Raw genomic sequence first — 65,448 nt, forward strand, 5'->3', positions numbered from 1 at the left:
CTGTATTCCCCTTGTCAGTAATAAACAGCAAACTCTCTCACCCCTCACTGGAGACTATTTGAGCACTAACTAGTAAATCATCAAAACAGTAACTCAGGAGACCTCCTGGGAGTCCTTTCTTTCTTCCTTTCTCATATCAGAAGTCAGAGGCATGCTGAAAGCTACTATAAATATCTCTATTGCTACTGACCTAGCTTGGCTGAAAAAGATCCAGAAAGTCTTAAAATCATTTCTGTGACCAGTTTTTGACCTGAACATAGTTATCATGTCACCTCTACTCTGACTCCCGAAGCCATTTTCACCCCAACACATATAAAACCAACCTTCACAGAAGCATTTGGCTTAAATTCAGCAGTGCTGGATATAATTTAGCAAATTAAATATAAATGTTTCGCTATGGCTTACATTTATTTGCATTGACTGGTCACTGAAAATGGTGAATTTTACACTCCACAGGACAAAAAAATGACAAAAAAAGCAACTGAGAGCAAGGGAGTTTCCATACACAGAGACAGGAGCTAGTTATCTTTTTTAATGGAATAAGCCAAGGGTAATTGCTTCAATGGTGACAAACTACCATACATATGATGCATACATTTTTTCTAAAAGTCTCCCATCAGGTTTTCTTATGCATGCTCTTCAAACATGTAATTTATTTGGTATTTTTCTTTTTTTTTTTCTCAAACGAATATGGCTATATCAATACAATGTGTTACAGTTTACAGTTGAAACCTCTCTATACGTGTCAAATCTGAATATTTAAACTTCCCACTGTGTAAACAAGAAAATCTACATTCTAACTGATGTACTTAATCTTCAAGATCCATCAGAGTTTGCTTCATTTTAACATATCTTGTATATCCCTGAAGGTTACAAAATTTCTCAGTTCTCTATACCTGCTTCCTTCTTATGGATTTACACCCAGGTATACATTTATCAGAAGGAAAATTGAGAAAAGGGATTGCAACTCGTCTGCTAACACTGCCTGGTTCACTTGTTGAAATCTCAGCTGTGCAGCTGCCTTTCCCATCCACCCTTGCTGCCAGGCCAGGGGAGGGCTGTAGGCACTGGTTTTGTACCTCACTCCTAATGTAAATACGTACTTAGAGCCCGTCTGACCTTTTTGTATCCCAGTATGCTGTCTGTCCGTGAAATGGTAGTAACAAAAATTTCCCAGATATGTCTTAGAGATATGAGGGTAAAATAAAAGACTCTTTTCCCAGCTCTTCTGAAATCATTAAGATTTTCAATACTGATCTTGAAAAGAAAATAATATATTTGACTTATCCATCTGTTAAAACTCCCAACAAAATTACAAGAGAAATTAATAGGATACCTTATCCTTTATGTCTTTGAAAATGTAAAGTGCTATTTTTATGATAATCTTTATATGGCACTTTAAGATGAAATTAAAAATATTTTTGTAAAGGGAAAGGAGAGAAAAAACAGGAAAAGGGCACCCTGAGAGCTGAATTCATCCTGACAAGCAAAACAGAATGGATGAGGGCCAACCAGCCATTGTCTGTGGTCTTGTTGCAAAGGCAGAGGAGCTTTCTCAAATTCAAAGTAGATAATGGAAATGTATGTATGAAAATGGAGATACATGTCTTCAGTAGCTGACAGCACCTTCAAGAAGAAGGTTAGCACCATAAAGAACTACACCTGGTCCAAATTGTGGAAACCCACACACATACAGACACATTTTTAGAATCAGTTTTTACAATAACAGATTTCAAAAAGCAGATGGACATGAACAAGAAAGTGCTATTTGCATTCTATAAAGGAAAGTGGTTCTGCAAGTCCACTCTTCAGTGGCAGATGGTGATTTGGGAGAGCTTGCAAGAAGAATCACACTCTAGCTTTTAGCAAAGCTGGAACTGAGCAATAGAGCTATAGGCTCACCACTCCAGCTGGCTTGTGTAGAGTGAGATGCAGCGGGAATGGTTGGAAAATGGGCAGAGCTGTTCAAAAGCAGCATCGTGGTTGTGCACTCATAGACCAATCCACACCCCTAATGAGGGAAGAGGTAGGAAGTAGTTGATATAAATGTGTATGGTCTAACTTCTGTAATCAAGGGGTTAGTTGGGATCCTCTGTTGGTTGCTCTTACTTTGCTTTCAGTAGCACTAAATCCAAACTTCTCTCCCTGACCCAAGCAGCCACCAGAAGCCTGATGAATGCCTTTGAGCTGCACTCAGACCCCTTATCTATAGGTCAAAAAGATAATAGTTGCTGGCCAGAAGCACACTGAAGGGTGGGCCTGAACCCCAACCCTGTCAATTGGCTTTTTTATTTCTCTCACTCATGGACTAAAGAGGAATTAGCGGTGTAAAAATGCAGCTCATAAGCATGTGAGTCATCACACTGTTATATTCTTTGTCTCTGAACCTATTGTAAACTTGTATTTTCAGGCTTTTAGCCTTAATAAGCCACTGCTACATTGCCGGATCTAAACCATTTACGTGCCACCAGTATCACTAAATTCATCAGCATGGGAGGAAAAAAGCCTCAACACGACTAACACATAGATGCAAAGCTTTTCTGCAGAAGTTATCCGGTCAAGAACAATGCAATATGGTCTGGAGCATTGTAATAGGCAATTTCCTACTAAACTTCGAGTAGTTATTTTTATATCACTTTCCTGTGCACTTTTCAAATCTTAAAGCTATCCTTTATTGAATGCAGTGGTGAAAATTAACGAAAGTTACCCCTAGCAAAACCTGGATCATTTATTAGTAGTACCATTTCTCTCTGAGAGTGATGGGTGATTGTGGTTACTGTATGCAGCAAGAATGAACTCCTGGCAGCTCATAAGCTCAAACCGTGTATCAATATTGTCAGACAGTTTTAGCAGATGTTATAATTTACTCCTTTTATTTAAACTACTTTTGGGCTTAAAACACGTTCTCAAATAATTTGTATAGACTGAAGCTAAAACCCAAAGACGAAATGAAAATAGGTTGTAATGGCAGATGCAGTATTTCACTGCATCAAAAATGAGGCAGTTTAGTGAGCACTTCTAAAGTAAATCACGCTGGAGTTGACGGGCCAGTGGGACCGGACACGGGAACCTCAGTGGGCAGTGACAACACATCTCTCTTCTCCCTCCTTTTTCCCCGTTTTCCCCGCAGCTGCAATGGGTCCGCAGACATGGCCCAAGGCATAATCCCCTGGGCTTTTTGTTCCCGCTTCCTGTTGTTGCGATGCCACAAACGCTGACCAGGGCCAGGCGGGCCGTGGGGACAGACGGGCACCGCAGCTCAGCGGGGACCCGCACGGGGCTCTGAGCCCCGCAGAGCCACTGCCTGCCGGGCCGGGGGCTGCCAGCCGGGCCGGGGGTAGCCGGCAGCACCCACACCCAACCCGGCCCGGCGCTCGCAGCCGCTGCCGGCGCGGCCCGCGGGGCGTGTCCCGGGCAGCCCCCGCTCCGCCCCGGCACGGCCCGACCCGGCGAGGCCGCGGCGGCGGACGGGGCAGGGCTGGGCCGGAGCCCGAAGCGGCCGCAGCGCCATGGGGCTGGAGACAGAGAAAGTGGACACTCGCATCTTCATGGACGACAACTTCCCGCGGAGCGGCGGCCCCGCGCTGTCGGAGGCGGAGAAGTGCGCGGAGGACGGGCTGGACCGCGACCCCCACGGGCTGAACGCCCACCTGCAGGTGCGGCCCGGCCCGGCCCGGGCTGGGGGCGGGCGGGGCCGGGGTCGGGTCCCCGGCTGGAGGGTCCCCGACTGGGGGTGTCCCCTGCTGGAGGGTCCCTGGCTGGTGGGATGTCCCCTCCTGGAGGGTCCCCGGCGGGCCCCCACGCTCCAGCCTCGCGTGACGGCAGAGCCGCCTCTCGTTCCAGCTGGGGTTCGAGGATGTGATCGCGGAGCCCGAGCTCACCCACTCCTTCGACAAAGTCTGGATCTGCAGCCACGCTCTTTTTGAGCTCAGCAAGTATGTGATCTACAAGCTGCTGACGCTCGTCCTTGCCATACCCCTGGCCCTTGTCGTGGGGATCATCTTCGCGGCGCTCAGCTGCCTGCACATCTGGTAAGCTGAGCTGTGCCCGTCGGAGCGTGGGCTCTGCCAGCAGCTCCGCAGAACTCTCCCCAAGGAGCATTCATTAATGCCTAGCCCGCCAACGCCGTCCTTAAAGCCGGTAGTCAAATCAGCTTATATTAACTGCTTTATTTTTAAAGGGACGTAAAAGAAAACTGTTTTCTCTGTGATTCAGTTCCCTGCCTTACTTTTACCACAGCCTGTCATGCATGTGTAAGCTCCGTAGGGCTGAGAGCCTGTGTTATCGTTTGAATGGCACCTACATCAATGCATTCCAGCCTTGGCTGGCCTCTGGAGTAATAGTAATGACTGCATTTTTTAACTAAAGTCCAGAATTTATTCAAACATGTATTTTAACTGAAATACCTAGGCAGAAGTAATACTAACACCAGACATCTTCTTAATATGGTTATCTCTTTCATTTTTTTCCTCACAGACTGAAGAAAGGTTTTGAGGTTCCAACTTGCTCTTTGTTACAGCCTCAAAATATGCTCTCACTGCTTTGCATCTGGTACATGGCTATGTCTAGATGCAGTGCCCCAAAGCCCTTCCACCTAAGCAAAAAACCCTGCTGAGCTCAGGAAAGCTGCTTCTGGCCATGGCACAAGTTCACAGGCAAATACAGTAGCCCTCCAAGTCACAGCAAACCTGACGTAGTTTAAACATACTATACTGGCAAAATATCAGGAAAGAGTACCTGGAGATAGAAAGGGAGATGATTCTGGAGAAGGTAGAAAGGCAGGGAAAAGAATGGGGTTGAGGAAACAACTGAGAATCCAGCAGACTGCAGAGGAAAGGATGAATGCAGATATTAACATCATTTCTGTAAACCAGAATTTTCTTGTATACATGAGTTTTGGGCAGTCTTATTTGACTTGGGTAACACTGGAATCATGAAGAAGTTGTTACGGAAAACAAAATGCAGTGACTAGAAACAAACTCAAAGCACTAGGAATACATTGATTATCAGAAATTGTAGTGACAATCTTGTGGGTGCAGATTTCAGTTTTTGAAAGTGGAATAGAAGTTTGGCTTTATGACATCATCATTATCCCCTTGGAAAACCAATTAACTTGAATTTTGGAGCATTGTGTTTGCATAATACCAAAAGGAGTTGCAAGACAGTTTAGAGCTGCCCACCTGCTAAATCACTGGTTCCCAAATTGTTACAAACAAACAATGCATAATGTGCCAGATTTTTAGGTCTGTCAGCTGTCACTGTGCCATAGTGTACAGTGTGACTGCATAAGGGTATAGTGAGTATATACAGGTTTCCAGTAGTGGAACATCTATAGAAAAAATCATAAATGCCAAATTTATCAAAACTAGTACGTTTTTGTGCTTCAGAATGACCTTGTATCTGGATTCCAAAGGCTGGACACATAAACGTGAGTTTCACTGATCTGGGACTCAGAGGTCAGTTTCTATTTATGCAAGTAGTCCCTAGTGACTGTCTCAGGAACTGTGGGTTCTCAGTACATCTGAAATAGGGCTGTCTGAATGTGGCACTTCATTTGAAAAGTTTCCCTTGACTGTCTGTGAACACCCTTGCTTCCCCAACAACTTATTTTCTTTCCCTATGTTTGTTGTCACTAGAGAAGTGATCTTTCCTTTTGATCTTTTTTTGCACCTGGGATGGGTGTGAAAGAATCATGTAACTCAGTAGTGCTATATCTACACCCCCTTGGACCACATCCAGTGCCACCATCCAAAGCCAATACTGTCTCATCTTCCCACAAACTCAGGCTGGATTTGTTTCAACACAAAGGTGGAACACACCGAGACTGCGTTAGCTTCTCTGCACCTCTTGGTATTCCAGGTTTCGTGGGAGCAAGACGTTCAACATTTCTGCATTTGAGAGCATAGTGCAGGAGCAGTGCAGGTATACAGACCCTAAACACATGGTACTTGATCCCTTGTAGGCCCACTGGGCCTGAAAAAAACCCCAAACTTCTTGTTTTGTGGGTAAAGGAAGGGAATTCCATTATAACTGTCTTCAGCTGTGTAAATGTCTGGGGAAAACCCTGGGAACACCTTCTCATAAAGCTGCCACTGAGAGTCTCTGTCCCTCACTTTCATCATCCAAACCAGTGAGATGATGATGTTGGTATGTCATAACGGAGCCCTTCCTGAGGCAAAATTCAGAAGTGTCTCAAGAACTTCTGGAAAGGCTCAAACACAAAGCTCTGTGGATTCTCACACATGTTGCATTTTCGTCAGCATGATAAAAATCCGCAACAGTCTGACTCAGCATTTGTTATGCTCAAGAACACCTTGTGAGTTGCCCTGCTCATACCTGGTGGTAAATGTTGTCTTTCACCAGCAAAATGATTGCTAACAAAGGAAGAAAGTATGTGAGACTTCATGAAGAACAAAACTAAAGCTGAGTAAGAAACACATGAAAATACACTTTAATTTCTAACCATAAAGAAGGAGCGTATTCAGTTTCTGTTCTCAGTCTGGCTGCTTGAACCAGAATCTGGTTTTACCACAGATCTGATGGGCTGAAACTGACCCAGCTAGCAGGTTGGTGACCTGCACACAAGCCAGTTTAAGAAAATCTACTTCGCTTTTCTTTTGTAGATGACTGTCATTCTCACCACAGATGAGCAACTGATTTTTGTTCCAAGCCACATGTTTGCCACCTCTTGGGAATTAACCCTTCATATGTGCTTTTCTGTAGCTTTACCTGAATAGCTTTTTGGTATGTTGCATATTGGTGCTAAGAATCAGTGGTTAATTTGAGGATCCATAGCTTGAGTGTTTTGATATAAGCTATAAACCACAATGACTCACACAGTTTGATGCTCTTGTCATCTGGTAGAGTAGTAGGTATTCATAGCGTCTCTTAAGGCTTGAGTTTCCATTCACAGTGTTAAGATGTTGGCAGGGGCTTACATGCAGAGAAGCAGATATGGATATGCATAATTTTTTACCTTTTTTTTTTTTATTCCACAGTGTCATTTACTTAACTTACTGCTATCATACTCAACCCTAAAACCATCTGACTAGCTGAAATGGAAATTATAGTACAGCAGTGCCATGAAGACCCAGCTTATGACCTGGTGTGCTTGTGTTGATGCCTCTTCTTTAATATTCAGTACATATCCCTTGGTTTATGAAGAGGAAGTAGGTGGAGATTGTCTTGCTTCCTTTGTAGTAGTTTTATCTTTTCCTGTGTACCCAAGTCCTGGAGTAGGTGTTTGGTTTTAATGCTGTCCATATACTGTGTATAAGTCATGAAAGGCTTTGGGGGTTGTCTGTTGCCTCACTTATCCCAGGGGTTAGTGGGATACAACAAGAAGCTGTACAACTGCCAGGTGATAGTTAGTCATCTTTTCACAATGCTTGCTTGGATTGTGGAGCCATTCAAGACTTTTAATTTAAAAGCATGATGTAGTATGTTAGCATACTTGGAGTTAGGTAGTTTAAGCACAGAAACATATAGGATCTGAAAAACAGCATTAAGACGCATCTGAGATTCCATTAGGAAAAACATTACAGGAGAAGATGTGATGCTTCACTTTGAAGCAGGAATCTGAACTAATGGTGCATGACTACTCCAACCTCATTCCCTAAGTCTTTGATGAGTTGATTCTCCTTATCAGTGGGAGTTAAACTCTGCTCTGCCATTTCCAAGAGGTGTTTGGTTCTTGAAAATGTTCCCTCGGGGATTAGGAGAAAAAAAAGTAATGTAAGCAAAAGTGAGAAAGTTTGAGGGGTAAATCATAGCCATGTAGATATCATACCTTGAACAGAATGAAGAGAAAATAGGATAGGACAGGAAAAAATGTGGTAATTTTCTCTTTTCAGTTCAACAGTTCGCAACAGACATGATTCATTCTACTTAGTGAAAGGATGGGTATTTTATAATAAATATGTACATAGCAAGATCCAGTAAGAGGTCTTATTGGTAGCTGTCTTCAGCTTAGATGACGAATTCAACAGGTCTATCTGTTGATATCCTTGGGATATGCTGCCTTTAATTTCACTGTTAGACATTATTCAGGCAAGCAGTTACCATGTCTGTGAATAGAAGTGTAGACTGGGGTAAACCCACAGCATTGTGAGTAAAGGATGTGTGTATGTTGTATTTGTCAGGTCACAAAAACAAATTCATGGCTTCTAATGGCATTTGTTTATTTATTTTTTAAGTGATCACTCCATGGAAGGCACATTGTACCCTCTGATGATTTGGAAATACTGCACTGCAGGATAACATATCCTATGCAGAACAGGATGAGGACTTGCATGCATGTAAATACATATATAAACACACTCACATACTTCAGAAGTAGAAAATACGGCTCTCTTGGGTGTAAAGGATTTTCTTCTCTGAAGAAAGGTGTTTGAGTAATTGTTGGCTAAGTAGACTGACTTTTATTTTAAAATTGAAAGTTATTTACATTAATTAGCTTTGGTTGCCATCATGTCTCATGTATCCACCTGTGGGGTTAGCCTACACTGGTTTCTGCATGCTTCTACCATAAAATTGGATAGCAAGTGCTAAAAGATTTCAAACATTACCAGAACATTATAATGTTTATTTTATTTAATATTATCAGAGTACGTTGAGTTCTGGTACTGTGTGAATGACCCCGACAGCAGTTGCAAGTAGTATGATCACTGCTTTTCCAGATTTCTACATCTTTCTGTGAGACTTCTGCATACTGTGGTATTTGTTTAGTTTGCAGATTTTTGTGATCCTGTTAACAGAGGGTCCAGTAGAAATGTCAGCTTTTCTGCTTCTCTCCAATTCAGTTAGATTAAAAAAAATCAGGCCAAATTAATTTTAGATGACAGCAAAGGAGCAGTGACATAGCATTATAAACTAACTGAAATGGAAAAGAGTTGAAGTAGCCATTTCTGGAATTTTCCCTGTGTTGCTTGGAGAAATAGCAATTTTTTTTCCTTTGCATTACTGATGTGTACCAGCTGTATTCTAACAGGTGAAGGCCTGATTTTATTCTCTAGAAATCATCTATTCTGTATGCAGTGATATTATGCATGGTTATAGAAGACATAATTTACAGGGTTCAGTTTTAAAATAGAGACACATTATTCCAGTGACACTCACAGTTCTATATGGGGGTGTATATTACTGGCTGTTTCAGCAGAGACAAAAGAGAAGGTTTTAGAAAAACTATTCTTGTTTAAATCCATGTGGACTAGCTTAGAGTGCAGCATGGACATACTAGTATGTGGCTTGTACTGTGTGACAAAAGCTGAGATTCCATTTAGATAAACAGTGAAAGTAATTTTGACTCTGTACATTTCTAACCTACTTTTTAAAATGTGTCAGGTTTTTTCCTACTCTATTATTCTGAGCAGTATGCACTGTAGATGCATAGTACTTTTTTTCAGACCTGTCATGAAATAGTAAATGAAATATTTTCTGTCATTTCCACCAAAAGCAGTGAGAGTTTTGCAGTAGAATTACATGAATGCAAGATTGAGAACTTAAATTTTGAATGCAGCAGCAAACTAGAATAGAGTTTAATATCTTTATCAAAAGAATCTGTAGCTTCTTTTTCCTAGTTTGGGAAATAAATGTGTTCTGAGATTCTTTTAAAACTTTGCTATAGTACCACTTCAGTATTACATAAGGTATTTATACATTGTATTTGTCTGCACCTATGTAAGAACATCCAACTTAATGAAATGACCCGGGGTTTAAGCTGGCAAATGATTAAGACAAGAGAATAATTTAAAATATTTAAAAGTGTGGTCAGTTACCCTGTATCCATTGGCCCTCGTGAGCTGCCCATGTGTGCACTTCTGGCCCACCTGCATTGTTAGTATGCTTGGTTTAAGGCACCACTGCTGACATTGCTTTGGAATTGGTACTTATGAGAGTTGCTTACCAGTGCTCAGGAGATGAAAGCACAATACTTTCAAGTATGCACATTGAGTGAATAAAAAGATATTTTCCCCTAACAAGAGGTTTTGACCTCATTCTATGTTAATGTCTCCCACACAAATGAAAAAATTTACAGGATCAGTCCATTTTTCTGAGATGCGATGTCTCTCCATTGTAGTAACCCGATGTAACTGCATATTGTTTTACAGTTCCTGTTTTATTGTAGCAACTTTTAACAGGGATGTGAGATTTGTAGGAATGAGACACCCATGGTGATATGCATGTGTGCCTGGGCATTTGTATGTGTGTGGGAGAGAGAAGAAACACCAGTAGAGATAGCAGAACAAGAACAGATTGTAAAGAGCACTGTTTCCAGTCAGTCAAACTGGAGATCATGGTATTTCTGTCTAGCTCCAAAGACCTACATTCAGATAGGACCATAGTGCAGTTAAGTCCATAGGAGATGACTCTCGTCTTTGGCCAGAGCGAGTGGCAGCAGGGCTACAGCATATCATGTATGCCAGGCCTGCTAGCAGCAAAAGTTCATCATTTTAAATTCATGTAAAAAAATTGCTGACTAGGAAGCAGAGACACGATGAAAAGAAAGCTGGCGTCTTCTGTCTCGTGTGTTGCACACAAATGATTCTGGCCTGAGGATCACATGCATCATGGTGTTTCTGCATGTGCAGGTATGAGGCTGTGAGCAAATAAAATTAACAGAGAATGACTGCAAGAGAGTAAAATCAACTTCTTTAAATATTTTGAGTTATATTCTTCTTCTCCCATAAGATGTCAATCTTGTGTTTCATAATCTTTCTTTCCCCCTGCTGTAGCAGTACCAATCTTGAAATCTTTAATTTTCTCTTTTACAGGATTGTGGTGCCTTTTGTGAAAACCTGTCTCATGGTCTTGCCTTCAGTGCAAACTGTATGGAAGAGTCTGACAGATGTTTTTGTCGTACCATTCTTTCAGAGCCTGGGCCGATGCTTTGCCATGGTTAATATACGCCTGGACCAAGAGTAGACATCAGGGGTGTAACACTGCTGTAGTCATAGCTGGTGTTACATTTCTTTGCTAACCTAACATACAAGCACTTACCATTCATTCCAAACTGTTAAATTACAATGGCTGGTTTAAATGGGAACATGCTATTTTTACTAAAACTCATTTTATCAGGGAGATCCATTTAAGAATAAATAGGCAGTTTTCATAGCTCACTGTTTTAACAACAGAGTGATGATCGCAGATACTGGCAACACTTTATTTTAATGGTACATTGATTGCTTGATTACAGGAGAATTCTCATGGAGGTTTAACAGCCACCCCAGTGATAAGGATTTGCATTATTACTATAAATATTTCAATGAGTAGGCTGTCTTATCTTAGACAAAACTGATCTCTAGGGTTTCACATTGACTTTACTGCAGTTCTACCAGGGATCATTTTTGGCTTCACTGTGCTGAATGATAAACAGTCTTCTGTTAACAGCAGTTAAAATGAATGTGACTCATTGCATAAACATACAGGGAAAGGAACTGTTGTGTTATTCTCCTGTATTGAAGGTGTGGGGAAAGCTCCCTATTATTTTATCCCTTAAAATAAGGTGTTAGCTAATGATTTGTAACATCAGCTAATCTGTATATTTTATTTAATGAGAGGTTAACTTTGCTGTATATTTTGTACCTTTGTAAATGACACTTGATTGGTTTTCTTTGATGCAGTATTTCTCTAATATTTGAATTCTAGCCAACTTAATAATCAGCAAGAGTAAGACGCTGCAAAAAATAACTTTAGATAAATAAAATATACATTTCTAAATTAAGTCGGTTTGGAGTGTTACCATGCAATTCTAGTATATTATTTATATATGATTATATGTAAAAGCAAAGATTATAAGTGTTTTCCTACAGAACTATGCAAAAGAGTTGGAAATATCTGTTTATGAGAAATGATTTTTATTAAAATGGGGTGTAGTAAATGCAACCCTACTTATTTCTGTATATTATTGGTGTGAACATTGTGATATTTAAAGCTATAGATACTAAGCTAGTACTTTAACTAGATAGCAAGTTCTTACAGAAGGCAAGTGAGTGTAACTGGTATCCTTGTCTAATTCTCTTAACCTATTGACTTGACTTTCTGTGTTGCTTGTTTACTACTTCAAAGCCTAATCCCCCCCAAAAGCCTTTCTTTCTTCTGCACCTAATATGACTTTAAATCAGAATAACAGAACATATGCAGAGGTACATTAAAATTACATTGGCCTTCTAATGGGCTTATGCTGCTTTTTCCTTTAAATACAGATGGTAAGTTGCAATTGTAAAATGTTTGTATGGTTTAGAATGTTATTTTCTAAAATGATGTCTCAAATTTCTTATCAAACAACAGAAATAAAATAATAAAGTGTCAGCTGTTTCCCATTTTCAAGTTAATATTTTTTTTCGGATTTCCCAGCTCTAAAATAATCTCTTAAAATGCCAAACAAGCATAGAGTACCTATGCAGTCCTTTCAAAATATGTGGGAGGTAAAAAACCCTGCATTTAACATGTTTATATTATGAAATGACATATCTCTGTGTGTAATTAAGCCCATACAGAAGGATTGCTTTCTCTGAAGCAGGTCTCTGGGCAGAATTTTGGCAACATTCCAAAAAATGCTTAATTCTTTTTACAAGCACATGCTTTCCTTACAGATGAGCTGCAGAATTTTCCTTTTCTTGCTTACTGACTTGTTGAAGTTAGCTGACACTGTATATTCTTTGTACATTAAGAACATCCTTGTATATTAAAAGCATTTTTACCATTTGTGCCATTTAGAGAGGTATTCACATGGCTTTCAAAAACTGGATCCTAATGATTAGTGCCCATGGAAATTTCTTTTATTTTTTCTTATTCTGCAAGAAGTTAGCTTGTTTTTCAGATGTGTTCTTCAAAATACTAATGGAAATAACTCTTCTGAAAATAAAAATTGGCCAGGCTAGACTTGAACTCTTTTGAGAGTTATTTTCTTTTACAACATCCAAGGATTTTTACAAAGATATTTTCCACTGAAAAATATCCCCTTGATGAATTCATTTAAAAGAAAATAAATCTATCAGTACTAGTTCTTACATCCAAAAGGAGCCCTATAAAAGCCTAAAGTTTGAAGGAACCCAAGTCTGGATTTGAAGTTTTGAGAATGAGACCATTCCCCAGAGAAAAATGTAGCATTTTATGTTATCCACTCCTGGATATATGCATTCTTAAATAGCTTACTGAAGTTGTCTGGCTCTAGCTACCTCAGACAAATAAGTAGAATGGTTTTGGTTTGTACTTATTTTGATTTAGGCTTGTTGTTAATTAGTTCTTTTCACACTTTCTCTAGCTACTACAAGACTCAAGCAAGCTTGTAATTAGGTAATTAAAGCTGTTTGTTCTTACATACTTTATAGCAGTATCTTTCTCTGGAACAGATATGCTTTTGCTGTAGGAAAATACAAAATGCACTGTTGGACTTTGGGTAAAACACTAGATGCTTGGCAAATACATTTAATTCATCCATAAAAGGAGTGGAAGGAAGCATGAATATATACAGACTCTCCAATACTTAGGTGTGACTCTGCCCCAGGCAACTCTGGCTGGCAAGTATTCTCAGGATTTTATGGATTTGACAGTTCTGACAAATATCCTGAAGCTCTGGCACAGCTGATACTGTGAATAGCTTACAGCACTGTTGGACAACAGGGACTGAACTGTGCACTTTGATGTAGGGGTAGGTTCCTTATGTTTGTCTCCAATTTTTTTGAAATGTGGACAAACTATCCCAGCTGATCTCTTACTGGAAACTTACAAATGATAATTTAGACCAGAAGGGGGTCTAGAAACTTAGTCTCGTTATCTGCAACAAATGAGGAAAATTTACACCTGATTCAGGTCATTTACTCTGATGCTTCTTCTCCTCTATGGAATGGGGAAAATATTACAGCTTTCAACAAGAGTAGATTTTCCATCATCATGATAGAGCTATTATAAATAATAAGTGTAAGATGTTCCAATTCCAGCCTGTCTCTTGTTACTGCAGACCTTAGATCTACAATCATGAGCTGGAAACTCAGTTCTGAGATGCAAAAGATTTTAGCATCTTGTTTTTCATGAAAACCATAACTAACATACAGACCTAGCCCTGGATTTGTGTTTATGGACTTTTTTCTCTTAATTCATAAAGTTTAACCCACCTCCTTACAAGAGCTGTTTCCTGAAATCCTCCTAATCTGACTCTGCAGCATTTATATTTGTATTTTATGTTTCCCCACCCTACTTGTTCACCATATAACTTGAAATAAATTCTTAACAGAAATGATATATTAGTAAATGAGGAGCCTGTCCCCACCTATCCAAAAAGTTAACTTAGGCATTCACTGAATAAAAAGTTCAGAACATCCCTGCTGCTCTGGGACCTCAGACCACACACTTATATTTAGTGGAAGCCAAAGAATGGTAAGTCCCTTATTTTTACAGAGTATGATCATTCCCCCACCTACAGAGATAAAACTATTGTTGTTATTAACTCTCTTTTAAAAACACATGGAAAAATACATGTGTTTGGGGTTTATTGTAATAAAAATGCAAATGGAACAAGGTCAAACACTGGACACTTTACTATACCAATCTTGTTTGTTGTCTGTCTGTGCTTATAAAAATGAGAGTTGAAGGCCTCCACTGGGTATACTGAACCAGCAGTTATGCATGAAAAATGGAGGTGCTGTCTTCATGCAGGGATTTACAAATTAGGGAAGAATTAATAAAGGCTAATTTTAATTTGGTGACACTAATCTTCGTAAGCTTACTACAACAAAAAGAATATTTCTTCTGAGAGGAAATTCAGAAGAGCCAAGATAGGTTTCTGCTCTGAATCATCATCCAGAGAAGACACTGCATTGATTAATACAAAATGTTGGTCTTGGCTTGGCTTCTTTCCTTGGCTACAAAAAGAGTTGTATTTGAGGCAGGTTCTTCTCCGCATACTATGCTTGTCTCACAACTTGAGGCCAGGGGTGAGTGTCACCTGTGTTTAATGTTTTGTCTGTTTTCTGGCTTCCCCTTCCAGCTGCAAGTGGGAGAAAAAAGGACCCCTTCACATAGCACTGAACCCAATCCTACGTTAGACATCTCAATGCAATAAAATTTAGAGATTCACACATTTATTTCAAACCTCAAGGAAAGCTTGTGTACTTTTCCAACTGCCTTAGGTCAACTGCTTTTTCACCCCATGTACCTATGTCATCTTGCTTTTCTTTACACAATGCTGCAACTATCAGCTAGGGTTGACCATGAAATGCTTAGGTAAGGAAGCTTGGTGACAATATATAAGCCTTACCAAGTGGGTATTTAAATCCCCTTATTGAGACTAGTTCTCATAGTCAGATATTTCTATAAAGCACATGAACACTTACTAATAAGGTAGAACTGGCAAAATGGTACAGAACAGGGCTGACAGAGACCAGTGTTCATGACAACTCAGAAGTTGTCAAGGAATTTGATGCTGAAAAATGCTGAGAAAAGAGTGATTTCATTTGCACAAGGTCTGGCAGAATTAAAGCTTCCAGTCTATCTGCCTCTCCAGCCAAGGCAGTTACAAGCCATCTTGATCAAGACCTTCAAGGACTAGCCCTAATAAAACATGTACACTCCTACTACAGGATTGAAGTGAGAGAAAGGCATTTCAATCCAAAATTGTAATCCCTGCCCAGGTGCCACCCAACCAGAAACATGTCTGAACTCAGAAGGCGCCTCCCTTTCGCATAACCCCTCTCAGTACCTACAGTTTTGCTTTTGTCATGCCCAGAACTGTCCTTATTTGAGCAACTTGGCATCTTACATCTAAGCTCAGTCAGAATCCCAAAAGAAGAGAAAAGACTGCCTTAAAGTCCTTAAAATACACTTACTGGTGTATACTGGTACTTCCCAAAACACACTTTCCCAGGAGTGAGTCCATATGCATTGGCACACTTCAGGCAAAATTTGATTTCAGGTTTCTCCAGTGTTGGTTTACTTCTTCTAGCCCCTAGGCTATTGTGAAATGTTTTATGGCTGCAGCACTCCCACATAAAATGAAATCACTCCTAGCTAGAGGTTGTGAGAAGGAAAGAACATGAGAGGAGCTACCCATCTTTCTTGGTATGACTATTCCTTTGATGCAAGGAACAAACAGGACAAATAACAAATGCATACATGTCCTGCATAGTGGGGGCAAGGGGCACCTATCTCCAAGGCAAAGTTCTGATCCAGTGACTCAATTTAAAATACGGAAATTCTCCAGAGAGTGGGGACCTCCAGGACTATAAGTCTGTAAACAATGGGGAATGAGGAAAACATTGCCCTGCACATTAAGCCCATCCTAATGCTTGTTATCGTGCAGCAGGGTGAGGACAGTAGGATGGCTCATAAAAGTTCAATACCAACAGTTCTAGCAGCTAAGCCTTTTATCCAGCAAAACATAGAAAAATGTGCATAAAATGATGTGGTTAAGAAGTTGAACCGAAGACACACAAAAAAGCAGTGATCTTCCACTCCTAAGCCTCAGGTCTGTAAGTGCTCTGCATAAAGCAGGCTGCTCATGGACAGCCCCTTTGAGCTGACAGCCTTGTTGCTGTTGAAACTATACATTAAAAAAAACCCAAACCAGTTTTCCAGGGCTGATTTTGATCTTGCTGACACTGAAATATATCAGGAGTATTGCTAATACCACAACTGGAATAATTACACAAGCTTTAAAAAAAAAAAAAAGGCAGGGGTGGGGGATGAGGAGTGGGGAAAGAGGGAGTGTTTGATACCAGACAAAGACACTCAGGGAGCAGTCATTCACATTGGATTTTGTTTATGACTCATTTTCTGACACCAGGAATTTTGTCCAAACTTTTTCCATTTTTTTTGCACTGCCTTTTTTGGAAGACATGTTTCCTACCCATACTAAAACCTTTCCTCTTCTCAAAGCAGAAAAAAACCCCAAATCATAACTTGCACACACTTTGCTCCAGGTTTAGAGCAAGTGCTCAGTTAGGGTAATCCTGAGGTTTGAAGTTCAGATAAAGCAACACTTTGGAGCCATAAAAACTTTTTAAAATTAGGTATGAAATGTCTAAGGCTTGTGTGATGGAGAAAGAAGAAAGGCAGGGAGGTGGCCAACCAAGGTGGCATGTAGTCCTGTTCAGCAACTGACCTGGGCTGCTGAAGACACAGCAAAGCTCCATGAGAAGACTGTTTGGGTGACATTTCCAAGGCCAGATTGCGTGTCTACAACCTCTGGCTATTTTAGGCCACCCCTGGATAATCCAATCCATTCGTAGTAACTGAGAAGAGGACCAGAGCCTTTGCACTTTTAGAAGTTCCCTGCAAGCCTTGACCAGCCCCTTTCCCACTGAGCTATACTCTTCCTCTGAATGTAACAGGAGCTCCTTGCAAAACTCCTGTGTGCATGCCAAGTTTCTGCCTGTTAAGTTTGTATGCATTTCTCACAAAGCAGTGCGAGAGACAATGGACCATGACTCCATCCAATCTCCATCTCTGCAGATGTAACTTGTTCACTCTTACCGCTTGGTAGTACCCATGCCATTTTCTCTGTAGGCTGTCTTCTTGGTACTTCTTCAGCTCAAGAAAACACCACAAAGTTTCATCAGATGTGATGGTTCATTTCACTTTGTATGCAGCCTATTCTGGAATTCATCTCATGAAACAAATTCCACTAGCTTCTGATTTCTTTTAGTTGCAGTAGGGTTGTGTGATTCAGAAACGTCTTTTAAAGGGGGCTGTGGTTCTGCAGAAGTGATTCCAAGACCAATTCAACATTTCAAATTAGCAAGTATCTCTCTTTTTTCAGTCACCTTTAAGATGATTCACAGTAACACTGAATGATGGATCAAAATGTGCAGGACAGCAACTAATTGAAAAACATTTCTAGGTAGGAGAACAAAGAATTGTCTTGTGGGGTTTTCAGATGGGTAGAGAAATTGCAAAGACTATGTCCTTCAATGCTCTCATTTGACTCCACAGACAGACAAAGATATTTTAATGATGGCTTAAGTGAATTATTGCATCAGTAGAAAAGTTACTTTTAAAAGTTACAACTAAGTTGGAATGCTGGAAAACTTCCATCCACAGCATTTGTTCTAAAGTTTATGAGCAATATAAACTCCTAAAGAAAGCTGACTACTAACTGAAGATTCTATCAGCAATACATGTCCATATGGGCTGCATTTTCAGCAGGTGCAGTTATTTACATCTGTGGAGCCCACATCCATCTTAGCCAGCAGCTTTTTTGAGGTAATTTCTCTGTTAAATTGCCAAAGCCAAATATACTGAAGTTGAGAACTTTCTACTTCTGTTGCTGCAATTCTGTGCTAAACGGCATAACACTAAGGTCACTATTTTTCTGTTGAGTTTATAAATCTTTCATCACAGTGTGATTTCCTAACACAAAACTAATGGCTGCAAGCACCAAAAAAAAAAAAAAGGCAAAATACAATTCATAGCTTATAGACATATAGTGATGTTGCAACCCTAAGCCATCTTGAATATAATACAGTGATGAATCTCTATAGCATTATGCCCCTGAGCTTACAAAGGAACCTTGTGAACACAGAGCATACAAAGACGTCCATTTCCCTTTAGAAGTAAATCCCAGTGGTTAATATGCATGGCAGATATGCCCATATGGATCAATCTCCTCCCAGGGAAAAATAAAGCACTATTAAAGTGCAGAACTGTTAAATATTTGCATCGTTTTGAAACGAACCAGTCGAGAAAATCTCTTTTTCTTCATCCCAAGGATGTCCAAGTTCCCACAATTGTTCCTGGAGCAGCGATGCTCCTATGTAAACTATTGTCAGTGACAGGAGGGGGGAGTCCGACAAACGCCTCACTCGCTGTGGACGTGTGAAACACTACTAAGACTTCCATCTCTTCATTGCTTCCTTGCCCTTCTTCCTCGCCCCCTCACCCCCTGCCCTCGTGGCTGTGCCGCACGCAGCCCCTGTCGCCCCCCGCTGCCGGCGGCGGGACCCGCTGTCGGGGATCGCGGGCGGCCGGGGCAGTCCGGGCGGCGTGAAGGGGACCCTGTAGAGTCCCTCCGCAGGCGTGTCCCAAGCACTCGGGACCGGGGCCGCCACCTCCCAGGTTGCCGGGGCAGGGCTACTTTCTCCTCCCGCCCCCGGCGGTTCCCGGCCGCCCTGCCACGTGCGGGGCTGTACCGCGGCTGTCATCCACCCCAGCCGGAGGCAGGGAGCCGTCCTGGCCAGCGGCCAGCCCTCCGCTCGCAGCTACCTCCCCCGGCCGACCGCTTCGCACAGCGGCATCTTCCTGCCTCCGGTCCTACAAGTCACAGGACAGAGTCACTCGCGGCAGAGCCGTCAGCAGCCCGCAGCAGCATGTCCGGCACCAAATACGTAGACTCGGAGGTAGGACCGCCGCGGGATGAGGCCAGGATGCTGCTCCGTTGCCCTCCCGCCCGCCGCCGCCGAGTACCTGCAGCGGCTCGGCCCCGCCAAGCTCTCCGACCCGTCGGAGAAGCGGGCCTGGGGTCGGCTAGGCTGCAGGAACACGAATAGCCAGGCACCTGCGGGCAGGGAGAGCGGGGCGGGGGCAGCCGCGGGGCTCGTGCCCTGCCGGGACGGGGCTGCCGGAGTCCGTGCGGGAAGGGCGGTATACGGCGGGCGCTACGGCGAGGGCACCGGGATGGAGGGGGCACGGTGATGGCTCTGCGTGGAGGGCAGTGCAGTGGGGTCAGTATAATGAGGGCAGTACGGTGAGGGCAGCGTGCGGACGGCGCTGCGGGGGGAGCGGCGGCCGCTCCCAGCTGTGCCCGGGGGGGCCGCGGCAGCGCCCTCCCCGCAGCGGGGGGGGGGCTCGCTCCGCCGTGGGGCAACGCCGCGGGGCCGAGCGGGAGGTGCGGGGCCGCCTGGCGGCCGGAGCCTGAGCCGTGCCTGGCACCGCGGGGGTGTGGTGTGTGCCCCGCGGCCGCGCTTAAATAGCCGGGCGGGGGCCGCCCCGCAGCAGCATCCCGCCGCCCCGCGGACCCGGGGCCACCTCCCCCAGCCCGCCCCCCGGCCCTCCCCGGCCCTCCCCGGCTCAGCTGTGCGCTCCCCTCCCGCCTGCGCTCCCTCTGCTCCCCGCAGGGCTTTCTGTACACGGCGCCCGTCCGGGAGCAGGGCAACATCTACAAGCCCAACAACAAGATGATGGAAGATGAGCTGAGCGAAAAGGCGGTGCGCGACGTGCACACCAAAGAGATCGACCTGGTCAATCGAGACCCCAAGCACCTCAACGACGACGTGGTCAAGGTGAGGGGCTGAGGGGGGACGGGGCGGGGAGCGATGCCAAAGCCTGCCGAGGCAGGGTACGTTGACACTGTCAGGGCGGCAGCAGCCCACGAACTGCATCTTTCCACCTGCTGCGAGAAGGGACGGGCTAGGGCCTGACTATACGATTTTGTTAGGTTTTTTTAAAGAAACGGCGGACATAGCGGGAGACAGGCGGGCAGCGGCCAGGGCAGCTGCCGGAGCAGCTTGTTCCGGTGCGGGGCTCCCCTGCCGCGGGCTGCCCGCGCTCTCCCGCCGGGACACCGCGCTGGGATCGCCGCTCCCGCGGGGAACGGGGCGGCTCCCGCCGCGCTGTGTACCGGCACTCGGGTCTGCTGCCGGGATGTCCTGCCCGGGGCTGGAGTAGCAGGGGGAGTTTCGTGACCTTGTGTAACACCGTCAGGAGGATTTTCCTTCTCTGAAGCACGCACAGAGGCAGGGAGGGCAAGGAGACGGCACAAACCAAATGGCCCTGCCTAAGCCTGGCAGGTGAAAAATCAGAGGTGTGCTGATGGTCGTTTGGATTTGCGTTCTTGTTCTCTTTTATTCTTCTTGGTGTTTTAACTTCGTTCAAAAGCTGATAAAGGGAAGAAATCTAAGCAATATACAACTATGCCCTTGTCTAGATTTTTTGTTTGGGTTTATAAATCAGTTCGACTATTTTGACAAGTCAAGGTCGATAGAGACTTGCTTGAAGTCACTTTGGTCAGAAAAATCAGAACTGAATTTTCTCTTAACAGACAACTTTGTATTATGCATGTGAAAATTGAGGATGCTGTCATCTGGGCTTGTCAGATCCTAGGAAAAATGGGAGCTGCCCAGTCGTACTGGATGACTGAGCCACTAACTGGACTGTTTAGTGTCCAGCAGTGTCAGAGTCTGTGTAGTTCGCTATATTTGTTGGTCACGAAGACCTGTTACTTAAAAAGAGAAATAGTGCATTGTTTCCAGAGACTCAAGAGGCTGGACTCTGGTTTCTGAATGTGTATCTGTAAAATGATTCATGCTATGTGCAGACAATTTAGCAAGGTCCCAAGTGACCGCAAATTCCAGACTTCAAGACAATTTGAAGGTGCTGAATATGACTAACCATCATGCTGGATCAATGCTAAGAATTACCCCTCAGAGCAGTCTATAAGGACGTAAAGAAGCCTTTGTCAGCTTTGCTGTATAGCAAGAAGGTGCATAAAGTTGTTACTTGTTTAGAAAAATTCGTCCATTTACGTACTGGGGAAAAACTTGCAATAAAATGGTGGATTTTTAAAAAGAGAGTAATTATTTTTTCTTCTACACAAGGAGTAGCAGCTGAGTAGACAGGGAATGCAAGAGCTGATGAAGGTACTACATCATGGCTTATTGCATACATCAACAGAAGTCCCCAAAGCAACCAAACCTTCTGAGGATGAGTCATAGCCCCCAGGCAAGTCAGAATCCTAATGTCCACAAATTTGTGAAAGAATGATCCTGCTAGGAAAAGAGGGAGATCAATGACAATAAAAAACCCTAAAGGACATATAAAATGAAGCACACAAAGCCCACCTTGTCCTCTCTGCCTCCCACAGGAGCAAGGATTAAGGTAGTGTGTTACTACAAACTGAGAAAATAAGAATAACAGGAATGGAAAAAAACTTTTCAGTTAGTCCTTTTTGAAGTAATTGTAGACCAACACATTCACTGAAAAACACCAAACAGCCAGAATACCAGCACTGCCTTTGTGTCAACAAGTCAGCTCCTGGTAGTGAAGGTAGTCACATTAAGACACAGGAACATACCAAAATGAGTTTGATGTTAACCAGACAGGATCCGTTTTGCATGATAAAAACAGCAGTTTTGTAAATCAACATTTGCTGTTTTATTATAAGAATAAATAACTTGGATTTTTATACGTATATCATAGATAGGTCCAACCTGAAGAGCAGAGAGAGGAATTTTGCCACAATTTGCATTTACTTGGATGCTGCATCCAGATTCAATCTGTTAGATGTAGCAATAAAATTCAGACACAGTACCTAGGGGACAGGCTTGGGTTGGGGTGAAGATACACACATTCAGTTCCTGCCTCAGCCATCGGTCTGCAGTCCCCTTCTGTCACGCATCTGCCTTCCTTACTTAAGCTTTAAGTCATCCACGCAGAGTATAAATGATATACAAGTATAACAGAATGAGTCCCCAGTCTTAGTCAGGTACTGAAAGTCAGAGACAAAAAATGTTCAGGAGTGCTGTAAAGCCAGAAGTATAGTTCAGACTGAGCTTAGTTTTGTTTAGAACTGTTACATTTTTCTATATTCAGAACATTCTGCTTTTTACGCAGAATTTTATGCCTTCCTTGCCACTTGAGTATGAGGTGCAATAGCATGGAAACTGGGGACAAATCAGTCAGCTGTGAAATAGGAATGATTAGACAGAGAACGAGGAATCTGCTCTGTAAGCAGCTCTCTAAAAGGCCTCAGTGTTGTCTGCATTCAAATACTTCCCATAGCACATTTTAAAAATAACCTTCTCTTGTGAGAAGCAGAAGACACGTTCCCTTGGTTTGCAACACCAAGCATCTGCACAGCTTTCCCTGCAACAGATTGTGGTGCAGGCAGCAACAGGGTTGGGATCTAGGCAAGGGGAAGAAACACAATTGAGATCCTTTTATAAAAACTAGACACATGGAGCAGCTTACCCCAAAGCTGTTGATGACTTTGCTTACAGTTTGTCTTTACATTGGCTACAAAATAGAAGAGCTTGGAGGATTCGAGAAAACTGGGGCAAATTACTGGAAATCTGTTCAGAGAAGGAGGCCTTACAGAACTTGAGGTATGCAGACAATCAAGCTGAGGCATGCAGACAATGAAGTTGACAACTTTGTGCTGGAGCAAGCCCGATCTACTGAAAATTACCAGGATTTGCTTCCTGTTCCAATTCCTTCAGTGGGGACCAGAAAGAGAGTTTCTTCCTCATACAACTGCCCTCATGCATCACCTTGACCTCAGCAGAACATGTCCTAGTGGTCCCATTCCTTCAGGCACTGGCTCGTGAAGGTGGCTAGTCAGGGAGGAGGCAAGGAGTATGTCAGGAAGATAGGAAAGAGTCCTGGTGCACCTGGGAGCTCTCTGGGAGTCGTTCTGGTGATTATACAGCTGGTTTGCCACACAGTTGTGTCTGTTTCATATGTGCTTCACTGAGCAGTTCCACCCTTGGACTTGTGTCCTGCATTTTATTTGTGTGTGATGAGATGCAACAATCAGGGTAGAAAGCTGATTGCAGTTTTTTTTCTCTCCGTTATGACCCAGGACTCACGTAAAGATGCCTGAAGTTCAGCCTTTGCTCTTCTTGTTTCCCAATGCAGTATTTGTGTGTTCCATATGGCTATATTGCAGCCTTCCAACTCTGGAGTTCAAAGTTTCTCTAAGTATCTGTGGTCAAGTCTTCATGGAGTTTACTGAATTTGGAAGCTGCAGAGGATAGAGCCAGATCTCCCACAGATTGCTCCTCTCAGTAACTTCCTTGCTCAGGATGGGGATGGACCTTGCAGCCAACCCTGATAAGTCTACTCCTTAGGGATTAGTGAGGACCAAATGTGCAGTCACATCTGCAGCCAGATGATAGTTCTTTCCTACGGTGATGTGCCAGGAAGAAAGGCCTGTGCCTGGTCTACCATCTAGAACATAAGTATTTTCTTTTAAACAAGTGGTGTCTATCCACTGTCTGTTGTGTAGGAGTTCTTTTTGCTCTGGAAAAAAAATTCCAGTACTTGGCTACAGATGTGAGGATGCAGAGCCTTTGTATGAAGTTTTAAACAGTTATGTATTCATCCCTTCCACTTAAAACTAATGGAGTTAAGGACAGTGCAGCTCATTGCAAGGAAAAATCTGGAATTTTTAGTCAGATGTTGACAAATACCATAATACCCTTATGTAGTTGTTAGGGAGGAAAGTATTACTCAGCCATTTAAAAGCCATTTACTATTTCTGCCACTTTTTAATGAAAAGAGAGGGTTTTTCAAAAGCAGTTTGCCATTTTATGCAATCTTTCACAATTAAGGTCCCTCCCTGTTGCACTGAGATGATGCACAGGGAGATGACTGGGCAAAGCACTTCCCATCTCCACACCTGAGCACCTCCTGGAAGAAAAGCAGGTGTCATCCCCTGCTCTTTTTGGATAGGAGGGCTAAGATGTTGAGCGCTGTTGTTTGGATGTGACATCAGCCTGAGAGAAACACAGTTCCGCTCTTCAGTGTAATAAAATGAGAGAAAAGCTGAGCTCAGTCAGGTGCTATTTCTGAAAAAAGGAAATAAGTGAAATATAATGCAGGCCCTTTTTCTTTGTGTTTAGATATTGTTAAAAGTCCTGAAAAAATAAGATAAATATATAAGTTTAAATATATCCACATAGATATATAAATGTATAAATGTTTATGTATATATATATCTATATAGCTATCTATCTATCTGCGTGTGTTCTAATCCAAGCTTGTCATCTGTGTCTTGCTATTGGCAGTGATCAAAGTGAGATGCCTCTGGAGGTAGAGTCACATCACAGAGTTTAGCTCTGACCATAGGATGGGATGAGCAGTGCTCTCAAAGGGCATGTTCCTCTCAGTTGCCTATATATGCAGCTTAGACACAACACCTTACTCATACATAGCTGCATTTAAATGAAGTTATTCTCTAACATGTGTCCTACTAACAAACTGTGGGGTTTAGGTTTAAAGGGCAAGAAAATTCAAATGTTTGACTTTGGTTATCCGCATGATCCAGTTCTGTTTCAAATATTTCTTCCAAGGCCAGTCTAGGAGTGAGAGATTAAAAACTCAGTGTCATTATGAATGCCAGACTATACAAGGACTGAACGACATTTTGAGATTTCTGAAAAACACTTTTCTTTCACATTAGGAGTTCCCAGACATGGAATTTCCAAATGTTCATAAGATTACAGCTAAATAATGGCATCTGTCCTAATGAAAGCTTCTTTCATGTGTTTGCACTTAAACTCATGGTATTATTAAAGCCTTATGCACAGTGTTGTTGCTTAGCATGATGAACATGACTCATAACTCCATAGGAAAATGTTCATTTGATGTCCATGAGGACAGAGCCAACAATTCAGCATGGCTGTTCCTCTTGTTAGAATTTATTGGACACTATCTCAGATTCAGAGGAAATAAATACTTTTTGATTCTGATAGCTTCAGCAGAATTCAGATTATATTAGAAAATTTTAAGAACAATTTTAATTAATTGTAGAATTTTTAGCCCACAATGTGGCTAGAAACACCATCTTGTGTAGCATAAGTCACAGTATCTAAACCAAACAAAATACTGAAATCCAAAACTCTCCAGGGAGAAGAGGCATTAATTTTGTACAGTAGAGGGGTCTGCCCATGAGGTCCCCAATGAGGAAGTTTGATCTTTGTTGTATTTTAGGCGACTGAAAGAAGAAATGAACTTGGTTGATTCTATAACACTTGTGATCTCAGGAGAACTGAAGACCGATTTAGTTCTAAACTAAGGGGTTTTTCCCACAACTCTCAAATACTCTTGTAATAAACAGACAGCGGGATGACGTCTACATCAGTAACTGATTTTCTGAGCTTTTTGATCCAGAACTACCATCTCTTTTCTTTTCTTTTTCAGACAAATGACATTAGTAAAAACCATCTTGGACTTAAAAACATTTGTTCTTTTAAACATGAAAGAGAAGTTATACAATTTAATTTTGTTTGATTTATTGAGAAGGCAGGTTTAACCTGTTGGTCTCTTTATATTTTCCTGGCAGATTTCTTAAGAAAATATCTTCTGATAGCGTCAACACAAACTTTGAATTTCATGCAAAATCATTATTAGAAATTATGTCATCAGATTAGCATTCAAAAGCACAAATATTTCCAGTACCACTGTCCCCACTCTAATGACCATATGAATTGATAAAACATTATTTTTTTCAATATAAAGGAACTGTTCTATAGATATTAGTAGGGCTGTACAAGGGTGGAGTTTGTCTCTAGTCTTTTATTTATCTGGCCCACATACTTTATTTTCAGATAAATAGAAACTGATAAACTCAGCTTCATAGATAAGAAGTGAGAAGGCACTCTCACAGCTGAAGGTGAAAGCATCACATTCTCTGTCCAAACTCCTGCTGTGCTGAATTTATATTCGGAATTCCAAAAAAGTTTAAGGGAGTTTCATAGACAGATTGCAACCCTTCCTCTGTCAACTTTGAAATCTGTTCTTGGAATTAAAACAATTGCTGTAAAAAATAATCAGTTTTACCTCAAGATCAGGTTAATACCTCCTGTAGACCTCAGCTGTAAAGTCATCTATTGTTTTATGAAGTTCATGTATCATGAAATGGTTTGGGTTGGAAGAGACCTTAAAGATTATCTAGCTCCAATTCCCCTGCTGTGGGCTGGGATGCTACCCACTAGATCGAGTTGCACAGAGCCTAATCCAGCCTGGCCTTGAACATTTCTAGTGATGGGGCATTCACAGCTTCTCTGGGAAACCTGTTCCAGTGCCTCACTTACAACTTTCTTCCTAATATATAAACTGAACCTACACTCTTTCATTTGAAGCCATTCCCTCTTGTCCAGTCACTACGTGCCCTAGTAAAAAGTTCCTTTCCAGCTCTCTTGTAAGCCCCAATTATGTACTGTAAAGTGGTCAATGGTCTCCCTGGAGCCTTCTGTTCTCCAGGCAGAACCCCAAGTCTCTCGACCTGTCTTCATAGGAGAGATGCTCCAGCCTTCTGATCATCTTTCTGGCCCTTCTCTCTGGACTCACTCCAAGAGTTCCACAATCTTCTCTTGGAGGTCCCAGAGCTGGATGCAGTACTCCAGGAGGGGTCTCACGAGAGTAGAGTGGGAGAATCTCCCTTAACCTGCTGGTCACAATTCTGATGCAGCCCAGGGTGCAGGTGGCTTTCTGGGCTGGGAGTGCACATTGCTGGGTCATACTGAGGTTCTCATCAACCAGTACTCCCAAGTCCTTCTCTGCAGGGTGCTGCTCTCAACCTGTCCTCCACCCACAGCCTGTGTTTGTGCTTGGGGTTGTCTTGACTCAGGTGCAGGAACTTGCGCTTGGCCTTGTGGAACTTCATGAGGTTCACATAGGACCACCTCTGAAGCCCATCCAGGTCCCACTGGACAACATCCTTTCCCTTCAGTGTGTCAACTGCACCACAGAGCTTGGTGTCATCAACAAACTTCCTGAAAGTGCACTCAATCATCTCTTTGTTCTCATACAGTTTATGACAAGAGCAGAACTGTAGAATAATGATATCTTAATTTTTATGAAACACTAAAGAAATAATTATTTCATATTTGAAGATCAGTAACTTAAGAACTTCCATAAGGAAGACAACCTTCTAACAGGACAAATGCAGAGGCAATTTTTTTTAAAGGAACAGAGAGGCAGCTGGACATCACTGCCACACTCACTGTCAGCAATATGCATGTTCTGGTAGAAATGAGATAAAAGGTGAAAACAAGTTATACAGATTTGCAAAAAAATATTGCAGCAGTTAACAAGAATGTGTTTATGGGTAGTATCCATAGTAGAGTCTCCTTTCCTTAGAATCACTTTACAGATAATAAAGAGGACAAAATGGTTTCCAGATCTAAAACAACCCCCAAGAGTCTCTGTTTCTCTCTATGCACTACTCAAGAGTCTGAGGTCTCTATATTGGCATTTCCCATTCGTGCCTAAACTTAGGAGGGATGAAGCTAGACCAAGTTCCAAAAAGTTATACTTCATAGTGGTTTATTGCCTTAATAGCATATAAACATAACAATAATAAAATATAAATGTATAATATTTATATTAAATACATTGTAAAATATAAAATCTGTTTACAGGATGTATTTACTTTTATTAAAGTTTTTGGATTCTGCTTGATTCCAGATCCCACTAAAATTAATCAGAAAATTCCCATTATATTTAGTGTAGTGTATACTTCACACTGGTGTTCATGTTCATGTGTATATTCCTTTAAACACACCTGTGTGGATATACATGTATGTATTGGGGTTCTTTGCTAAAATAAAAGTATCAAACAGGGAACTGTAGAACATGAAACAAATAATAAAAACAGCTTCTTAGGAGTTTCTCTTTGGGAAAACTGCAATAACCTCCCAGCAGCCCAGTTTCCAGGGAGGAAAATAGTAATTTTATTTTCTGAGTACTTACTCCAGCAATAGCAAGATATTTTTCAAGGAATTAGCTGACATAATATCCCCACCTGCACAGGAAGTTCTGCTGTGTTGTAAAGGAATGCAGATCTCTCTTTGAAGATGCTTGTCTTTCCTTGTGCCAGACTGTATTGAGACAAAACAGGCAAGTGCTTCAGGAATAGATCTCTGGAGAACAGCTGGTTGCTACAGTGCTGCCCTGTTGGCATCAGTTCCATTTTTCTCACAAGTACTTCCGCAGATTTTGATGAGCCTGCCCATCTGATAAAACAAAGACCATCTCCAGGGCTCTTCTGGTATGTAATCAGTAATTCATCATGGGCAGGGAGCAGGAGGTTATTCTCTCAGTAATTAGTAGCAAATTATTTTTTGGCTATTTTTATTGATTTTCAGTTTTGTGAAATGGTGATCTGAAGTAATCACCTGCTGAGTGTTCATGTTTTGTAGTCACCCATGTTATAGCCTGAGATTTATATAAAAACGGTGGAATAGAATGAGTTTTGGCTTAAGGAAACACCTGACAGCACCTGATGTTTGATTGTTGAAACCTGATTAGCAAGGAAGTATCTCATATAGGAATCACAAAGGTCTGTATTTTCAGGAACAAAATGCCAGCTTCTCTACATAACTACAGGTAAACTGGTACCATGAAAGACCCCAACAAAGCAGGACTCTGAGCCAAGTTTAGTTTGGGATAAGATAAAAAGTCCCTTAATATCAGGCCTACGGCCCACAGGAATACATGATTACATGCATGTGCACCTCCCGAACACTGGTTTCTATGGTTTTTATAATATGGTCCACCCAGTCATTACTTTACACATCTCTCGGTCCAGCCCTGGTCCCACCCCTGTTCCAGCCCCCAGGAATTGGGTCTGGGGTCGGTGAGACCTCCTCTTCCTCAGCTTCTCTTCCTCAGCACGCAAAGGGCTCTTGGAGGTTTTGCAATGTTCTGATTTCTGGGTCACTGCCCTGTGTTTATGTCTCATTCTGCAGGCCTTATGATATCCTTCAGCTCTTTACCTTGTAGAGAGTCTAAACAAGACTAAATAACTAAAAGAATTTGAGCTACTGATATTGCTAGGGGTTAGGATGTATAAACATTGAACTTAAGCTGCTAGAAATACTAGCACACTACATTTGCTTTTTTTACTATAGTTATAAGTACTTCTAAAAGCTATAAAAATGATAGAATCAAAACCCCTTCGGTATCAAAACAGTTGCCAGATGGAGATTACACAGTGCTCTTTTAGGGGTGAATAAGTCTCCTGGTGTTTGGGAGGGAAGGGAGAAGAGCAGCTTTACTCCTCTAAGTCTCAATACCTCCCCATCCTCTTTCCTGAGGATTCAGTGGAAGCAGTACAGCTTTTTCATCATTTTCTGATAAACTGTGGCAGCGGTCAGGAAGACCTTATGTGGAATGGTATTCCAAAGGATCAAGGAAACATGTAGATGCTTTGCTTGTACCACTGTTTTAACAGAAAGGTGTTAAGTTTATTGCCTAACTATTTTTTCCAGGTGCTGTGATGCCCTTCTTCCATAGGCTCAGTAACTGGGAATTTTTAAGTTCCAAATAGTATGTGGAAGTACAAAAGCTAATGATGATGATGTCATATGCCCATTCTTTACAGAGAGAGTAATCAGGCATTGGAATGGCCTGCCCAGATACGTGGTGGATTCACCATCCCTGGAGGTTTTTAAACTGAGATTGGATGTGGCGCTGAGTGCCATGATCTGGTAAATGGACTGGAGCTGGACCAAGGGTTGGACTTGATGATCTCGGAGGTCTTTTCCAACCCAGTTGATTCTATGATTCTCCTATTTTTCACAATACACACTGTCTTCCATGTTAGTAGTGTTGCACCTCTTCTGAGCATCCCCACCCAAATGTGACTCATGCCATAGAAAGGCTTGTCATTTTGTGATATTTTGTACATTTTCTTGATTGAATGTTTCTTTAAAGGACATCGAATACATTGGGGAATTCTCCAAATTGCATTTATCACAACAGAAAAAAAAAAGTATCTGCTTCAAGTCTTACAAGGCCACAGTGTAATATGGTGAAACAATATTATGTGTACAGTTTTGGAATTAGGGAAAACCTGTTTAAAAACAGTCCAGGGTGAGCAATAAAGACAGTTTCCGCATTCTGTGCAAAAAATTTAAAGAAAATTAGCTTGTGGCTCTTCCTTGTATCCATTCAGACTCTACTTTAGCCCTGATCTGGCAGAGCATATTAACATCAGCAGGACGGTTCACATTTCTTAGGTTGTGTGCATATTTAATTGGCTTGCCTGACTGGAGGGACTAGTGATCAATCAAGAGAAATCTGGTAAGGATCTAAGCAACCTTTTACTGACTCCAAAAGATACTGATGGCACTCAGAAATGTAGGTATCCTCACTGCTTGTTTGGGTTCCTCTTCAGTGGAGTAGAGGTGGTACCTGGCTATGCAAACTGCCTGCTGTGAGCACAGTGACTGTGAGCACTCAGCTACCACACACAAAGATTTGAATGATTATAGTTACAAACACAGAAATGGAGGCCATAGCCTAATGTTGATACTCTTAATAATTAGGACCACTGGTAAGTAGGAGATTTGAGGTTGGTATTTCACACACCTTTCCAGCTTACTAGGTTTTGATACATAGGGACTTAAAATGGTAAGGTCAGAATGTCAAGTAATTTCATACATAAAGCATATATTCTTGAGTCAGATGATAACTTAATATTTAAACTTTTTTAATTAGTAGTTCTTTTCTTTAAATAGATTTTTTCTCTTTCTTGTAAAAAGTCTTGTAAATAAATCCCATACCATTTCCCTTTCTTGTAAATAACTATTTTAGAATCAAAGCAGGTTCCTTAATTTCCTGATAGAAGTTTAATAAACATATGCAGAGCAAAAGAAGCTGTGTTAATTCTCATAGCAGAATCAGACAAAAGCTTCAAGCAATGTAAAAACTGGCTTTGCCAAACTGAATAGTAGGAAACACAGAATAGCTGAAGTCAGGAAGTGTATTGTAGGCATATTGTAGGAGTTGATAGTGTTTAATAGTTCAGGCTGAAACAGAAGGCTATAGTGAGTTATTAGCATCCTTTAGAGGGTCAAAACAAATTTCCTGTACTTCTCTCCTTGTCTCAAGTAACCATGCCTGTATTTTCATTAGCTTGGCAGCAACCTCGGTGTGATTTCACAGCACACCCTGACAGCTCTGGAGGAACAAACTACACACTGAACATGCAGTCTACAGAACAAGACCTGTGCCTAACCTAAGCATGCCTTTATGTAAATGAAACTGAGTTCTTCACAGGTCTACTTATAGAATCATAGAATCATAGAATAGATTGGGTTGGAAAAGACCTCCATGATCATCGAGTCCAACCCTTGGTCCAACTCTAGTCCATTTACTAGATCATGGCGCCCAGCGCCACATCCAATCTGCGTTTAAAAATCTCTAGGGATGGTGAATCCACCACCTCCCTGGGCAGCCCATTCCAATGCCCGATTACTCTCTCTGTAAAGAATTTTTTTTTGATATCCAATGTAAATTTCCCCTGGCAGAGCTTGAGCCCGTGCCCCCTTGTCCTATTGCTGAGTGTCTGGGAGAAGACACCAGCCCCCACCTGGCTATAACTTCCCTTCAGGTAGTTATAGACAGTGATGAGGTCACCTCTGAGCCTCCTCTTCTCCAGGCTAAACAACCCCAGCTCCCTCAGCCTCTCCCCACAGGGCTTGTGCTCCAGTCCCTTCACTAGCCTAGTTGCTCTTCTCTGGACTCGCTCCAGCACCTCAATATTCTTTCTGAACTGAGGGGCCCAGAACTGAACACAGTACTCAAGGTGTGGCCTCACCAACGCAGAGTACAGGGGAAGGATCACTTCCCTGGTCCTGCTGGCCACGCTATTTTTGATACAGGACAGGATCCCATTGGCCTTCTTGGCCACCTGGGCACACTGTTGACTCATGTTGAGCTTCCTGTCAATTAGTACCCCAAGGTCCCTTTCTGCCTGGCTGCTCTCCAGCCACTCTGTGCCCAGCCTGTAGCGCTGCAGGGGGTTATTGTGGCCAAAGTGCAGGACCCGGCACTTGGCCTTATTCAACTTCATCCCATTGGAATCAGCCCATCTCTCAAGTCTATCCAGATCCCTCTGCAGAGGGATCCATGATGCTTTGGCAAATGTGGCCTTGAGAACAATACCCTAAAAAAGGTGTCTTATCCTTGCAAGCCAGTTAGATTCATTTCCAGAATTCTATTTCTGGCCACTTCTTTCATCTGTCAGTCCTATTCTTAGTTTGTTCAGTTCAGTTGAACTCCCATTATCAGTCTGATGGCACTCACCATCAGTGAGTGCTACTGAACTAAAAACCAGAGGAGAGTATTAGGAGTGTCTGAGGAGGGAGAGAGTGATCTGAGTGATGGTAAATGTAACCCATAGCAAGGCAAAATGCATCCAGTCACCTGTGCCTCCTGCTGCCTTTAGAGGACTGATCCTTATGAGTTAAAAGTAGTATCCTTTCTGGGAGTTGTTCAGTTCAGGAAGAATCTGAGTGATACCACAGTTCCTACAGCATAAGGGCTTACCTGTCCTGCCTTAACAGTGAAATAAATAGATCGTTTCTCAGCCAGTGGATCTGTATGTAGTCTGTTAGTAGATGAGAACTAGAAGAGCCTAGATTACCTCAACTCCTTGTCTATTTTTATTTAGACACTGCTACAGGTAAGTCTGGTTTTGGACAGCACTGCAGAGGTTTGTGTGCCAGCCATAGCTCGACTTTCTTGACACATGTATAGTTTCATAATATTGTTACAGCTTTCAGGGAGATTACAGCTTCATTTTAACCTGGTATTCAGCTAAGAGGTTTATGAATTGTCAGGTGTTTTTCTGTCTTTTCATGCACAAGTTCCCTTACTCAAACTAGAGTAATGTGGAACCTGGGACTTGAGGAATAAGAAAGGGGGAAAGACATAATAGTGTCATATCAGCTATGGTTCCTACAAGGGCATCTATCCAGCTTCTGTGCATTGGTAGAAACATTCTGAGAACTGTTGAATTTGCTCTGAGAAAGTAACCTTGATATTTATTGGTGGCATGAATACTTTGCTATTATCTTACAGACACATTAATCCTGTGTGCTTTTAAGACAACTGTGTATGACTTGAGCTGGGAAATCCTGACCAAAGATATATTATAAATTTTCTAATATTAGCAGCATCTCCTGGAGTGAGGACAGTGCTGTCCATCTGGAAGTGTTATATGGCACGATTTTTCTGTCAGCTCCCCAGGATTAACTCCATGGACTACAACAGGCTAACAATATTAGTTACTGAGAATCACAATTACAGAAAGTTTACTATTTGATTTGAAAACCAGTGAGTTTATTGGCTTCCATTTTCCAGTAAAACATTCATTACAGTGGGTTATTTTGAAAGGAATCAAGTTATGAGCCAGTCTTACTATATATTTTAGAAGTTCTAGAAATTTAACCTATGGTTTCTTTTTACGTGCCAAAAAATGCTTTTCTAATAAAAATAGGTCCCACTTAACTATATTAAAGATGTAATCATGAAAAAGCCAATGGAGCTCAATGCAAAATTGTTTTGCTTCAGAGATTTAGTATTTCACTTATCAACCAGTTGAAAAAATAACAAGACAGTCTCCACAACTGAACTGAATATAAAGACTTTAGGTATGACACTGCTTAACCCTCAATGCTCTGAACTTCTGTGATGGCTGTGCTGCCCTTGTCAAGTTGGATCACAACATCAGCTGGTGGGAAGGGTGTAATGAATTGCCTTAAGTTTTAGAATAAGAGGTCTATACTCAATCATACAGGTTTTTTGTAGTAATATTTTTTGCTGTAATCATCCTGGGTTTTGCCATCATATGCATATTTTTATTATCTGATGTCAAGGCAAACATTGATGATAAGCCAAGAACACCCAGTTGCTTTGAAAATGAGCTACCATGGGATGTGGGCTACAGTGGGAAGTTTGCTGTTGGATAGCTGCAGAAACAGATTCTTTAAGTAAGCTTGCTTATGTATTCCAAAAAAAGAGATATTCTTGCTCCATAAAGTTAGGCATACATTTTTCCAGCTTCTGTACTCAGGTGAATTAAGATTGATTTCAGTGGACAATGTACACATCTTAAGATCATCTGGAGAGGCAGGAGCAGAAATAAATGTAAGACAATGCCACTGCTGGTAGATACTGACTTCTCCATGTATACATCTACAACCTTTTCTTCTTTATTTTATGATGCAGTCCTAAAATCCTGGGTTTGATACAAGGGCATAGAATCATAGAATCGATTGGGTTGGAAAAGACCTCCATGATCATCGAGTCCAACCCTTGGTCCAACTCTAGTCCATTTACTAGATCATGGCGCCCAGCGCCACGTCCAGTCTGCATTTAAAAATCTCTAGGGATGGTGAATCCACCACCTCTCTGGGCAGCCCATTCCAATGCCTGATTACTCTCTCTGTAAAGAATTTTTTTCTGATATCCAACTTAAATTTCCCCTGGCAGAGCTTAAGCCCGTGCCACCTTGTCCTATTGCTGAGTGCCTGGGAGAAGAAACCAGCCCCCACCTGGCTATAACTTCCCTTCAGGTAGTTATAGACAGTGATGAGGTCATCTCTAAGCCTCCTCTTCTCCAGGCTAAACAACCCCAGCTCCCTCAGCCTCTCCCCATAGGACTTGTGCTCCAGTCCCTTCTCCAGCCTTGTTGCTCTTCTCTGGACTCGCTCCAGCACCTCAATATCCTTTCTGAACTGAGGGGCCCAGAACTGAACACAGTACTCAAGGTGTGGCCTCACCAACGCAGAGTACAGGGGAAGGATCACTTCCCTGGTCCTGCTGGCCACGCTATTTTTGATACAGGACAGGATCCCATTGGCCTTCTTGGCCACCTGGGCACACTGTTGACTCATGTTGAGCTTCCTGTCAATTAGTACTCCAAGGTTCCTTTCTGCCTGGCTGCTCTCCAGCCACTCTGTGCCCAGCCTGTAGCGCTGCAGGGGGTTGTTGTGGCCAAAGTGCAGGACCCGGCACTTGGCCTTGTTGAACTTCATCCCATTGGAATCAGCCCATCTCTCAAGTCTATCCAGATCCCTCTGCAGAGCCCTCCTGCCTTCCAGCAGGTCGACACTCCCTCCCAACTTGGTGTCATCAGCAAATTTGCTGATGATGGACTCAATCCCCTCATCTAAATCATCAATAAAGATGTTAAACAGGACTGGACCCAATACAGACCCCTGGAGAACACCACTGGTGACTGGCCGCCAGCTGGATGCAGCTCCATTCACCAGCACTCTCTGGGTCTGACCCTCCAGCCAGCTCTTAATCCAGGAGAGGGTACACTTGTCCAAGCCATGGGCTACCAGCTTTTCCAGGAGTATATTATGGGAGACAGTGTCAAAGGCCTTGCTGAAGTCCAGATAGACCACATCCACAGCCTTCCCCTCATCCACCAGGTGGGTCACCTGATCGTAGAAAGAGATCAGGTTGGTCAGACAGGACCTGCCCCTCCTAAACCCATGCATCTATGCTTTCGATTTAGTACAAAGATCAAAATACATATAAGAAATTTTCTTGCTCTATTTTGTTAGACTTCAAGTTTTAATGACTCATGTTGATAATTGTAGTCAATGTACTGCATAAAGCTGAATTTTCATGTATTGTTTATTTACCAAACATGAACATTTATAACTAATGAAAACAGAGAGCATATTGTTGCCTCTGATGCTTTCCCCAGCATTAGAGTTATTTCCACAAGAGCTTCAGTCTTGCACCCACTGAAATTACAGAGCCCGAATACTTTGCAAATTCATGTCTTCACTGAGCAGTGAATGTAGTGTACTTCATATGCTATCTTTAGTCTGATTTAAAAGAAACTGTTTTCTAAGATTTGTACCAAAAATTAATGGGCATGACCTACAAAAGCAGAGGTTATTGCATACCTGCAGAACTTCTGCAAACAGAACCATTATTTAAACTCTCTTTTAATTTTCTCTTTTTGTAGCTATTACTAAAAATTATGCTATTCAGTTTCAGAAAGTCCAGACAGACTTTTGGCTCTGCTTGCCATTCTGGACAAGTGCATAGAGCCGACTTGTGTTCCTTGGGTACTCTGCCACTGCAGAGTCTCACATTGGTTTCTGTGAAGATGGAAATTTGACCCAAATGCTATCTTTAGGTGTGATGATGATGGTGATGATGATGAATCCCATCCCAAAGAATGACGTTAAGATTGCTATAGCCTACTTCAGAGTAGCAGATAAAGTTTATAGTTTGCATTGAATGTTGTCTCGAGAGAAAGACCTGCAGAGAGTGATGTCTAGGCCCAGTAATATGTCCAGTTAAGCAAGCCTGCTGTTAGGCATTCAAGATACTTGATATCACAGATAATTCAGAAATTTCCTGTCAAGGACTTTCAAGCTCTTCATGTAGATTGCACCTACACTGTGCACTTTTGCTTGGAATTATCTTTTTTTGTTTAAGAACCAGAAAGACCAGTGTTTTTATAGTCTTTTTTCCTTTGTTAATAATTTTTGTATGGAGGTGATTAAAAAATTCAGCAGGAGAAAAGGAGTGCTTTCCAATTATTATGTAAATTTTAAATTAAAAGAAGTGATTATGAGCATTTTCCTACAGTATAAGCAATGCTTACAGTGGGTGTATATATATTCATCTCCTTCCAACATGCTAAGGTCCTATTGCCTGAATTTCTGAGGCTGCTGGCCCATATCATACTTACCCTCGTCCTGTAAATCTTCACTTTCAGCAGCATTATCATCTCACTTTGGGATTGACTCCCAGGAATGCAAATTCTTTTTTCTTTCATCCTATTTAAACACTAATTTAGTTTCTTGCTGAGGAATAGTGTTGTGATGTTCTCGTTCCTGTTGAATGTACCTATACAACTGGTAGTGCAAACTAAATTAAATATCCTGTATTGTGGGTTATATCAAACATGTCCATGTGACATGAGCTGAACCCTTTTTGCAATTCTGTTAATTTTCCAGTAGAAATGTTATGACAATTAAGCTTCCTGAACAGCACAGTATTTCAACACAGAGTGCTAAAATATGCCTTTTGGAATGCACTGCTTCCTTAAGTGACTTTTTGAAGGATTTATGAATAGTCAAAACTACAAAATATGTGGAAGAGTGTGTTTCTTCTAAATATTAACGTGTTAGCCTGACTATGTCTTTCATGAACAGTTTGGTCCCATAAACAGAATAGGATAGAATGAAATGACTCTACTGTGAAGAGCCTCCTCATATTTAATAAGATGAAAGAGCTTTGTACCACTTTAGGACTAAGGAGGAGCTCCACCTGATCCATATCTAAATCCCTAATTTTATTTCTCAGTCTACTAGGAACTATCTATGCCTGTTTCAAAGCATGTATTTAAATAGCCAAGCTCACTGTTTATTCACTGTCAACATTCAGCAATGCAATACAAGGAAGGATGGCAAAATTTGGATGAATAAAACTTTTACTGATATGGCTGAGGTGTGTAAAAAGTCAAAGTAGTATCTGTATTTAATGCATTCATAAAGATGTGAAACAGTTAAGTTAGGCAGTGAAAGCATGATGATTCTATTCACCTGGCTTGTTGCTTAGGTAGACTTTAGGGGCACTGCATACTTCAGGGCTGTAGGAGATGAGGAAAATACAGCTTTATGGAAAACTCCATCTGGAAGTTGGATGTCTAATTTAGAGCTAATCATTGAGGCTCCCTGGTTGTCACTGGAAAAAGACAGCTACTGAAGATTCATTACTTAAATGATGTATTATAATGGCTTGAAATTATGTTGGGATGTAAGAAGCATATGCTTCGGTGTTTTGTTGCAGGGGACCATTTCTCTCCAAGAAAGGTGTTTCTGGAATACACCCTTGATGCAAATGTCTGACTGACCTGACTTTGTGTTCTTTGCTGCAGATCGATTTTGAAGATGTGATTGCTGAGCCAGAGGGAACACACAGCTTTGATGGGATTTGGAAGGCCAGTTTTACCACCTTCACTGTAACAAAATACTGGTTTTATCGTTTACTGTCAGCAATCTTTGGTATTCCTATGGCTCTCATCTGGGGCATCTACTTTGCCATTTTGTCATTCCTGCACATCTGGGCAGTGGTGCCTTGCATAAGGAGCTACCTGATTGAGATCCAGTGCATTAGCCGCGTCTATTCGATCTGCATCCACACGTTCTGCGACCCACTGTTTGAGGCCATAGGCAAAATGTTCAGCAGCATCCGATTCACAGTCCGGAAAGAGATCTGAGGGACATTTCAAAGCGATCCATCAGCATAGGAAGGGGGTCGGGATTTTGTGGGGTTTGGGGTGTTTTGGTGCCAGTTTCGTGTTTCCCAAAGCAACATACAGCAACTGGTGGTGGGTATACTGGCCCAAAACAAAGAATCACTTGCTCAGTTCCTTTTTCTACTGTTTATTCTTACTGGACTACTTGCCTTTTTTTTTTCTTTCTTTTTCCTTTTTTTTCCCCTCCAGTCTGCATTTCAAACTAACCTTAAATGGCTATTCTTCCATGCCAGCTGCATATCATTTTGCCGGATGTTCAATTCAGAGATCGAGGTGTTGTTGGATGCCTTTTTATCTTACCCTTCATTCCTTGTGAGATAAATCCACAGTGATACTGAAGAATGACAAAAATGCTTTCCAACACTATAAAGCCATTCATTTTATTGTGCCCAAAGAGTGCAGAGCTATCACAGCAGAATGAACGTGACCAGCTGGCAGGTTTTAGCAGAATGTTCTTTTTCAGTTGGATTGTCAGTTGACCTCAGCTGTTTACAGTCATGGTCAGATATTGTGCACTATGAATAAATTAGTTAACTAAACATATTACGGAGCTAGTGTATGTCCTGAAAATTTAACACTTTATTAGGCTGTAGACATTGACACGTAAAAGCTTCAGTCGGTGCCTTTCTGTCTCATTCTCTTCTGGAAGTTTGCATCCAGTTGTTTCTCAACCTTTGCCAGGATTGCAGAAGCAAACTGCAATTGAGAGATAAAACTGGTCATTATGGAAGTGTTTCCTGACTGTGACTTAGGACACATCCCTTAGCAAGCATTTAAGTGCTTATCTCATAGGCTTCTGGGGTATTTTTGCAAAGTATTCATATAAATGCATATTGCAGGTATGTCAGATAATGCTGAATTGTAAGAAAAGTGAAGGTGTGCCAAACAAGCCACAGGAGGCCAGGGAGGAGCTGCTCCTGAGAGAAACTTTTCTATCAGCTTTCAAAACCTCCATATCAGCAAGAGTCAGCCTGCCAGTAGCACACAGATTGTTTTCAGGATGCTTTGCTGAGTTTAAATTTATCCATCACAAGAGATGGTTTAGAATCTTCATGTTTGTGTGTTGGTTTGTTCCTTTTTAGCTGAGCTGCCACATCAGGAAATCTTAAACAGAGGGTGTTGTGTGAAACTACCGTGTTGCAAAGTGGAAGGCCTCAGTAGCAAAGCCTTTGCAACATGTTCTGATGCTGTGACTTGCCAGAGCTTTTTGCCCTCGTGATAGTACTGTGTTCAGAGATGCTCTCTGCATCCTCATTGGTTTGTGTGAAGCATTTATAAAAGTAGTTGTGAGGCTAATCAGCTTTACTGTAGACCAGGCTGGGGCCTGAGCCTGCTCTAGCTGGAATCTCCAGCAAACCAGTTCTTGCCCTCCAGGTGTGCATGATTTGGCCCTTGGGATGAACATGGAGCTGTGTGGTACACCTACAGCTTTTTTATATAGTGCTGATATTTCACATATTGCTTTACCTAACATGGGAGTGCCTTCAGTTCTATTTCTGCCAAAGCATTGGAAACTTTAGGAAATGCTGCATTTTTTAAGGGGAGGGAGGAGAGAGGGAAGGGGGGAGAGAGTGCACAAAAAAACGCTATTAACTACTATTTGCATTTAAAACAGACACTGGTATGGATATAGTTTTATGTTTTTCTATGTACATAATGAAGAGTGTACTACTATAGATTTTCTCAGTATTAAAACCAATCAAGATTGTAAACAAGAAAGATTTTATCTTTTTATGAGGAAAATCACTCTGAAAAAAACCTTCTTCATTTATGATATAAATTACATATCCTGAAAGATGTCTGTTCACTTAGCGTTCTTAGTCCCTAATCCAAATAAATTGCTGATCCAAACATTTACATTATTGTTATATTCTTACAGATATAACTGGCACTTTTTTAAATTCTGCATGTACATTAAAGACTACAATAAAAAGATGCTTAATGGTAGTTCCTGTCTGACTTCTTTTTTCTTGAAAGTCAAGTGGACTAAAATTGTTTAAAGCTTTTTTTTGTCAGTCCAGTGGAAACAGGATTTTTCCTAAAAAAAGCTCATTAGCCTACGCATTTAATGTATGGAAATGGGGGGAATGACAGCTTTTATTCAGCCATGCATAGACCTAACTTGTGACAGGACAGTTTGTTTCTATGGGTTTGTTGCACAATACCTGTCACACTGTTGAGCTAGTACACAAAAGTCCAACAAAACAGGCTGTTACAAACGGCCTACAAATCTATTAACTGTATTTTAATGTTCAAATAGCAGATACCCTACCTTATGTTTTCCAATGGCAGAATGGTGTGTTTAGCAGTAGTTAATAGGGCAGTGGTAGCAAATAGTGTGTTGCATAGGACTATGTGAGAAAATGTAAAATATTGTAGAAGATAAAAAGGAGGTTGTAATGTGAAAGGAAAGCAAATACATCTTCAGTATTCAAAAATATTTTGCTTTCTTGAAGAGCCTGCTATATTCAGGATTAACCATCTATAATGTCATGACTACAAAACTTCATGGGAGAGATGTGCAGATTCACGCTATGATCACACTGTCCCTGGTGCTTCAGTGAGCAGCAGTCAGAGGGCTGTGCTGTGGCTGGATCTCATATCGATGCTCTGCCATAACACCTAGGACCTGTACCACAGCTGTGATGCACCCCATAGTCTACAAAACAATTAGACATTAGCTCTTGCACAACGGCACAAGGCAATCTCCTGTCTTGGCTATAAATGTGGCGTAGACAGCTTTACACTCCTAGATAAAAAAGTCAGGACCTGTGTGCTCAGGTGGGCTCAACATCTCTTTTTCCTCCTATTAGGTAAATTTCTCTGCTATCATTGGTCACTCTTCCCATTCTCTGAGTTACCAGTTCTTAAATTTTGCCATGTAGCTTGAACTGTTTTACTTGTACTACCCTGAGAAAATATATCAGGGAGCTGGACACTTCAGCTGGAGCACTCAAGTACTGAAAAATGAGAGACTGTGAACTGTCTGGCTTTGTGGTTGATCCCTCTGATTGAATTTGATTTGACTGAGAACAAACTAAATACATGTTTTTTTAAAAATATATATTTATTGGAATTAAGTTGCAAGAAGACATCATGGCAAACCTTGGCTTTTAATAGTGATCAAGAATTTTGATAGCTGTACCCAAGCTACCTTTTGACCCTCTCTTAGGTCAAACTAGAATTGTTCTATGTTCACTTGTTTGCTTTCACTTGTTTCCTTTTCTGTGTCTGCTGCATCCTCTTGTTTCTTTGTCTCCAGAGGAGGGGGAAAGATGCACAGAATAAAAGTCTTTGTTATGCTAGAACACCTTTGTTACCTTCATTTATGTCTTACAGACTTAGATTTTTTCACTTCATACTATCTGACACTAGGACACCATGTGACACAGGTGATTTTATTTGTCGTGCTCTTCTGTAGAACTTCTAATTAAAATTTCACTTGTATAGTACAACTAGCACATCTTGTGTCAAAGATCCTTTTCTCTGTTATGTCTGCCTGAATGCACAACGATAAAATGTATATTTGATAACTATAACAAGATACAAATGCACAGTATTCTCACTAGATAAATAACATATATCAAAAATAGCATGGCCATCAGGACTAGGGATTGTCCCTCTGAACCTGGCACTTGTGTGGTCCCACCACAAGTGTTGTGTCCACTTCTGGATCCCTCACAACAAGAAAGACATTGAGGTGCTGGAGCATGTCCACATAAAGGCAATGAAGCTGGTAAAGGGTCTAGAGAGAAAGTCATATGAGGGAGCTAGGGGAGCTGAATTGTTTAACCTGGAGAAAGTGAGGCCCAGGGGGGGACTTTTATCACTCTACAAATATATGAAAGGAGGTTTTAGCAAGGTGGGAGTTGGTCTCTTCTTCAACAGGACAAGAGGAAATGGCCTCAAGCTGCACCAGAGGAAGTTCAGGTTGGACATCAGGAAGAATTTCTGCCCTGAAGAGGTGATGAGGCACTGGACCAGGCTGCTCAGGGAAGTCACCATCCCTGGAAGGGTTCAAGAAATGACTGGACATGGTACTTGGTGCTATAGTTTAGCTGGTATGGTAGTGTTCAGGGGCAAGGTTGGATTTGATGATCTTGGTGGTCTTTTCCACCCTTAATGATTCTGTGAGTCTAAGGATGGCAAAAGTGAGAAGAGAGTAACTAGACTGAATAAAAGCATGCGGCCTGTCATAGTCAAGGCACATTTTAGTGTTGATTCAAGACACAATCTGCAGTCCCTGTGCTCAATTCCAGTAGATAATCTGCTTTTGTTCTGAAAACTTGAATTTCCTTGGCAAATGATTGTCATTAAAACTCACTGAAAGGATGTCCAGGTCACACCTACATACTGCAGGGATGTACAAATGAGGTGTTGCTCTGTGTTACACCTCCTGTAGGAACTGGAGATGATAGATGTTCTCAGGGATCATTAACAAGTGCTGGGAAATGATTCCTCTCTGAGGCTTGTGGTCTAACATCTCACTCCTTGAGACAGAGCAGCCTTAAACTCCTCTCACTGCACTTCCAGGTGTAAACTTCAGATGCTCACCACTCAGTATGCTGACTACTATGAATCCAATTTTTTTAAGACCAGTTCTCTTTGTGTGTTCTGCAAGAACAAACCATAGATCCCGGATGTGCCATGATGACTTCCAATAGGAGCCAGGCCACCTTGAAGGCACTGCCTGAGTTGTGCGACATCGTTATTTGTAGCAACAGAAAAACCACAAGTGAGCAATTCAGATTTATATAAGATCCTGTAAGACTGAAGCCCGCCTGCACAAACCCTGTGAGACTTAGCCATCAGCTAGAAGCAGCAAGGAGCTCAGCTGCTGCTAGCTGATAGGGAGGAGGTTACTCCCGAAGAATTCACATAGCAGGTTCTCACAGGACTCTGCAGGTGCGTGCAAACAGACAGGATAAAATAATATAAACATGGGACTTGTGAGATATGGATTATAACCAATTAAAGTTTGTAGCATGGTGGCCTGAGACTCTTTTTAGCCAATAAGATGTAGCTTTATATAAGCTGTGTGCAATAAAGGGTCTTCACTTTAAACCTCATAGGTTTGGTGGGTGAAGTTCTTTCTCTCCGCAGAAAATTTGTTTACTTTAGTTATTGACCTAAACTCTTCACAATCCAGATTTTTTCTTCTATCATGTGGTTATCAGTGCAGAGGGGAATAAAGGCATTATGGTCTCCAGTTCTAGCCCCTTCTATAGATAATTCTATTTTCCAGCTTGAAATACTAGGGATCTAGGCTGAAAGCTGTTATGCAGACTGACAGCAGCTCTCATGAGTTGTTTTGGCACCCAGGGACTAACAGATATAAGGCTGTCATAGCTGCAACCTTCTCAGTTGAGCAGATCTCTGAACCTTTATCCAGGATATGGAGTATCCCTGCAGTGCATCTAGGTGCTGACAGTCTTTTCCTGGCTATTTATCCTCATCTAGAAAATGCTTTACACCAGAGGATTCACTCAGAGGAACCTTGAAGGACGAAGGGTTCTGTAGTTGTATAACTTTTTGGCAACTATCAGAATATAGGCATTCATCTGTGACTATTACTCATCAAAACGTTCAGCCTGCTGATCTCCAGCAACCAGAGCTCTAGATGTAGCTTGCCAGACATACATGTTGCCAGAAACCCTACTGGCAGAAAATCCCAAGTGAAAATAACAATGCAGAAATTAGTTGGTGCAATAGAAAAAAAAAGTCATCAAGTGGAGCAGATATATTCTATACAGTGAACGACTGGATGAGAGGTCTTGGAGGTCATCCTTTCATAAGAAATGATGCAAAGCTGTGCACAGCAAACGCACTTCCATCTGCAAGTAATGGATGGAGGTTTCTGAAGGAAAAAGAGTAGTGGGATGACTATTCATACCTTTTATCAGCTTCTACCTGTAACTTTTGGCAGGTAAATTCTGAACTGAAAGAGAATCATACAGAGGAACAAGTATGAACAATGCACTGATAGGTACCAATAGAGACAGCAATAACCAAGGCATTAATGTATCATTAAGATGTGCAAACACCCTACTGAAGTGAGTTGCCTTGAAGAGGAATCACCATAGGTAACGTCAGGTACAGTTAGGTTTAACAACACTGATAAGTAAGCTCAGAACTTACCTTGGATGTGGTATGTATGATCAGATTGACACAACAGGAGCCTGACTGAACAGAGAACAGGCCTGGAAGCTGCTTGCTATCCTTGAGAAGCACACTGGGGAAGCAGGATGGGGAATTACTCCAAGCTGCCAGCAGCAGTCAGACTCTTGCATGGAAATCCTCTGCATGCAAGCCCAAAGCCCAACTCAAATGTGCCGGTGGGTGATGCTTACCCTATGTTTCCTGTGATAAGCATTTGCTGCCTTGCCAGACTGTTCATATTATATGCTCTCTCTCACTGACAGAAATCTTCCGTTGTAGTCTAGATTCCTTGAAGGACAGTAAATACCTCAAGAATAGGAACTGGCAACTGAATAGAGCATATGAGTTCTTTTAGGTTCAGACAAGTGCCTTTGACATTTGTTCATACTTTATCAGATCTTGACTTCTAATATTCTGGATTGTACAGTATTTTATTTCTTTATTTCATGATACGTAGACTCCAAGTCAGACATCTGTCAATTCAGCTGTGTTCATTTAACAAAAACAGGTGTTCTTATTCTCTGCTAAACATCTGGAAGCAGCTAAATTTCTGTCATTTCACATGTGCTGAAACAGTCCAAAGAAATGTATGAAAAAAAGAAGGTTTGGGACAAAAAACTGGAACAGTTTTTGTTGCATTTTGTTCTGAATTTGAGTGTCTTTGGACAAAAAAAATTCCTTTGTATATCTCTAACAAACATTCTTTGGCAGAGGCCACTGAAAATACAGATTTACTCCTCTAGGTTGTGGAATTGTCTTACTAAATACCAGTATTCAGCACAGAGAGGTTAAAACCAGCACTGTCCAGCTCTTGAGCAGAGTGAGGAAAGCCTTTCTGTTGCAAATTTCTGAAAAAAACCCAAAACCCAAACTTGGACCTCTCCATGTATCAGTTACTCCTTCCTGGCTGAGAGACTAAAAACTTTACAGTTGAGGCTATCCTGTTGGTGGACAATCACCCAACATGAATTATAAAAAAAATACCACCAAACTTACTTGTCCATGACCTGTTGCATCATGGAGTATTGAGGACTGAAACTCAAAGCAGCTCTGTTGCTGATGGCAACGAGAACTAGACTGAATGCAGAGGGATCCCTCCGCGCTGGCAAGTCTCCAACACTGAACCCTGACTCTCTCAATAAGCAGTATTTGTAATTTAGAACATTAAGCCTGTATTGAGACAAGGGAAAGTAAAATAAACTTGGGAAAAATTAACAATGCGGAATGTATTTGTATTAGCAAAACTCAAAGGCTCATGCTGTATTTCTTTGCACTAAACCTTTTACTGAGTTTCACAGCTGCCACAACTATAGTATGTCCTGCAGCTACTGCCCTTTTGTGTTCACTGCTGTCATTCCAGCTAGCCCTTCTCCCTCTTTCACCCTCAGTGTTACATCATCATGACATCAAGGAATTCCTTCATTCACAGAGACATGTCAATAGCTGAGGCGAATACACAGCCTTACCCCACTTGTTTCAAGACACTTACAGGAAATTCACAGAGCTGTGCTGCTCTGCTCAGCAGCTTCAGCTCAAGATATGTCTTTCCCTCCCAAGGCACCTCCATATTTGTTCATGTCTGTCTTGCTGAAGGTCTACAACTTGAGGGAGTCTTGAAGTCCTTTTTCTGTTTTCTGTTCTAATTTCCAGTCTTTTCTTAAACAGCTCCAGGGATGGCGACGCCACCACCTCCCTGGGCAGCATCTTCCAATGCTTGACAACCCTTTCAGTGGAGAAATTCTTCCTATTATCTAGCCTGAACGTCCCCTGGTGCAGCTTGAGGCCATTTCCTCTTATTCTGTCACTAGTTGCCTGGGAGAAGAGGCCAACTCCCACCTTGCTACAACCTCCTGCCAGGTAGTTGTAGAAAATGATAAGGTCTCTCCTGAGCCTCCTTTTCTCCAGGCTGAACTGCCCCAGCTCTCTCAGTCACTCCTCATATGAATTTCTCTCTGGACACTTCACCAGCCCTTCTCTGAACTTCCTCCAGCACCTCAATGTGTTTCTTCTAGTGAGGGGTCCAGAACTGGTCCAAGTACTCAAGGTGCAACCTCACCAGTGCCGAGTACAGGGGGAATAAAAGCATTCTCTAGCTCTTCTCCCTGTTCCATAATATCTCATAAGCCTCTCTTAGGTGGAGCTTGCATTCTTTTTTTTCTCCATTTACAAACACCTGCTGAAGCAAAAAGCCTTTATTTATTTAAGGAAACCAGACCAAATGTGGTTAAAAACTACTAGCTAACCATTTTATTCTTCTTTGTTGAGTCCTAGTACTATGTTTCTAAATGCCCATCAGATAATTACTGATGTGATCTGGTAACAATTAATGTATTCAGTATATGATGCTACTTGACATGGGTCCAAGGGTCACATCCAATGCAAATTTTAAATTGCTACCCAAAACTAAGCTGTCCAGCTGGGTTAAAAAGCACTGCTATCCATGAAAGTCTGTTAAGAAAAAATACTTCTGTCTTAAGAAATACCAGTTTATCTGTCAACCAAGGATAGGTGGGTAGTTGAGGCCCAGATAAGCAGTTGTGCTGATCTATTTTCATGGCACGTACTATCAAATTTCGTATGTATAAACACCAAATGATTTTTTGAGGCAGAACATAAATCCCTTAGGAGCTTTACAGTCAGTGACTTAATTTTGCATAAAGAATGTAACAGGTGCAAATACTTGGCATAACGCATGTCTGAATATTTCTAAAGCCAGTTCAATAATCTTGGAAGAGGGCATGAAATGGAATAGTTCTCACAGAACAACTTGTCTGTTTCCAGAACAAACATTGGTACACATTACAGAAATAAAAACACTTGCATATTGCCTTGCAGCATTGTCTGTCCCATGTCTCTTCAAAGGGCTTGTTCTCATAGTATAGAAATAAGTTGCAGGATTCATCATGGTGAATCTGATATGAATTTAAACTGTGTGGTTCTCTAGTGTGTGGCACTTCTCCTGGAAATAATCTCTATTTATCTAATTAAAGTTAAAATCATCTATTTTGCATTTCTTCTACTAGCAACTATGTTGTAGTTAAATACAACAAAATGCAGAAGAGAGTAGTTGTAATTTAAAAAACTTGGCTGAAAAAATTGTATATAATACTCCTGGTTCAAGGCTGCTAATCCATGTAGTCACCACAGCTATTGTAAAAATTTATTTTGTTTGATTTCTAACAAATATTGCAGCAAGCCACAAAGTCCCGTGGAGGTTGTATAGGGTAAGGGGAAGTCATAAGCTAACAAAATATCTCCCATCCAAATGCTAATCCAGCTTGACCATAATTCTGTCTTAATCAAGTCTGGATTTATATAATTTGCTGGGGAAACTTATAAATTTGACACTACGTAGAAGCTTTGCTGAAAACAGGCCTCGTTCATAGAAATCTTTGACCATGGTGTTACCATTCTGTACTGAATTCTGCAGGGACATTGAAGGTGAAAAGTGGGACGAGCTCAGACATCAGCTCTCTACTGATGGATGCCTTGCAGTTTTTGTCTCCAGACAGCACAGAACAGTTTAGAGATTAATGGAGAACACAGAGCTCTTAAGCAAGTTAAACCTGGGCCTAAAGTATCAGATCAAGCCCCTTGCTACCCCTATGCAGATCTAAACAGTGCTTGAGGAGGGTATGAGGGCACATATTCACCACTCCCAAGCAGGGGCTGAACACCCTCACTGTAACCTAAAAAATGGCACTAGCATGCTGATTACCCTCCACAGGGAAGTGTAGTATAATTTATCATGTATTTTTCTGTCTCCCATGACATCAGAACTCCTCCAATGTTGTATATAATTATAAAATGTCCCTCTGACTTCTTGTTGCTGAAAATACATGGGCTGTTTTGGGTTTTTTTTAAAAAAACATGTTCTCTCCCTCTTGTTTGTCTATTTTTGGCAGGTTCTTTCTACCATGAAAACTGTGGTGATTACTACAGCTGAAACTTCAAGTAAGACATAAGATTACACTCTCTACTCTGGAGCTTTATAAAGGTATTGAGCTTTTAGCTTTCCTCGCAGGATTAATACTGGGTCTCCTTATGTGGTACTCCTAAGCAGAAGATGAAACACACCAGTTACGTGTAACTGGTGCTAAGATCTTCCTAGCTCTATCCACAGAGTAAACTACCACTGCAGAGGGACATACACAGCAGCAGAAGGGGAGCAGACACTGAAATACACCATGCAGAAGCCTGAGTAATGGGCAAAAAATGGGAGTGTAACCCTATGACCATATTTAGTTTCCACATGTGAATCTTGGCTGGCTGAATCCTACCCCGAATGCCAGTGAAGCCTGAGAAGCTGGAAATCTTTTGCTCTGTGCATACAAGCAGAGTCATGACTCATGCAGAAGAGAAACAATTTTCTTTTGCAAGAGGAACATTTTTCATTATTGGCCAGGGAGGCACACAAAAATAGCTTTGCTTTCTGAGTGATTCTGTCAATTCACAACAACAATGTGGAGGTATGAAAACCAGGAAAAGCATTTACAGATCTGGGAATTTGCCAATAAGAACTAGAAATCTCTGTTCAAAAACAGCCAGCCAAAATCACTATATAAGACAACTCCTTTAAGACAATGAATTAAACCGAGAGTAACTTAGATTGTTCAATAAATTTCAAATGCCAAAGAAATTAAATTAAGAACCAAATAATATTAATGCAAGATATTTAAAATGCTGCGCAATTTAATCTTTTTGAGTAGGGAGCTCAGTGCATAATCACATTTGCACTGAGCTTTATTTCTGATGCAGTACATTTTCAGCATCACAAGTGATGAAACATTAAGCTTCTGCAGAAGAGAGAGCTCTCTCAATCACAGAAAGATGGTTGTTTTTCGCAAAGGAGGGACACTTCCGAGAATCCCAGATTATTGGAGTCTGTTTCCACCAAAGCTGTTGAAATTTTCCAAGTTACTTCAATGGAAACTGAAGTAAGCCAACAAAAATCCCATCCCACAGTGAGGGAGAACATCATTAAAAGGTGTTAGCAATCAGAGCAAAGCAAACGACTGATTTTAATGCTTGCTCTTTTTCTCTCCTGATTTGCTCCAATGACCCTCCTCTTCTTACATTTATGAATGACACTGACCTAAGCCAGGTGACAATTAGGCCCCCAGCTGCCAAACTGCGCTTCCCAAGCCTAGCGCGTCTCTCATCGTGGTCCCCTCGCTGCTGATCGCGCTTTCCCCACGGCCCCACACTTCTCCCTGGAAGTGACCGCAGGAGCCGCCCGGGCAGCAAGGCAAAGCCTTTCCCTGAGAATGCCCCTTCGTTTTTCCCTTAAATCCATGGCAACGCAGTGTTTTATTTTTGTGCTTACCGCGGGGGAATTTCCACTCCTCTCCGAAGCGCCCCGGTTGAAGACGGCTCTGCCGAGCCGAGGCTGCCACCTCCCGGCGCTGCCACCACCGCCCGGCGCTGCCGCCACCTCCCCGCTCCCTCTCCGCGACACAGCCGGGACGCGCCGCTCCGGAGCGCCGGCGGGAAACTCAGCTGGTCCTGCTTAAGCCCGTCCTTTATTTATCGAAACACCCCGGTGCAGAGCTGGCAGCAGGGCTCTGCTGTACTCCCTCGAATTTACAGGGGGCTGAGGGATGCGTTTAAAATTATCCATCACTTTACAATACGGCTGTGATAAAAACGCTTCAGTGGCTACAGGCAATATCCTAATGTGAGAAGTCAATTCTAAATGTGAGAAATCAAAATAAACGGATGGTGGTAACATACGACCTCAAGGAGACAGCTTGGTAAAAGTGCATAAGTGAAGTTACTTCCACTTATATTTCATCTGATAAAACAAGAGTTTGTTGACAATTTTGTGGGTGAAAACATACCCTCCCCGTTTATTTTAATAGAACTGTTTCAAAGTGTCATCTGTTACTTAAAGTGTGTGTGGAAAAGTAATTGAATAAAACTCCAGTATAAGAAAGATGTGGACCTTTTGATATGAGTCCAGAGGAGGGCTACAAAGATAGTGGGCTGAAGCACGTCTCCTATGAAGACAGGCCAAGAGACTAGGGGTTGTTCTCCATGGAGAAGAGCAGGGTTCAGGGAAACCTTAAAGCAGCCATCCAGTACAGAAAGGGGACCTTCAGGAGAGCTGGAGAGGGACTTCTTATAAGGACATGTAGTGACAGAACAAGTGGGGGAGTGGCTTTAAACTGAGAGTGTAGATTTAGATTTACTGTGAGGATGGTGAGTCACTGGAACAGGTTGCCCAGCGAGGCTGTGGATGCCCCATCCTTGGAAATGTTAATTGGATAGGGCTTTTAGCAACCTGATCCACTGGAAATTGTGGGGGGTTGGAACTTTAGGTCTCTTCTGACACAAAACATTCTGTGATGCTATGAAGAGTCCCTTGAGGACAGCAAAAATTAATCCAGCAGTGTGAACTATGGATTGACTGAAATCAGCACCAGGCTTTCTACAGCAGGGAACTGCAGTTAAAAAGAGAACAGGCAAGGCACAAAATTAGACAAGCAAACCTCCCACATATTAATAATCACAGCAGAAAGATAAAGCCAGAGCAATATTGAAAAGACCTTTTTTTTCCCCCACCTGTCTTACCTGTAAATTTTGGTTGGGTTGGAGCTGAGCTAGAGGCTCAAGAGACACCACATAGTGTGGTAGTAATGGCAGCACATCAGGTGAACTCTTTAATCCTAAATTGTGTTTATGAGTCTGTGGGGGGTTGACCATGGCTAGGTGCTACATACTGACCAAAACCTCTCTGTCACTCTCCTCCTCCACTGTACAGGCAAATACAGAAAATACAACAAAAGGCTCATGGGACAAGATAAGTATAGGGGGAGATCATTCACCCATTACCATCACAGGCAAAACAAACTCAGCTGGGGAAAAATAATTGAATTTGTTACCTGTCAATTCAGAGCAAGAATATGAGAAATAAAACTAAATCTTAAAACACCTTCTTCCCACTCCTTCCTATTCTTGGGCACTTTATTCCTGCATTCTCTACCTCCTACTCTCAAGGAGCACAGGAGATGGGGAATGGGGGCTGTGGTCAGTTCATCACACCTTGTCCCTGTCACTTCTTCCTCCTCTGTTGGAAAGACTCCTCACACTCTTTCCCTGCTCCAGCATGGCCTCCTCTCTCCACAGGGCCACAGGTCCTGCCAGGAGCCTGCCACAGCATGGCATTCCCATGGGGTCCTATGGAGTAGATAAAATCTATTTCCCAAGGGAAAGGATAGTTTTATCTGTAACTGCTATTTTTTTGCAAGAATATGAGATCCTTTAAGGGAATGAAAGTGTTCTGGGAAGCCCAGTCCTCTGCATCAGAAGCAGTGGTACTGCCAGCAGGTGAGCATAGGCACTCTCATGTTTGCTCAAGTTTTAGAGGAATAATAGGCAGGATAACACTAACCTTGTGTAGTTGTTAGCTAACATCTGGCTGTTTCATTCTTCTTCCAATATCATGCAACAGCCCTAGGCCTCAACTCACCAGCTGGGTTCAATCAAGCAGGCAGATCCTATGTTTTCAAAGCCACACTAGGAACCAGGAGCAGATTGGTGACTTTGGCACAACATTTATTAATAAATAAAAGCATCAGGCTTTGCATTTGAATAGGCCGTTTTCTTTGGCAGATCTCAAAGTAATTTCTAAAGAATTATCTTCATTATGGGACTACATTATATGACAAGCTCTCAGTTGGGGACTGAGCAGGATCTTGGCTCTCCAATACACAACAGCTGCTCCCCTTAGTTCAATGACACACACCAGCAGTCCTGAAAGTTGTCAGGTCCTGGCCAAGCACACAGAGCCCCTCAGCCAGATGGGCAAGAGCAAGTGCTAGAAAGCTGGTCCCATCACCCAGACAATACTTGAGGTAAGCAAAACTTCACTGAGGTCTTGTCCAAAATCCCATAGAAGCAGCACTAGTTTTTAACATGACTTACCTTTTAATTAGGCTTTTTCTGGTTCCCCATACTCAGTTTTTAAATAGTACTCACTGTTCCTTAGGCAGGGATACAAACTGACCTGAAGGAAGATGCACACTTTTTTATTCTGTTAGGGGAAGTTTTCAACCTGTTTCCATTTTGTGGGTTTGCTACCGGCTTTCAAATATTTGTACAATGCTGGAAAACATGGTATCATTGCAGAAAGACTGCTCTGCAGGTAGCCTGCTTCACTTGCATGTTGCCTCTGTAAACACCATCTATATACATCATAGCTGATGTTTTAGCCATGAGGTCATGTTTTATGTTAAATGATGGACTTACCACAGTCATTTCTGATTCTTAGTCGAGATGTCAAGCCAGCATCACTTCCTTTGCAAAATATAAATAAAGTGTATAGTCTAGTTAATAGTTCCTTAAGTTACTTGGAGACATACACATTAACTTGATTTTTAGCTAGTGAGCCACAGCAATGCAGACTATGGTTTGCAAACCACAACAATGCAGACTATGGTTTGCAAACCACAGCATGGGGTAATATGTACCTTTACATGAGCATGTGCATTCATTAGCAAAGAGAAGAGCTGCTTCCCAGCACAGGAGTGTTCAGGAGTTACACATGCACAATACAAACACATACACACAAGGAAAACAGGCTCCTGCTGTTGGATACTGGCATTTGTTATCATCTGACAGCTGCTCTGAACCAGATGGGAAACAGCTATTCCAGTTTTGCTGTAAGCCATGTCCGAACACCAGCATCAGTGCAGACACCCAGGCTGGCATCTCAACCAAAGGGCAGTGGAGCAAGCAAGCAAAGAAGCCAAATCCCCCCTCCCCGGTGCCAGTGTCATCCTTCCAGGAAAGAACTGAGGCATATTTCCTGTGAAGAGGAGAGAAGCAGAGAGCAGTAGGCTTTTCGATGCTGCACTTGGAAAGACATGTTCGATACACAGGGAATGTCTGGGTCCAGTGTTGACAATCTGGCAGTTACTGAAAGCTATCAAGTTCACTCAGACGTGATAAACAGAAAAATAAAAAAAAGTAACAAGTCATCACTAAAAGTAGCCGTTCCCAGCCCATGAGTCAAGCCCTCTTAGTGAGGCATGACAGCATTAAAGATAAGATAGAGGAGAGAGAGCAGAGGTACTGCTGAGACTGAAGAACAGAAGAGAGAGAATTGTTACGTTTCTTCTCTTCCTCTTACACTCCTAGGTCCAAATCTATGAGAAAAAGCCACGCTGCTTGGTGGTAAGGAAATATAGTGCTATAGATCTCTGAAGGCAGGGACACCAGGGAGTCGTTGGTCATGGGATGATGGAGGAGGAGAGGAGGAAAAAAAGTATAATGAAAAACTACAGCTATGAGGTGTGCCTAAAACAGATCAAACATTACTGCCCTGAAAAAACCCCACACTATCTGAAGCATTTTCATATTTAGAATAGTAAAATCATCAAAATCTAAAACATTAAAACAGGGATTTGGATTCAGCTCCAGCCTAAGTCCAGTGGAATTCTTAAAAAACCCCTAAAATTCTCAACCTTTAAGTCCTGGCAATTACTTCCCCTGTATCACACTGGGACCCTGCACAAAGATAACCTGGAAATTGATCATGCATTAGAAATCCCACTTAAACAGAAAGGTTTAGAACATAGAAGGAGCTCACTTCTGTAAATTTTTATGTATATCAGCAACTTGATACTCATAAAAACATTTCTGTTCTATAAATAAGCATCTTCCCTAGATCCATCAAGTTACTGATTGCTTCAAGAGTATCAAAGCTAAAAGAGAGAAAGCTCATATCTTTCCCTTTTGTTCATATCTGAGTATCCTATTAGACTTTCCAGACACTTTTGATGTTCTGGTTCCACTGCATAACAAACATCATGTAGTTTTGTTAAGTCCAAATCTGTGTCTGTTTTATGTTTTAATAGCTACAAAAGGCACCAGGTTTCACCTTGGATTCCTATCTTTCAGAAATACTCTGGGAGAAATCATCAAAAATTGGGTATTAATTGTTCATTCCATGGATCCTATTGTTTTTACACAGCATCTTCAGACTTCTTTGGGGATAGTTGCCTTAAATTTTATGTCAGGCTCACCAGTGCTGTAGCACTGGTGTCCTATTGGTTTGATCAGCAGTTCCAGTGTGATGCCAACATTAGCTGTTGTCTTGTGCTGTACTAAAAATCAGATGATTTTTTCATTTGCAAGATAATCATCATTCTCCTGTGGGATAATATGCAAGCCCGTAAATTCAGGGTGATTTTCTTTTACTGGATTTGGGGCTAGTCTTGCATCCACATTTCCTCTGTTAAAACTTCCCTCCAGGATCTCTGTTATTAAGTGCCTATGCTGTTTATAGTTCACATATTCTAGTCCACTCCCTTTAATGCCTTTCATCCAGTGCGGGCCACATCTAGACTTGAAAAACCTGCTTGCAACAAAAACTGTGGTCATGAAACATATGAAAACTGCTACATTCAGTTCACTTATTTTTGCTTTTCTGGAGTCCCAAGACTCACCTCATCAGATAAAGGTGTGAGTCAAGCTCTCCTACACAAGCAATGCAAACCCCAGCAAGTTTCAATGGGCTACTTCTAACACTTGTCCCTAGACAGTGATCCTCTCACTGCTTTAGGCATCTATTGTAGGAGGGGATGTCTACAGAGGGAGTCTATACACCTGTATTTTTTTCACTGACTACTGAAAGAGCCATGATGATGACTTTACAATGGCCAACAACAGGTGAGGCTAATCTCCCCACACTGGATCCAGAGATGTTCTTTAGTACACTGGGAGCATAATAGTGCTCCCAGTATGAGTAAACACCTTAGACAGGTGAAATACTTTTTCTTTCTTTCCTTTCATAATGGTGAAGCATCATCTTGAAATAATTTCTGAAAATGAAAACCTAAAATAAATGTTCTCCACTGGGAAGCAATGCTGCCTTCCTTGCCTAATGATTAAATCATCAGGGTGTTGAGAGGTATTAACATGCAGACAGAGAGGTGCCGCGTGCAGAAGAACAAACCACAACATTGGCTCATTTTTGTGTAACTCAGACAGGAACATGCTGCACATATATGAAGAGATGAATACATTAAGCTGCTTGCATGCAGACACACACACACACACACACACACACATACACACACACACACACACCTTGTTTGTACAAGGGTGAATGATATCACCCTCAGTATGCAAACAAGTATTCACATGTGGCCCCAATGGGAATGAACAATTAATATCAATGGCCTGCACACATACGCTTACACTCAGAAGGCACGTAGATAAGTAATAATCTATAATAATTTAAATACTAATAAGTAAAAAAACCAACTGTACTCAGGCATGGAAAACAGACAGTTAAATTCTCTGTGCCCTGGTGACCAATGTGGCAACAGTTTGGGTCCCAGCAGATGGAATTATAAAGAAGAAATCAACAAAGGGCATAGGAAAATGCAGTTGTGGAAGGTATCTCTTTGATGTGTATGAGGCAAAATGAGACATGACAGCCATGCACTGACCGAAAACCTTGGGAAGCTTCTTCTGCCTCAGCCACGGAAGCAAAAATGGTGCTTCAATGGCAGCCCTGGCAGGACAGAGGCATGGAGCAACTTTCCTCAGGCCACGGCCAGGACATGGGGCTTGTGACAGGTAGGAAAATTATTGCTTACACTGCTGGAACTGTCAGATACACTGAGTAGGGACATCAGGCAGAAAAAAATAAATCGAAAAATCATTAGCCATGACATTACACTCATAGCTTCTGGGGCAGGTGTGGGTGTTTGGCTCCTCTCTGCTGTGGGAGCTCAGCTTTTGCGGCACCAGGAGAGGAGGAATAGGGGCAATAAAATCAGGAGTGATAAAATCAGAAAACAAAGCTGTGCACAACAAGCTCTGCTGACAATTTACTTTCTTCTGCAAAATATGCACATGCTGTGAGGAGCAGGCTGCAGACCTGCTGTGCTCTGGAGAAGGATGCTTGCCCTGGGGCAGTACTGCTGCAGCGAATGCAATGAAGTCCCTGAGGGGGGGAGGTGAAGGGGGAGTCCCCAAAACAGGAGGAAGAGACCACATTTTTCTGAGAAGATGAGTGACCACAGTAAGCTGTATTTGTGCAAAATTATTGTATTCAAAGTTTAGATGTGGAGAAAGTGCTGTGAGTCAGTGTTAATTCAACCATTTGTTGTACCAAAACACTGGCACAGGTTGCCCAGGGACATGGTAGACGTCCCATCCTGGGAAAGATTCAAGGTCAGGTTGAACCTGGAGATCTCCCTGCTCAGGGTTAGACAGATGACCTTTGAATCATTCTATGATTTTATATGGAAAAACAATTGCATCCCACAAAATAACCATGGATGGGATTTCTAGGCCCTGAACAAAAAGACTTAAAGGGATTTATCAAGGAAAAATGACAGATGTTTGTGGAACAAAAAGCAATGGACAAGTAATATTTTGCACATCAATAACAAAGGACTTTTACTTGGTGCTTTTACCTGAGTGGATCAATAAAGGTTACAAATGTTACAGATAAAGCAATATATTCACTGTTCAAATTGCCAAGACTATAGGCAGAGAGCCAGGTTTAATAAAAATTAAATAAAAGCCATGGTTTGACTAAATCATTCTTTTGGATTTCTAGAAAACACTATGAAGTGTTAGTGGCTACAGTAAAGAGCACTTTGAGGGCATGATACATGGTCATTTTACTCCAGTTTTACAATAAGTACCACAGTGAATCAGACATGAAAGCTGTCAAGAGAAAGGAAACACAGAATGCAATGATCTTTATCACTAACCTGGTTAATATCGTGGTACACTGATGCCGAAGTCGTGATGAAGGATCTTTGTGTCAGGCACATTGCTACCAGTTTTGAGCTCTGATTGTGATTTTTGTTTTCCTTGGTCTTTCTTAAGGTCCTAGGTCCTCAAGTGATATGATTAAATAAAAGCTGTTGGTTTTGTGGTGGTGTTATTTTTTAAAAGGAGCTCTCTGGCCCTCATAGGGCTGTTGAAAAAACCTGAATGATAAAGTTCAGAAGTGCAAGACAAAAATAAAAAGAAACTATGTTTTTACTGTCACTGTTTTCAAAGGATTCTGATTTTAAGCCACTGTAGTCCTGCAAGGTCTTGATATATCATTTTGTAGAGCCTGGAACACCGGGAGCACTCACTGGCTTGGCATATATGTGGTCCAGATTTAATAATTCAGAGTTAGATATCACTTGTTAGACTCTGAAATAGTTAAAGTTAAGGGAGAGTGACCTAAATAAAGGTAGCAGAGAGGTCAACATGGAAAATAACAAGACAAACCAGTAGCACAGATCTACCTTGAAGATTTAAAGCCTCACTTTCCCGGATTTATTGCTGAGGCCATTAACTGCTGTGCCCAACTACAAAAACTAATAAGACCATTAAGGGGAAAACTAAGGAAAGGCAGAGACAACTTGATTCCTTTTGTAACTTTCCACTTGTAACTAGATTGTTAAATTGTTAGCATTGCCATTTAGTACACATTTACTGGATTTGGTAACCTCATTGGCTCATTGCCTGGACTTTGGAGATATTAATACAAGGTAATGGATGGATCTGCTAGTTAACACAGCAGAGAGCTCAGGCTGCTGGGGAGAAACAAGAGCCTGATTCTCTTGATAAGAACTGCACTAAAGACCATGATTCTCATGTTGAAAGAAATCATAGGAAACATTTAGCTAAATAAATTCAGATCAGTGAGCTGTGAACAGACAGTTTTGGAAATTGTAGTTAAATGTAAAATACGTTTGACAAATTGTCATCAGCACTGACTCATGATGCAGCCTGAAGCTTGCAACCAGCCCTTTTGTTCACATTGTCCTCACCTTCCCAAGATATAAGATGTTCTGAAATATCCTGAAGCAGTTCAATGCAAATTGTACTTTCCATGATAGGATCATGCATAGAGGCTTTTCAGAGATGTATTCTGTAAGAGATCTGCTTGGGAAACCAGTCGTCTGTGGCCCTGAAGACTGGGTGGAGCTTCTGCAGGGGCCTTAAGAATCTGGGGATTCTAAAATGATTTGCAAAATGGGTGCCACAGAGGGAAAACCCTTTTCCTTTTATTCATTTAACTCAGTTATACAACCAGAGGTCTGTTCAGTGCAAACACATTTCTAGGTGTGTGTGAATTAGCATCAGTATTCTCACATGAGGCTAGGTGCTAGTCTTAATGTCTTCTTATGCATTTTTTCAGATGAATTTTAAAGCCAATCTTCAGTCTAAAGCTAGGCTTCAGATGACACTTATTTTAGACTTGCTGGCAGCAAAAGCAACATAGTAAGTAGTTCTGTGCTGGGTTTGCTCTTTTATTAATTAGTTAGTAGTAGGGTTTGGAAATGTTACAGCGCAGCTTCCAAATCATCAGGTGTATAATTACTCTTTTCAACTAAGCAAAAATGAAGGTTCGTGCTACAAAAATGTAATCATCACAGAAGAACATAACACAATATGTGGATGTTGAAGAGGGAAGGGTTGGGCATAGACCTGTGGAAAACCTCCTCTAGCATAGCCACGTGTGCCTGCAGTTCAGATGGCTGCTCACCAGTGTAGCCAGCAGTGTATGACAGTGGTGGGTGATGCTGGAAGCTGCACAGTTCTGTGTTTCTCTACACAGCTAAATCCATTGATGCTATTCTGGTTGTTAAAGGAGTATCCTCTATGGTGTATTGGGGGAATAGCAATAAAGTGTCCAGGCTCTGTTAGGCACTCAGAAGACATCCTCTCCAGATCTTCTGTACAGTAAGCTTGTTACTTTTGGTCCTTGAGCTGCAAAGATGAGACATGACATGAGCGGCTGTCACTTTCGGTTGACAGTCTTTGCCAGGTCAGCATCTTCCAGCTCACTGGGGAGAGCTCAGACTCTGTGGGTGCCGTGGGCAAAGTCGAGACCCTTCACTGTCTCATTCCATCTCTTCAGTAGAGCAGGGTTCAGTTGCTCTGATGGAGATTTTCCGGCATCTGGATCACTGTTTGCACACTCTTGAGGGTACTTCTGCCTCTTGGTGTCAGTGAGAACTGTGAACCGGCTGTAGCCAAAGAGTACATTTCACTGTAATTGTACCATGGCTGTGTTACAAGGATTGACAACATGATCATAGTTTCTGGGACAGGCACATCATATTTTTAACTTCTGTTGTTTTGCTGTAGATGCAATTGTCAGACCTTTAAAAAGTGTTGGGCAAAATAAAAAGCTTGCAAGAAATTCATTTTTCTGTGTTCCTGAGACTTGCAAGGGAATATTTTGCTTCCATGTTTCATTAAAAATCAGACATCCAAAAATTCATCCATATAGATGCTTGATGTATTTTAGAGACAAGAGGTGAAGTTTTGAAAGGAAAGCCCACTCTGTGAGTTACTTTGCAGCTGTATCTCCATAGCTGACTGGGAAGGAGGGAGTTGTTTGATCTTTAATATTCCACAATCTATAAGTGTGCAGATGTATGTCCCTGATGTTCCATTACATTCTTCTGGTCATTATAGTAGAAATTCACAGCCATCAATCTCTCCAGGGGGAAAAAAAAGAAAACAAAACAACGACAACAACCAACCAAACAAAAACACACAAAAACCCCAACCCAGCAACATACATGTTACTTATTACCTTCAAAACCCTTAAAACCTGTTTCAGGTTAACAGGTAACAGATTTGTACATTAATGTCATTAAACTATAGTTTTTCAGAAAGGCTTCACGTGTGAACTCCTGGAAAATTCTTCAGTCATCATTCTGGACAGAGTAATACTTTATCTACTCATTTCCAGGGGATATCAAGCATCTACAATTAGAATTTATTTCTTGTCTTTCAAGTATCTATACCTTGTGGCTGTATGGTAGCCCTGTAAATATGGGCCTGTTTGCCTTTGTAAAGAGCAAAGATTTTTTATCCAAGCAACTGATGGAGGGAACATCACTGGCCAATCACAGTGTTCTTTCTACCACACAATATCCTCTGCTACCTTGCTGATTATCTCCTTCCTACTGCAAAAACCGATCATGCGAAGCTAAGGAAAATCCATGCTGAAGTGTTTTATTTACATGTACAGAGGAGCCTTAGAATGTCTAAATCAGGTGCTTGCATTTGCAGGCTGTCTTTCCTAGGCATCCTGCCTAAAGAACAATGTCATGCACCCAGGCTGAACTTTCCTCCTGCACTGCTGTGTGCATTACCTGCAACCAAAAAAGCCTCCTCAGAAAAGGTATCTTTAAGTAGGGTGGTTAAAATTAAATAGCCTCACAAGTCACCAGGGGATTCAGTATTCCAGTTGCTATTGTATTTTTTCAATTGGAATCAGAGTTTCAGATAAATCAAAATATTCAGCAGCAACTTTTTAAATTTCATTGGAATTGTAAATTAAACGCTTGTTGCAAATTAATTTCTACAACGTTGAAACAATTTGCTGTTATCATTTCAGCTTTTCTGTCTCATGTAACATGCATTCTCAAATGTTTCACTAGGATCAGTCAACTAAGAATATTTGAATTCTTACAGAGCAAAACTTTCCTTTTATAGCCTGCTTTAGAGCTGGCTCTAAATGTGTGTGGGAGAGAGGAAATCTTTGCACAGATCACTCCCTCCAAAAGGCAGTTCTTTGGGGAATCTCGTGTAAACAAAGCTAACAACTATTAGGCAGTCCTAGGACTGAGAACAGAGATAAAAGACCTGAAAGACAGGATATAATTATAGTTTTTCCTGTATTTATGAAATCCTGGTTGCCATAATTCCACTGACTTTGGCTGGAGCAGATTTAAACTTTATCTAAGCATGCACAGTCTGTACCTCATGCCCAGATTTGGAGAAATGAGCATCCTGCACAAGGCACTAAGCACTACCCTTAGGGATCATTTTCAAGAAAAGTTGAGAATATCCTGGGAAAAATATTTCAATCTGTTTGGAAGATACCTCACTTTTTAAATACAGATAGCTAGCTCTTCGGAAAACTTAAGTAACATAGCAAAGCTTTTAAATCTCAGTGAGCCAGAAGGGGACAAACTCTAGGTCCTGTCTGTGTCTGTGCCTTAGTAATTAAACTGGCTTTCCATTGCCTTGTGAGGGAGGTATTGTGCATCTCCCCTGCCCTCACGCCTTCACTAGAGCACATGGCTGCCTGGTGTCCCACGCTCCCCCAGACCCAGCCCAGCCACCCAGACATGCCCAGGGACATGAGAACAAGGCCTGAGGTGAAACACTTCTGGCCAACACCTGCCTTGTGCAGATGCACCTGGCCCATCTCAGGAGTCACTGGAGAGAGGCAATAACCTCCTCAGCTGAGGCTGAGGACAGAAGAAAATGGCTGCTCTCTCAGAAATCATCAAGTTATTGTGGAAAGCTGCCGGCAGCACTATGTACAGAGACAGATAAAAATCAGTCAGAGCTGTGATGTGTTGTAAAGAATTTAATTACAGAATCTCTGACTATCAGTGTCAGAATTTTGGTTGGTTGGTCAATGGAAAAATTAATGTAATTGCTGTAGAATTAATGTTGTTTTAATTAGAAATCATGCTTTAATTCAAAATTATGATAAATTTCTCATTGTAAAGATGCCATGATTATTATAATCTGTCAAAATATTTGTGTTTTTAAGTGAATAATGTCATAATAGTGCTTGGGTTTTCCCTTTTATCAGTAGATCTCATTAGTGTGACCCACTATGAATACGATAGAGAAGCATTTGAAAGTGTTTATGAAACATTAATGAGTTCTGTCCACAACCCTTGGAGAGAAAAACATGCTCGTATAACAATTTAACAGTTGGATAAACTAAGGCAGGTGGTTTACGCAAATTATTAGAGGTCAACACAGAGAAATAGCACCTCTTGCGTCCTGAATACTCTTATCCTCAACAAACAGTTTCCGCACTTTTTCTGTTTCTATTTATTTTATTTAATTACTATTTAGAAGACTCTTCTAAAAGGCTGCTGCCATAGCTGCAGGCAAAGTAGTATCTGGAAAAATACACAATACCCTGATTAAATATAAATACATTCAAACAGGAAAACTATGAGGCAGGCATCATGATGCTGTAAGTCCACCTTCAGAGCCTCTGTAAGTGGTGCAAAGGTTTTAAAAGGTGAATTAGCTGATGATAGCAAGAACATTCAGTTCCACATCCACCTTCTTATTTCATTCCATATTCCATCTTTTGTTGCTTGTACAAAAAAAAATCAACATATTAATGGAAAGGAATACTCTTTCACCTGATCTTAAATGGGAGTGGGTTAGTGATAATCTGCTGCCCAATCTGTTGCATCTGGAATCTGATTACACTTCAGAACCACAGAGCAGTTATATCATTTTGCTGTTGGACAACAATATGGATAAAAAGGCTTTTCAGATTAAGATTTTTTTATTAAATAGGAAGAGACAGAGTGTGGATGCCTCTGTACTTACCTAACTGGAAGAAAGCTTCTCCAAAGAGGAGCTCATCAGAGTATTGTCAGTCATGGCAGGGGTGCGGAGAGGCTGCAGTGGGGGAATCACATGGAATCCTCTTCTGAGCAGCACCACTGCTCCTCCTCCTTTTTCTGAGAGCATCCCTGTGCCTGGCAGCTTGTTTAATGGCTTGTAAAACCACCCTGACAAAAATTTAAAGTCTCTTCTGATCTGATTTTGATTTGAAGCCACTATTTAAGCTGAGGTAACAAGCCATGTTGCTATCGGCTGGTTTGTAAATGTGTTGAAGTGTCATTTGACAAGCAGGAGTGATGACATTTCTGAAAGACTGTCACAACATTAGTAATTTAATACTGTACTGAAGTCAAAAACACTTGCCTGTGCAGGGGCAAGTTTCAGACACAGATTCAGCATACTAAATACTGAGTATTGGCTGGATTATTTACAGTTGAAAGTCAGAATTCATTTATGCTTTGAGCACTAAAGTAATAAGAAAGTCGTAGAAAGAAAATCTTGCTGATATTTTGTTGACTGTTCAGCCATAGATGATAAGCCTGGCACAAAATCAACAAATGATAAAAAAGATAAACACTGTTCAATTATAGTCTCAGCAGTTATATTTTCTGGTTATTTTTAAATTTACCTTAGGAGTAAAGATACATGTTGTGATTTTGAAAACAGAGTTCAATTAAACCTAAATTGATTACTCTTCAAGAAGCTTTAGGTAGTTGTTCGGAAAAGATGAAATAAACATGTAAAATACCTAGAGGTTTGCAATCACTGCAATCCTGTTCTCTGGGAAGACAAAATCAGCATTGATATCTACGTTGGAAGAACAGACTGAAAAATGAAAATCATCTGAAGGGTTTATTTGCCCTCCAAACTGTGTCTGCACAGTAACCAAGTTTTTATTCAGAAGGCACTGTAGTCCTTTAGTAGATGGATACCTGGTTCTTTTCTAGTCACAATATGTATATACTACTCTTTATTCCACATGGTTCTGCAGAACCGTTATAGGCACTTACAGGGACATCCAACTGCTGCAGCACCGTCAGACAGGTTACACAGGCAGAATCTACACAGCTGACATGAGTCAGGGAGAAGCAAACTTGACTTGCCATGCAGATGAAACACCTCTAGGTCATTAAAAAAAGTAGCATCTCCGAATTTGAGATTTGATCACATTCCAGAGTTTGCAAACACGGGAGCTAATGCTACAGTCCATTTGCTTACATTTCAGAGTAGGACTGCCAGTTTTGTTACCCCCTCTCAATCAATTCAAGCTCTTACATGATATATTCATGTTTAACAAAGGAAGCAAACTGACTGCATGATAGGCAAACAATTTTATCTGTCAGATTATCAATCAAGATTAATATTGTGGAAGAGCGGTCTCCATAAATATCCTGAAGGCACTCTTTTTCCTGGGCACCATATAATTACAGAATACCACTATGGGAAAGATAGTGGTATTAAAATTATCTTGGCAGCTGAAGATCTGCTATAGTAACTTTATTAAGATGATCAGAAAGCAATACACCAAGTCATCTTGAAAGCCCATAGCCCTATTTGGCTGTGACTTTCATGCCATTGACATCAAAGGAGTCAATTAGTTGTGTCTGCTCCATCAGTGTCACAGGAGCAGAAAAGAGAGAGACAGGACAAGGTATTCTGTAAGACACAATAGTTTGTTTTTCAGTTAATGTCAACTAACATGCCTAAATTCCATCAACTTTCTGTGAATCCATTGTTCCTCAGTGCTTGCTACTTTTAAAGTAACACAGAAAGTCCTTAACTGGCCTGAAAATCTTTTGCTTGACTCTCACTCAAAGAATGACTGTTTTGCTGCTGTGTGGTTAAAAGGTGTGGGGAGAATACACACAGAAAGGAACGAGTGCAGGGAAGCTAGGGAAACCTCACCAGGCAGTTCACTGACATGAAAACACAAGTTTAACACAGAGCATAAAGACAGTAAACATTTTAGACAAAGAAGGCGCAGCCAATCATTTTATTGTAGGTGGAAAATCATTGATTCTCACAAAGAAAGCAAACTTGGCACCAAGTATACCATAATTTTAAATCCACAGTTTTTATAGAAGGAAACTTCTCCCTAACTTCTTTTTACCATTGCAAAACCTGTCCAAGGCAACACATTGCAATAAAAAGAGAAGGAAAATCCTCAGAGATGA

At 41.5% G+C, this 65,448-nt stretch overlaps 2 protein-coding genes across 2 annotated transcripts; both read left to right on the forward strand.

Annotated features, from left to right (window-relative positions):
- Nucleotides 1-3,236: 3,236 nt before the first annotated feature.
- On the forward strand, nt 3,237-12,322 carry CAV2 (caveolin 2). The gene is made up of 3 exons (XM_071552446.1): nt 3,237-3,656; nt 3,844-4,031; nt 10,773-12,322. Exons 1-3 carry the CDS (start codon nt 3,510-3,512, stop codon nt 10,921-10,923), a joined length of 486 nt encoding a protein of 161 aa, XP_071408547.1. The 5' UTR covers nt 3,237-3,509; the 3' UTR covers nt 10,924-12,322.
- Nucleotides 12,323-19,192: 6,870 nt separating this feature from the next.
- Nucleotides 19,193-42,198, forward strand: CAV1 (caveolin 1). Its single transcript, XM_071552447.1, has 3 exons — nt 19,193-19,331; nt 20,049-20,213; nt 38,357-42,198. The coding sequence occupies exons 1-3, from the start codon at nt 19,302-19,304 to the stop codon at nt 38,696-38,698; spliced, it is 537 nt and encodes a 178-aa protein (XP_071408548.1). The 5' UTR covers nt 19,193-19,301; the 3' UTR covers nt 38,699-42,198.
- Nucleotides 42,199-65,448: the final 23,250 nt, after the last annotated feature.

The sequence above is a fragment of the Pithys albifrons genome, chromosome 3 (genome assembly GCF_047495875.1).
Source record: "Pithys albifrons albifrons isolate INPA30051 chromosome 3, PitAlb_v1, whole genome shotgun sequence".
Taxonomy (NCBI): domain Eukaryota; kingdom Metazoa; phylum Chordata; class Aves; order Passeriformes; family Thamnophilidae; genus Pithys; species Pithys albifrons.

Bases quoted from the DNA above. Each gene is read 5' to 3' on its own strand.
- CAV2 (XM_071552446.1), top strand. From the start codon at position 3,510: ATGGGGCTGGAGACAGAGAAAGTGGACACTCGCATCTTCATGGACGAC. The intron at 3,657-3,843 runs GTGCGGCCCGGC...CTCTCGTTCCAG, and splicing joins GGCTGAACGCCCACCTGCAG to CTGGGGTTCGAGGATGTGAT. The intron at 4,032-10,772 runs GTAAGCTGAGCT...TCTCTTTTACAG, and splicing joins CTCAGCTGCCTGCACATCTG to GATTGTGGTGCCTTTTGTGA.
- CAV1 (XM_071552447.1), top strand. From the start codon at position 19,302: ATGTCCGGCACCAAATACGTAGACTCGGAG. The intron at 19,332-20,048 runs GTAGGACCGCCG...TGCTCCCCGCAG, and splicing joins CCAAATACGTAGACTCGGAG to GGCTTTCTGTACACGGCGCC. The intron at 20,214-38,356 runs GTGAGGGGCTGA...TCTTTGCTGCAG, and splicing joins TCAACGACGACGTGGTCAAG to ATCGATTTTGAAGATGTGAT.